The 72089-nt window shown below is 34.3% G+C and overlaps 4 protein-coding genes across 5 annotated transcripts; 1 reads left to right on the top strand and 3 right to left on the bottom strand.

Annotated features, from left to right (window-relative positions):
* Positions 1-6394: 6394 nt before the first annotated feature.
* On the bottom strand, positions 6395-20050 carry vret (vreteno). The gene is made up of 16 exons (XM_089713756.1): positions 20041-20050; positions 19110-19251; positions 18522-18707; positions 18074-18133; positions 17628-17685; positions 17178-17242; positions 16448-16652; positions 15557-15704; positions 15006-15173; positions 13703-13837; positions 12442-12617; positions 11624-11771; positions 9335-9498; positions 8551-8635; positions 7105-7284; positions 6395-6878 (listed from the first exon to the last, which is right to left on the bottom strand). Exons 1-16 carry the CDS (start codon positions 20048-20050, stop codon positions 6715-6717), a joined length of 2094 nt encoding a protein of 697 aa, XP_089569882.1. The 3' UTR covers positions 6395-6714.
* Positions 20051-32851: 12801 nt separating this feature from the next.
* LOC149475134 (uncharacterized) lies at positions 32852-52411 on the bottom strand. Of its 2 annotated transcripts, XM_089713538.1 has the most exons (10): positions 52299-52411; positions 51147-51256; positions 50355-50522; positions 49819-49891; positions 49182-49294; positions 43424-43457; positions 42249-42383; positions 40730-40797; positions 37932-37980; positions 32852-36984 (listed from the first exon to the last, which is right to left on the bottom strand). In XM_089713538.1, exons 2-10 carry the CDS (start codon positions 51248-51250, stop codon positions 33664-33666), a joined length of 4065 nt encoding a protein of 1354 aa, XP_089569664.1. In that variant the 5' UTR covers positions 51251-51256; positions 52299-52411; the 3' UTR covers positions 32852-33663. The 2 variants fall into 2 exon arrangements, with proteins under 2 accessions (XP_089569664.1, XP_089569665.1); XM_089713539.1 differs by lacking the exons at positions 49182-49294; positions 49819-49891; positions 50355-50522; positions 51147-51256; positions 52299-52411 and adding an exon at positions 44629-44814.
* Positions 52412-53313: 902 nt separating this feature from the next.
* On the top strand, positions 53314-60300 carry LOC149475135 (uncharacterized). Its single transcript, XM_089713676.1, has 5 exons — positions 53314-53474; positions 54898-55034; positions 56912-57085; positions 57986-58421; positions 59383-60300. Exons 1-5 carry the CDS (start codon positions 53417-53419, stop codon positions 59421-59423), a joined length of 846 nt encoding a protein of 281 aa, XP_089569802.1. The 5' UTR covers positions 53314-53416; the 3' UTR covers positions 59424-60300.
* Positions 60301-64174: 3874 nt separating this feature from the next.
* On the bottom strand, positions 64175-70208 carry LOC149475136 (facilitated trehalose transporter Tret1-like). The gene is made up of 3 exons (XM_089713626.1): positions 70137-70208; positions 67627-67765; positions 64175-65936 (listed from the first exon to the last, which is right to left on the bottom strand). The coding sequence occupies exons 1-3, from the start codon at positions 70206-70208 to the stop codon at positions 64738-64740; spliced, it is 1410 nt and encodes a 469-aa protein (XP_089569752.1). The 3' UTR covers positions 64175-64737.
* Positions 70209-72089: the final 1881 nt, after the last annotated feature.

The raw sequence follows: 72089 nt of genomic DNA on the forward strand, positions 1-72089 counted from the left end.
ACAAAATAAAAATTTGAAACAATCTTAAAAGTTACGAAAAGCCCAATTATACGTCAAAATGACGCACAACATTCTCTTTACAACCAAATGGCGGAATTTACCAGGAAGAGCCAACTATTTACTGCTAGGTCTCGACGGCTAATAAGTTGGTTCTGGATTTTGCAGCGATTCGATGGTAAATATAGAAGACTTCATACGTCAAATTTTCGTAGATTGGACTTCTAGGGTTAAATGCATAAATACCTAAATGTTGTTTTGTTTTTATTATCTAATAACGATAAAAAAACCCGTTGATTTCATTCGTTTTTCAAGCTACGTGCATAGTTTTTCCACTAAAATGCCTCAATTGAGTCATAAAGTACACAAATTTCAAGCATAATAAGTCACATCATTTCTATAAAACCAAAACTGGCAATAATATAAGTCGTGTTGTGCGATTATGAACATAGTGCATAAGGGCATAAGTCGTTATATTGCAAAGAGTAAAAAAAAAATTATGTGAATACATTGAGTTATTCCATGAAGTACTCGTTCATAAGGCCACAACTTCAAAAAAACACGAAAAAAGTATATTTATGGGGTTGTTACAATATGTGTTCATATGTAAAAATATAGTCTAACATCATATCTTACACATACAAGCTTAAAATTTTGAATTAATAAAGATTTAGTATTGATATATAGTTTTTTGTCTCTCCTGAAAAGTGCTGTTTTTGAGTTATTCCCTTATTCACTGGAGGCACAGAATTATTGCCACAACTTAAACAACACCTAGGTGTAACCACGACTTGTGGCCATAATTCTACAATGCCAATCAATATGACAAAAGGCGGTAGACAATAGCTCTAATAGCGGTAATTATTGCGTTTGCGGCCACACTACCAGTACCGTTTGTCCAGTGTGCAATATGAGCTCGCCGGCAACGCACGTATCGACCGACGTGGAGTGGTCAAATAAAAAAGCGCTCGAGTTTTTAGAATTATTCCAATCCGAACCGTCTCTTTGGGATACCCGACAGAAGAACTATAAAAATCGCAGTGTACACAACGATGCGTGGCGTCGGATCAAACAAAATTTATCATTTCCAAGTACAATAGATGATTTGAAAAAGAAAAAAGAATCCTTGATTAATTATTACAGAAACCATCTAAATAAATATAAAAAATCATTTAGCTATTTTGAAATTTAAAAGATTAATGTAAAAATAATTGGCACTCATAAAACACAACACCGCTGCAGCTTCAACCTCCATCTTGAAAAAAGTGATATTTTTTTTGCTGCGGTAAATGCCTATAATTAACGATATATCTAGGTAAACACTAGTGTAACCACACCAGTTCATGCAGTAATTTAGACGGTAATCTAATGCCATAATTATTGCGGTAACCATAATTTTTAAGTAAATCAAACAAATGCATTGATATTGTAATTCTAACAGAGGCTAATGTATCAGAAAATAATAGTGTATTATATGAAATAAGCGGTTATCGAATGTACAAAGCTCTTCGTAACTATAGAAAAGGCGGTGGTATAATATTATATGTCAATAACAATTTTAAATGTAATATTATAAACGCAAAAACAAAATACTTAGAAAACAGCCCGATAGGCGGTAAGGTAGTGTGGCCGTAGCATTAATGTATATACATGTGTATAAATTGTACAAATTGTACGACAAATATTGACATTAAAAATCCAAAGTTATTGGAAAAAATGCAAACATGCCATTACACACGGAAATGCAAGTATAAAATTTATTTTGAAAATGTTATTATTATGTACTTGTATTTCTATAACAGTGCATTTACATCAAACGAGCGAATGCTAATTCTAACCCCACTATGTCAAATTCTTTTGGTATGTACAGGCGTAGAGCATTCTTTAGTTTTTCTTAGTGCGTTCGAAAAGATTCTATGCAATGTTCTAATACTGAACAACACTGAATACGAGTTTACGTTTATACTAAAAGATCACGAAATAATGCTCTTGCTCTAGCTCTATGTTCGTTTGATGAAAATGCACCGTTACATACAATGTTACAGTACTTAAGATACAGAATTTTTATTTGAAACATAGCTTAAAAAACCGTCCGAGTTATTATTTCAAATCGGCAACAATCCGGCAAATATAAAGGGAAATTTATTAAAAAAACAACATTTGAAAACATATTTCACTGTTTGGACTGGGGTCAAACGTCCACCTATAAAAAAATATAAAATTTGGCGGGAAAGTGAAATTTTTTTTAAAATTAATATCGTCACTTCATAAAATCTGCAACGTTAATTAAAATTTTAAAACATGAATTAGAAAAAAACAAAGGAAGATTGTTTACTTGGTAAAAAAAATCGTGTTGCGTATATATTGAGATATTCAAGTAGTTTATGTTGAGTGAAAATTTCATAAGCACAAGGAGTGCTTGCAAAAGTTGAAAATTAAGTACTTTTCCGATTTATTCGATCACTCAGCAAGATTCGAACCCGCATCTTCCGCCAATACGCCTTGACCAACTCGGCCATACGTAATATTCTATTCTTTATAGGCCATCCACACGTCTGCCGAAAAACGTGACAAACAACGAACACATAGGGACGGCGCTATACAAAGAAGCGAGAAGGAAATAAGAACGTCTCTTTTCTTCGTATAGTGCTGTCCCTATGGGTTCGTTGTTTGCCACGTTGTTCGGCAGACGTGTGGATGGGCTATTAAAAATTTATATTTACAAAGCATTTGAATGGCATAAAACCAAAATATGATCGGTGTATTATAACGCAAAAAGCTTCTGGAAAAAGTTAACTTACATCAATACATGTCTGATTAGAAACACGTATTTTTGAAAAAGAGGCAAAATATTGATATTTTATTGTAGTGTGAAAAATGTATTGAAAAAGGGAAATATACTATTGACGAAATAGCATTAAAGTGTGAAAAATATTATTCACTCAATGCCTTAAGAAATTGGAAAGTTCTCAACATCACAGAACCTAACTTTTTTGAAGTCGGTTAAACTATGAAAGTAAATTTTTCTACTAGTTTAACGTTAAAATGTGTAATACACACACATTTAACATAATTTTTAGTGATATGGAAAGAATTTTTACGCGGAAACTATGATATTATGGGTAAAAAGTGTAAGATAGATTACTCAGAGTGGCACGTCGAAAAGTGGCTAATTAGCCACTTTTTACTTAAATTTGACGTCTTATCGTGTTCCGTTTTTAAAGATCGAATGTTGTGTCAAAGAGCAACTATGGAGTTTCCATTATAGTCTCCTGTGACCATGCTCGTTGTATTGTGTTAAAAACATCCAGATAATAATTATCTGGACTGAGCGAGCTATACAAAAGAAAGAATGCATTGTTCAGCCGAAAGAGTACCTACATTGATATTATAGCATATCAAGACTCCATATATAAATTGGGAGCCGATATTCCTGTCGTAGACTGGAAAACTCAACGCCTTGAAAATTTGAAACTATGCATTTCCAAATATGTAAGTGCAAGAGAATTATTGTGACTCGTTCAGTCACCGCAAAAATTACAGTAAGAGGGGAAATTTCTTATCGCAACGATTTGGTCCAAAATCTCTCAGTATTCAAGAGAGGAAGAAAAATTACCGATGTAAATCCAAGTGTTATTGCATCTGGATATTCTGTGAAACCAGAGAAGTTGCAGGATGTCAAAAATCTTTTACTGAAGCATGTTTGAGAACAGTGGGAAAATATTCGTGACCTCGATTACAAAAATATTTTTTACCCTACACAAAATGCAGATGATGAGTGAGTAAATAATTAACCAGAGTATATAATGGAGGAGGTTTTGTATTTTGTATAATATCAACCATCATAACCATCAAGAACCATCCTCGTATTTTAGGGAATATTAAAAAAAGAATTATCGAAATCGGTCCGGTCGTTCTTGCGTGATACCGTGACCAAGGGAAATACGATTCATTTTATCTATACAAATATTATAAAGAGGAAAGGTTTGATTTTTTGTTTGTTTGTTTGTTTGTATGAATTGAATAGGCTCCGAAACTACTTGGCAGATTTGAAAAATTCTTTCACTGTTGGAAAGCTACATCATTTCTGAGTGACATAGGCTAGGTTTTATCCCGGAAATCCCACGGGAACGGGAACTATGCGGGTTTTTTTTTGAAAACGCGGGCGAAGCCGCAGGCGGAAAGCTAGTATATTATATAGAGATTTCACTCACTTTTCAACATTTTATAAGTACTTAATAAATTTTGTATCTTTTAATTTACATGTTTTATTTGAATGTCCAATACTAACAACGCAAGGAAATATCCCCTATATCCAATAGACTACAGGCCCATGTTGAAAAAATTATGGGTCATTTGAACCACCAGGTGACCTATCTAGAACGATATAAGAGCATAAAACTATAAGATTCAGCACTATGACGTCACTTGTAACTGTAAGCTGTCCAACTGAGTGCAAATGAGAATTCGAAAGTACAGGTAGAGATTTTTTCCCCTTGTCTCCAGGATTTTTGTACGGCGTTGCGGAATAATGGATTAAAAGCAGTATTGAAATAGTATGACACAGATGCCGTACAAAAATGGTGGTCCACAAAGTCGGAATTTATGAATGAAAATGAATTAATGAATGAATGAATGAAATGAATGAAAGTCGGAATTTATTTTTATTTTCCGACTATTGCCGGGGTAAATTTGGTCATTTGATTTTGTACGGCATCTGTGTCGATAGGTCACCTTGTGGTTAAAATGACCCATAACTTTTTCAACCCTGAATACGTCCCAAAACTGAGTTCTATCAAATCCCCGCAAGTCCATTCTATTCCTACTAATATTATAAAGGCGAAAGCTTGTGAGGATGGATGTGTATGTTTGTTACTCTTTCACGCAAATACTAATGAACCGATGACTATGAAATTTAGCACACAGCTAGAGGGTAACTTGGATTAACACATAGGATAAGTTTTATCCTGGAAATCGCACGGGAACGGGAACTATGCGGGTTTTTCTTTGAAAATGCGGGCGGAAAGCTAGTAATGTTTAAATTGCGTTTAAAATCCGTTAAAAAATTAATTTCTAAATTATACTCGCGTTAAATTGATCACAAGAAAATACCAAACTGTTCGTAATATTTGAGAGAATAATCTATAGAGAAATATTCAAAAATTTATGTCAAAATTTTATATTTTTAAGCTATTGCATAGCTTTTATCTCATACTTTGAGCGCGGCGACCGAATGTAAAAATTCCGTAACGAAAAAACCTAACGCCCCCCACTCCAGTGGGCACAGCGATGCGATGATATGCAATAGCGCAACCGCGGCAGTCGAGAGTGACAAATGTAATTTTATTTTATACTAGCGGTCCGCCCCGGCTTCGCCCGTGGTACATATTTCGCAATAAAAGCTAGCCTATGTTCTTTCTCAGGGTCTAAAGATTATCTGTGCCAAATTTCATCAAAATCGGTCCAGTAGTTTATGCGTGAAAACCTTACATACATACATACATACAAACCTTTCCTCTTTATAATATTAGTATAGATTTCTTTGCACTGGTTCAAAGTTTAGAGGCATTATGTATTGTTTTTATAATATCTAAGTTTATAATAAAACAATCAATAACAAAAAGAGCAAATAAGTCTTAAAACTAAAAAATCGTGCTTACAATTATGTCGCAAGTACTTACACTAAAAATTATAAACAGCCCATTTCACAACTTCTAGATATGTCCTGTTTAGCTATCTGTCAGTTAAAATGACACATAACGTATGAAAATTTTAGTCAAAAAGTATTAGATAGGCTATTAGAAACATTATCAATAAGAGTGAAACTGACAGTCACAAAAAAACACTAGAAGAAACAAAATTACTTATGTACTAAGTACTTATAATCTTACGGTCTTACTAATAAAATGTTACCCATTCGCTTTGCAATGAATTAGTTATTGCAATAACCTGTCTTGTTTTTATGATTGACGTTGCATGTGAGCAAGAGCAGGACACAGCTATGGAAGAAAATGTTAGAAATTTACCCATTGTTTAACTTTTTAAGGCCGTATATGTACTTACAAGTATTATTAAGCGCTTTATTCTTCTAGGATTTTCAAATCCTCAAAAAAAATAAGACAATTTTACGCTTTACAACAAAAAAAAGCTACTCCGATATAAAAAAAACTACAACAGACACTTAGTCAACATAAATTAAAAAAAAATAGAAAAAGTTCGATCACTCCGCGGGATTCGAACCCACGCCATTCCGCCAATCCGGAGCAACGCCTGACCTATTCTTTAAAATTGATATTTATAAAGCATTTGAATGCCATAAAACCAAAATAATTCAAATTTAGTCAAGTTAATAACAAAAAAATACGCAAAAATCCCCCTTCTAGGGTACAAACAATTTTTTGCCAAAATAATGATTTTTTTATCATTTTTTCCTATTAAAATATCTAGTAATGTATCAAAATGTCCATTTTTTACTCATTTTCCTCCCTTTTCTTCAGTACATCATTACGTACGGTATAAACTAATGTTCTGACAAAAAATGCAGTGTACATATTTCTAAGGTACCTATAAACAATATTTTGACAAAAAATTAAGGCATAAACAATATTTTGACAAACCATTAAGGCATAAACAATATTTTGACAAAAAATGAAGGCATAAACAATATGTTGACAAAAAAAAAGGTTTTTTTTTACAAATTTCTCATTATTATCTCGTTTAAACCCCCATAGCCGCCAAAAGCTCTGGGGCATTAGCTTCATACACTTCTTCGTCTGTCTTCATACAATTCTTTAGTTTCAAAATGCCATACCCGTTGCTATCTAGATGTAGGTAGTGTATGGCTTTTTGTAGCATCGCGGGTGTCGGGTTTTGCGGAAAACCTGTAATTTTAAATGTTATTAATTATTTGTTGCAGTGAAACTTAGGCGCGTTGAGAGTAAAATTTCTAGCGTCATGGCAATATTGTCACGTCATGGATTACGGCGACAATTTGGTATCCTTGAATCATGAAGATTCACTTTTGACACTTCACCCGCTTTGTCTAAAACTTGACAAATTATATATCATTTTTCTTTGACAAAAGGACAATTTTTTACAATATATTACCTCGTATTTGCAGTAAGGAGGCTAAAGCCGGCAATCCCTTCACAAACTCGGGCAATATCTTCCGTATCTCCCCCACGGGCACATCACAAACTGCCCCCGTGTCCACAAAGCACACTTGAGCTAATTGCCCGCCTGCCCCTTGACATTGCTCTATTAGTACTGCTCGGGACCAGGGTCCGTCTGGAAAAAGCAAAAAAAAAAATGTGTGAAACTTCTTTATGACCTTATTTTTCTTAAAAAATAATTTACTATGTGCAACTTTACAGGAATACGCTGAATCACGCGTGGTAGGGACAAGAAAAAGATGGCGCGTAACGGAAAAATGTCACGCGTAACGAACAAAATGATGCACTAAATTTTTTTCCAACCCCGATAAAGAAGTTTCACTTCAAAAAAAAATTTTTTTATTAAATAAATCGCCAAATTATTGATTGTATTGTGTGTGTTAATATTGTGGAGTCAAATAAATAACCTTTTTTCTTTCGAATGTGTTGTTAAGCGCATAATTCGAGAACGGCTGAAACGATTTCGTTAATTTTTTTTAAATATTTTTAAAGTGAAACTTCTATATCGGGGTTGGAAAAAAATTTAGTGTAACATTATTTCGTTACGCGTGACATTTTTCCGTTACGCGCCATCTTTTTCTTATCCCTACCACGCGTGATTGGTACTTTCTCCAGCGGAATAGGGATAGCTTATCGTTTTAACAAGATATAAAATAAGGTCATAAAGAAGTTTCACTTCTTAGTTGTGTACTCTAGTACACGCACACATTTTTTTATAATATTCCACGAAGAACGAGGTAGGTTTTAATGGAGAGAAAACGTAAACATGTACCACGGACGTAGCCGAGGCAGAGCGCTAAAATATAAATAATTATTAAAATACTTTAAGGGCCGATTTTTTAATGCTTGGATAAAACTTAACCGTCCAATAAAGTATTACACGATAATATTAAAATGTCACGTAAACTGTCAAATACGGGCAATTAGAATACGTTTTTAAAATGGTAGTTTTATACATTATTCGACGAATAAGTCCAAGGATAAGAATAAGACCAAGGATTGAAAACTCACCCCTAAAACTTACAATAAAACACGTTTGAAATCATCAAACAGTTGTATTGTCACCGATCCTTGATAAGTGTACAAAGTTTGAATTAAATCTGTCCGTTTAAAATCAAAATCGAGTCTAGAGGAGTCGGTTACATACAAACATACAGGTGAAGCTAATAAAAGCGTATTAAAAACTAGCTTACCGCCCGCGGCTTCGCCCGCTTTCTCTAAAACGATTTGAGATTTAAACTATCCATATCTCAAGTTGGATCGAACTGCACATGGTGTGCGAATTTTTTTATAATCGGTTGAGTGGTTTAGGAGTCCATTGAGGACAAACATTGTGACACGAGATTTGTATATATTAAAAGGTAGAAAATAAAATACTTACTTGGAGATGTTCGAGCTATGCACAGTTCTTCTGGCTTCGGTAAATATGGCTCCTTGCATAAATCACTGTTGCAATAATCAGCAATCTGTAAAAATAAATTAAATTGAAAACATCCAACACACATAATATAATATGTCTGTAATTTTAAATATGCGAACATACATATTTCTATACTAATATTATAAAGAGGATAGGTTTGTATGTATGTATGGTTTTCACGCATAAACTACTGGACCGATTTAGATGAAATTTGGCACAGATAATCTTTAGACCCTGAGAAAGAACATAGGCTAAATTTTATTGCGAAATATGTACCACGGGCGAAGCCGGGGCGAAACGCTAGTCTTGTATAAATTTTAATTTTAGTTTCTGTTCGTTGCATGTTACAACGTTTTAAACTTAATGGCGGTTCGGAAGTTAGCTGCGAATGCACGAGCGCGCAGGTATCCGACTCTAACGTTACGGTAATATCTGAAATTGTTTTCTGCGCATCAGATCGTTCAATGTTTCGATCTGCCATTAAGTTTGAATTGTATTGTACTTTGTTATTTTTTATTATTATTTTTAAGCTATTGCATAGCTTCTATCGCGGGCCTTGAGCCTTGAGCGCGGGGACCGAATCCAGAAATTCCGTAACGAAAAACCTCACGCTCCCCACGGGGACGGGCGCGGAGGTGTGGCTTGAAGGCATAGCATGCAATAGCTTTACCGCGGCAGTCCCCGAGTGACACACGTTTTTTTTTATTTTTGTGTGTCGAATTAAATATTTTTCTTTTTTTCTTACCTGTTTGTTCAGCGCAGTCAGCACTAGTTCAGCATGCTGACAATCAGCGGGACAGCCGGATATCACACCGCCCTCTATTGTACTGTGATCCAACACTTTTAGTGTTAGATCTCCTTTCGGTAACTCTACTACGTCTAGCTCGGTGAACATGAGCGGTTGTAGGTCTGAAAATAAATAATATTAAAATAAATGCACGCATAAAAATTTATGAATCTGAGCCGTTTATAATGTAAGAGCGAGCGCGCACGAGCAACTTAGTTGCCCGGCAACTATTTTGTCTCTGTCGCTGTCTCCTCGCAAAGTTTTGAACGATGCGCTCACGAAAGCGACAGCAACGCAACTTTTTCTTTAAAATTTTCTGCATTTATCAACATGGATTTCGAAGAAACGGTTGTGGTCTGTGCTCTTGTCCCGCATAGTTCCCATTCCCTTGGGATTTCCGGGATAAAACCTATCCTATGTGTTAATCCAAGTTACCATCTATATGTGTGCTAAATTTCATTGTAATCGGTTCCGTAGTTTATGCGTGAAAACTGAAAACCATAGGTACATACCTACAAACCTTTCCTCTTTATAATATTAGTATAGATATGTAATCGTAATTGTAAAAAGTAAAGTAGTTTTTATTCAATACTTTTTAGTGTTTTTTCAACACGAATCAAACGAGCTCAACCTCGATAAAGTTGAGTCAATATATTACTAAGTTCCTATGGCCACCTTCCGATTCCATCATCAAATCAGCTCTATCTCATAATAATGTTTCATCGCTATCCAATTTACATGCGTATACAAAATTTCAGCTCAATCGGTTTCCTGGAAATGAATCAAAGTTACTTGCTACATTTCAATTAAGTCATCGAGACCAGACAAAAATGCTCATAAAATAAAAACTACTGGGCTTATCCGAATAAAATTTATGGGACCAATTCCACACCATTCCGCATCAAAAAAAAAAAGAATCACGTAAACCGGTTCAGAAACCTCGGAGTAATCGGTGTACATACATAAAAAAATATACCGGCCGAATTGATAACCTCCTCCTTTTTTTTGAAGTTGGTTAAAAACTACTGTGTACGAGAATAAATACGTTGACATAAATACGTACTATCGCTACGCCGGTTACGCGGCAACTGGCCGGCGGCCGCCGACAGGCAACATTTTTGTCGCCGTGCGCGCACTTGCATTGAAACCAATAGATAGGGCGACAGTTGCGTCGCGGGCTTGTCTCCGAACCCGCGGACAAAAAAGTCTCCCGGGTGTTGCGTCGCTACGTGCGCGCACTTTCATACTAGCCCATGGGCGGAGAGACAAAATAGTTGCGGAGACAAAATAGTTGCGGAGACAAAGTTGCTCGTGCGCGCTCGCTCTTATTGGTTGCGCATTTACACCCGTATATAGATTAAGTTTTATTGTAGACTAGCGGTCCGCTCCGGCTTCGCCTGTTCTCCATAAGAATCATCCCTCGTACTTCAAGGAATATATAAAAAATAATAAACGAAATCGGTTCAGCCGTTCTCGAGTTATACGCTTACCAACACATTTTACGATTCATTTTTATATATACATATTATATAGATAATATTTCGTATTCATCTGATCTACTGTTTGTCATCCCAAATAAAGAGAATACAATTATGACCGCAACTCGTGGTCAAATGAAAATCCCGTGAGAATCGGGGGTAAATGTTAAAAATATTGACGATTCAAAAGTGCTTCTATAAGAAGTTTAATTGTGTTGTAAAATGTTTGAGTTTGGAATGAGATGTTTATTTGATAGATCTAAGCCATATCTTTAGTGAACCATAATCCATACGGGTCAAGTCCACCCAAAGACGTTACTACTTTTTAGGATATGGCGGAGCTTTCATCGTCAAACTATTATAGACAAATAATAGTAAGTAATAGTAATAATAATCCTAAAATAACATTCCCTACTTTTCGCATGTGACGCTTCCTCCTCGGGAACAAATTTTTGTAATCTATACTAATATTATAAAGCTGAAGAGTTTGTTTGTTTGTTTGAACGCACTAATCTCGGGAACTACTGGGCCAATTTGAAAAATTCTTTCGGTGTTAGATAGCTCATTTATCAGGAGTGGAGCCACGGGGGTGAAACCGCGCGGAGCAGCTAGTTTGATATATACAGTGTGGAAATTTGTCAAACACTTTCCCTCCAGTGCCCATCGAAAATTTCCACACTGTATACAGACAATAGATAACCACAATGGAACATATTTAACTTTAACAACGCAAGCGAAACCACGTGGGACAGCTAGTGTTACAACTCACCAACAACATCCACACCACTGTCGGCCATTTTCTTCCAACCTGGCGTGCACAATTCAATTAATTTTTTATTAACGCACTCATTGTTCTTTTCGACTGTTAGTATTACTTCGCTACCGCTTGGCGCGGTTTTAGCACCGTCTGGTAATGTCTGAAATGTTGGGAAAAATAATAAATATATCGCAATATATTATAAAATTCTTCTTTACAGAAAAAGGTAAAACTTTTTATATAAAAAATAAACTTTTTATTTGCCTCTATGTAATTGATAGATTGTATATTCTTAACAACGACAAACTTTATGTGAGAGAAATTATTAAAAAAGTAAAATTAAACCTTCTAATTGGAGAAATAAAGAATGAATGAAATTATTGAGATTATAAATGACAAACTGCTTGTCCAATATAGTCGGTTAGGATCTTTCTAAACATAAAATAATTTATATAATCAATAAGATTTTTTTTTCAGTTATCAGATAAATATAATAAATCTGTAGAAGGGTCAATTGTTTTCATTGAAAATATTGAAAAAATAAATAGCAGGGGGTGTTACTGGATCGATACCAAACCCAAATAATATGAGACAATTTTTTTTTTATAAGATGTCATTGTCAGAGTAACTCAAAATGGACAAATAAACCATCCACGCGAAGACCGACATCCGCGCGGAGTCGTGGGCGGAAGCTAGTTTAAAAATAAATGTAATGTTATGTTTTATATAGGTAATATGTAATATGTCACAGTCAAAAACGTATGACTGATTTAGCCAAAATTGCAACATATACACACACACGTTTACATTACTTTTAACTAAAATCTCACCAAAACGAGCTCAATCTCAGCATCCCTCAGTTTCTCCAAATACTCCCTGGCTTGAACGGACAAAGTCAGATTGTCCGCTTTAACTTTAACCAAAGAAACGACTGTTGGCATTTGGTCGAGATCTAATTCTGGGGGGCACGGGTATAGATTCTCGAGTTGTGCTATTTCTGTGTTACCTGTAATAAATTAATTATTAATAATAGTTTTTGTGTATATTTAATTAGTTTCTTATATGTATAATAAAATATAATATTCATACTGTATATATACAATATAGTTTAATATTCATGGCATATCTTATCTTAATATAAATAAATCTCGTGTCACAATGTTTGTCCTCAATGGACTCCTAAACCACTTAACCGATTATAATAAAATTCGCACACCATGTGCAGTTCGATCCAACTTGAGAGATAGGATAGTTTAAACATGTAGGTACCACGGGCGAAGCCAGGGCGGACCGGACGTTACAAAATATATACATACTATATCTATACTAATATTATAAAGAGTTTGTTTGTTTGAACGCGCGAATCTCAGGAACTACTAGGTCAGATTTGAAAAATTCTTTCGGTGTTAGATAGCCCATTTATCGAGGAAGGTTATAAGCTATATATATCATCACGCTACGACCAACAGGAGAGGAGCCACGGGGGTGAAACCGCGCGGAGCAGCTAGTATACAATATATAGTTTAATATTCATGGCATATCACTACATAGTATAAAACAAAGTTGCTTTCTCTGTCCCTGTGTATGATCAAATCTTTAAAACTACACAACAAAGGTTTAGTATTTATAATTAATTAGATTTTAGACAGAGCGGACGAACCCACTGACGGAAAGTTAGTTATTGTCTATGTTTATAACCTCAAAATAAATAAGTTTTAAATTACATTGATACATTTTTAAATCTCACATATTAAGTTCAAAATACTTAAAATATGTTATTATTATACGTTCATGTGCTTTTCTTGGTGTGCACACAATTTTTTTTTAAACTAGCTATGTTCCGCGGTTTTACCCGCAGTGCTCCGCTCCTGTTGGTCTTAGCGTGATGATATAAAGGTGAAGAGTTTGTTTGTTTGAACGCGATATTCTCAAGAACTATGGGTCTGATTTGAAAAATTCTTTCGGTGTTAGATAGCCCATTTATCGAGCAAGGCTATATTATATCATCACGCTAACACCAATAGGAGCGGCGCAATTCGGGTAAAACCGCGGGGCACAGCTAGTCAATTATACATTAAATGAAAAACTCACCATACTCAATATACTCGAGTAGATATTTATTCTGTTTCACGCTCGTACGTTTAACAAGTGCCCTATAATGGTTGCCGTCTGTGAATTTGCTAATCACAACTTGTCCTTTATTCGGCGGTTGGTTCAGAGGTTTCGCTGTGAAAGTAATAATAATATTATATGTACTTTAATTTTTACTTTAAGTTTTAAACAATAGAAAGATGCCGAGGCTAGGCGTTAATCCTGCCTCGTGATCGAACTTTTTCGGCATTATCGCTGATTTTTATGATATTTTACTAAGTTAACATCAACCCGGGAGAAGCAGGCAAACAAAATCAAACTCAAACTAAAAAAATTATTTATGCAATTAGACTTCTTCGAGAAGCACTTTTGAAACGTCAATACATATTTTGCACGCCTCATAAGCGAAGCGTTGAGGTGGGTACTACTGTCACTTCGCGCAAAACATCTGATTTTTCAAACTTAAAATGTCTTTATGTATCATACATTGCACTTGTAAGATAATACATTCACACACATATTAAGAAAAAACACTATTTTTAACATTCATGATATTTTTGATGTCATTTTTGTTATTTAAACTAGTTAAAAAACAGTTTAAAAAAGTTCTGTCTTGGACGTCCGTGTGTCTGTATGTGCGGAGGATTTTCTTGTTAACACGATAGCGACCGAAATACTTTACTAATCGAGTCTTTTTTTTTCTCTTACGCTTGAGTATGCTCAGTAATAGAACCCTTTCATTTTTCAGGGTCTGATTCGATGTGGTTTAATTGTTATTAAATAAACAAAAATAATAATTAATAAATAATTATTAAAAAAAAATTATGAGGCGTGCACTTTTGGATTTTCCAAATTTTTTACATTTATCACCGATTCGGAAAGCAGTATCTATGGAGAAGAACCGGCAAGAAACTCCATAGTTGCTCTTTTTAATAATATGAGTATTATAATTTAATTACAAAATATGTAACTGTATATTATCATAGCAAAAAGCAATCAAACGAAAAAATATACAAATATCACTAAAAAAAACTAAGGATATATCCATACTAATATTATAAATGCGAAAGTAACTCTGTCTGTCTGTCTGTTACTCAATCACGCCTTAACTACTGAACCAATTTGCATGAAATTTGGTATAGAGATATTTTGATACCCGAGAAAGGACATAGGCTACTTTTTACTCCGGGAAATAGGATAGGTTTTATCCCGGAAATCCCACGGGATCGGGAACTATGCGGGTTTTTCTTTGACTGCGCGGGCGAAGCTGCGGGTGGAAAGCTAGTTGATTATAAATACATACCATTTCTGCCAAAAAGTAGAGCATCTTGCAACGCAGCATTATATCTAACAGTAGTGCTACTATCGGCCACTCTGATGTATATACAATCTAGTGCAGTAGCGTCCACGAGTAGCACACGAGTGTTTGCGGTAACACACGCACGAGATACTTGCGGTATTGTTGTAGATACTGGAAAATAGAAATAGAAAGCGTTTTATTTGCTCCCAATTAAAAAAAAATATAAATCTTAATCTTACAAAAAAAAAAAAGATAGCGATGGTGGGAAAAAGGACTCCCCGTCAGCAAAGCAGCAAACATTAATTAAAATATATTGCTGCACTGATTTTCAGAGAAGACCATTATAATAGACAAATAAATAAATATTTCAGGACAATTTTCACACACGGCACGATCTGATCCCATACTAAGCTTTCGCTTGTGTTATGGAAACCAGATGGCTGATAAACGTACATAATATAACTACGTATAGAACAAAGTCGCTTTCTCTGTCCCTGTGTATTAAAACTTAAATCTTTAAAACTACGCAACGCATTTTGAGTATTTATACACACCAGCTGTAACACTTGGCACTTGCACTTCTGGCAGCCATCTTGTTATCGTCCCGGTTCCGGCTACGATATCGGATCCGACGTTATGCAACTTCACTTGTATGGAATCCGACTGTTTTGATACTATCGTCGCTTGGTAGCTTTCTCCTAGCTGTAAAGGAGGTTAATTTTAGTGAAGAAATATCTTCTTAATATATAAAAATCTTATATATAAAAATGAATCGCAAAATGTGTTGGTAAGCGCATAACTCGAGAACGGCTGAACAGATTTCGATAATTCTTTTTTTATTATATTCCTTGAAGTACGAGGATGGTTTTTATGTAGAGAAAACATAAACATGTACCACGGGCGAAGCCGGTGCGGACCGCTAGTAATATATATAAATCTCGTGTCACCATGTTTGTCCTCAATGGACTCCTAAACCACTTAACCGATTATAATAAAATTCGCACACCATGTGTAGTTCGATCCAACTTGAGAGATAGGAGTTTAAACATGTAGGTACCACGGGCGAAGCCGTAGCGGACCACTAGTGTAAGTAATAAAAATTTCAAGTGCTATTTTTGAAATGACTCTTTCGCTAATAAATCACAGAACGTATGATTTAAAAAAAGGTTTATCACAATTCCAACAAATAATTTGTTTTTTTTATATTTTTTGACCACCTTTATAACACTAATCGAACTATTTTCGGCACAACACACGTCCCTATCGACATAGATAGCTATGTCTTATACGTTTCACTACCTACTAACCTATCTAACCAAGTAACCTGCTTTTAGATAAAATAATCCATTTTAGTACACATTTGAACAATAACCCAACAAACTAAACTACTTTTTTTTGAAAAAAATGTTTATTTTTTTCGATTTTTTCCCCTTTTTTTGGCTTACCTTAACACAGTCCGCCTCTAACACGCAGCAGAACTCGGCTATATCCCTATATCTCTCCGGCACTTGCTTACAAACGTCTTTATCGCCTATATTAGCCAGTTTACTGCTATCAATGAGCGCCGCGCTTGTATCGTTGAGTCTCCTCGCGCGATACCAACCGCCGTCTTCTGGGTTACGGTATGAGAACAGATCGCCTGGTTTTGGTCTGAAAATTATATGGGAAATGGTCAAAAGCATGTTAAATCACTACATAGTACATATAAAACAAAGTCGCTTTCTCTGTCCGTATGTCCATTTGTATGCTTAAATCTTTAAAACTACGCAACGAATTTTGATGCGGTTTTTTTTAATAGATAGAGTGATTCAAGAGGAAGGTTTTAGTATATAATTTATTAGGTTTTAGACAAAGCGGGCGAAGCCGCGGTCGGTAATATAAATAAAATCTTTTTTATATTATGGTCATCGAACTTTAATAAGTGTAGGTTTGAATTAAATATGACAGTTAATTTGAGTCAAAATCGAGTCTATGTTTGTAATACAAGAATATATAGGCGAAGCTTATAAAAACTTCGAAAAAAGGTAATCCGAGTTCGGACTGTGAGTACATTAAAATATGTTAAAAATAGCAGTTTTCCGAAATTAAAGTAAGGTGGAATGCATCGATATTTTAACAAGAGATTTTAAAAACCATTGATTTACACTAACACACTCAATTATCACATATACTCACACTATCGCAGCGTTCTCAGCGTCACACTCAGCGCAGTAGTCAGCGCACAGCAGCTGATAACTGTTCTAGTTCACTGATATTGTAGATACTGTATATCAGCACAGATACTCACACTATCGCAGCGTTCTCAGCGTCACACTCAGCGCAGTAGTCAGCGCACAGCAGCTGATAACTGTTCTAGTTCACTGATATTGTAGATACTGTATATCAGCACAGATACTCACACTATCGCAGCGTTCTCAGCGTCACACTCAGCGCAGTAGTCAGCGCACAGCAGCTGATAACTGTTCTAGTTCACTGATATTGTAGATACTGTATATCAGCACAGATACTCACACTATCGCAGCGTTCTCAGCGTCACACTCAGCGCAGTAGTCAGCGCACAGCAGCTGATAACTGTTCTAGTTCACTGATATTGTAGATACTGTATATCAGCACAGATACTCACACTATCGCAGCGTTCTCAGCGTCACACTCAGCGCAGTAGTCAGCGCACAGCAGCTGATAACTGTTCTAGTTCACTGATATTGTAGATACTGTATATCAGCACAGATACTCACACTATCGCAGCGTTCTCAGCGTCACACTCAGCGCAGTAGTCAGCGCACAGCAGCTGATAACTGTTCTAGTTCACTGATATTGTAGATACTGTATATCAGCACAGATACTCACACTATCGCAGCGTTCTCAGCGTCACACTCAGCGCAGTAGTCAGCGCACAGCAGCTGATAACTGTTCTAGTTCACTGATATTGTAGATACTGTATATCAGCACAGATACTCACACTATCGCAGCGTTCTCAGCGTCACACTCAGCGCAGTAGTCAGCGCACAGCAGCTGATAACTGTTCTAGTTCACTGATATTGTAGATACTGTATATCAGCACAGATACTCACACTATCGCAGCGTTCTCAGCGTCACACTCAGCGCAGTAGTCAGCGCACAGCAGCTGATAACTGTTCTAGTTCACTGATATTGTAGATACTGTATATCAGCACAGATACTCACACTATCGCAGCGTTCTCAGCGTCACACTCAGCGCAGTAGTCAGCGCACAGCAGCTGATAACTGTTCTAGTTCACTGATATTGTAGATACTGTATATCAGCACAGATACTCACACTATCGCAGCGTTCTCAGCGTCACACTCAGCGCAGTAGTCAGCGCACAGCAGCTGATAACTGTTCTAGTTCACTGATATTGTAGATACTGTATATCAGCACAGATACTCACACTATCGCAGCGTTCTCAGCGTCACACTCAGCGCAGTAGTCAGCGCACAGCAGCTGATAACTGTTCTAGTTCACTGATATTGTAGATACTGTATATCAGCACAGATACTCACACTATCGCAGCGTTCTCAGCGTCACACTCAGCGCAGTAGTCAGCGCACAGCAGCTGATAACTGTTCTCAGCGCTGTCATGCAGCGACACACAAACGTGTCCGCTCTGCTTCGTCATACAATCCTTGGTTGGACAGTCGACTGATAGTAGCACTGTATCACCTACTGATAAAGTAGCCACTAGATATCTGTAAGATAAATATAATTAATCATTATAATTCGTTTGAAAAACTAAAGCTTAATATTCATGTAATATCATTGTATTGTCACCGATCCTTGATAAGTGTACAAATAAATACAAATACAAAAATTAAATCTGTCCGTTGAAATGGGTCAAAATGGAGTGTAAAGGAGTTGTTTACATACTAATATACAGGTGAAGCTAATAAAAGCGTGTAGAAACTAATTAATAAGTGTCTGACTCTTATTTTATTAATACTTTATTGCTCTGAATGAATTACAAATTGACTTTATCTAGGATGCATTGTAACAAACGGCTGACTTATCGATAAAGAGCGATTTCTTCCAGACTCTTGTACGATTTTCTTTAATATTTTTCTTACACTATAGTCATTAACTTAAAAACTCACTGCTGAGGCATCAGATCGATCTTTGGTTCAACAGGAACAATTTTCTCTTGTTGTTTAATTTCTTCCTTCTCCGGGCGTATAGTGTTACGCACTTTTAATTCTTGTATCGGTGTTGGTTTCTGTATTGGCTGTGGGGCTGCCACTATGTACAATAAAATATAGCTTAAAAATTAAAAAAAAAAAAATACATTTAGGGTCGATTTTTCAATCCTTGGTTAAAATTTATCCGTCCAGTAAAGTATTACACGAACATTTTAAAATGTCACCTGTAAACTGTCAAATACGGACAATTAGAATACATTTTTGAAATGGTAGTTTAAGGGTGCACTCACACACATCAGTCACCGTCACGGCACGTCACCGGACAGGATTAAAAAAAAATATGTATCAATAGTTCTAGTATGACTCTGTTCCCACACGACAGTCGCCGGCACGAAATCTATTAGTGACGTCACCGGTCAGGCACGTCAAATAATCTTTCCATACATGTATCATACTTTTATCCCCACTCACCCGGTGCCGTCACGTCTCAGTTCAGTCAGCGTCGTGCTACCGTCAATTGCTACATGTTCTCTAGCGTGACACACGTCTAATCACTGACTAACCTGATGTATGTGTTCAATGATTCAGTCAAACCGGCGACGTGACTGACGGACAACATGACGGTGACTGGTGTTTGTGGATACGTACACGAACCGTCACCGATCAGTCATCGGTGACTTGACGGTGACTGATGTGTGTGAGTGCACCCTAATACGTTATTCGATGAATAAGTTTGAACTAAGGATTGAAAAATCAGCCCTAAATAAGATAAACTCATTAAATTATTATATTGTCAGTGATCCTTGTTCGTGATAAGTGATTTTTGTTTATAAATCTTTCCATAAAAAGTGGATCAAAATCGAATCTAAAGGAGTCAGTTACAACTTACACACAAACATACAGATGAAGCTTATATAAATAAATAAACATGTGTTTAAAAGTATATCTAACTATTAATCTTATTTTTAAACGAAATTACAGAAATTTAAATACCTTTCTCAACTTCGGGAAGCCAACGATATACAGTCCCTTGTCCTATAGGCCCCTTGGTGCCTTTAAGTTTTACACTTATCGAGTCCGATCCTTTTGAAATTACGATCGCTTCGTATGCACCGCCAACCTGTAATAAAACAATTTGTCTTAAATATAAAAAACTAGCTTTCAGCCCGCGTTTTCAAAGAAAAACCTGCATAGTTTCCGTTCCCGTGGGATTTCCGGGATAAAACCTATCCTATGTGTTAATCCAAGTTACCCTCTATATGTGTGCTTTTCATTGTAATCGGTTCAGAGGTATTTGCGTGAAAGAGTAACAAACATATACACACACACACATCCATCCTCAAACTTTCGCATTTAAAATATTAGTAAGATAAGATTATTTTCATTTTGATAATAAACAAATGATGGTTCCTTCCAAGAAGCTTATATCTTATACACTGGAGATTGCACTATGACCATTAACTTGTCACAAGAAAATATAACCTTGAATGACGTCAGTGTTGTTTTTTGTCTCTTTCTGTGGGCGACCACACTGGTTTGTATATTCAGGATTTTTCGAAATAGAAAAAACTAAAAATCATGGTCTATAAATAATAACGACATAATATATATTTAACAGTATTTTTATTATAATTACTGGTCAACTTACAAGAATTATCACCTTTAAATACGACATACAATTTTAATTGGTAGAGAATGATAGTTTTAGATAACGTTTGATAACTTTTGGCTACAAAGCTTGGATATTAACCGATATACATCATTAACATCCTTTGTAAATAGAGGAAAATTGTGTTTTGCATCAGATGCTGTTTATCAAATTGTAAGTTACTCAGATCTTCTTTTTAAACGCGTTGCTTCGACGGGTCAACTTCAAGCCAAAAACATCAAATTAAAAGTTTATAGCTTAGTTTATAGCAGTATTTTTTTGGGGTCGTAATCCTCAGTAATTTTACCCTTGATAGGCACATATATTTCTTTTTACTTCATTTTTTGGAAAGCTGAAATACGTAAAACAAAAAAGTATTAGGTTAAAAAGTATAAATTTCAATGTAAAAAAGAACAAACCACAATATGTGAGTGCAATACCGATGTCGTGTGTTGTTTCATTACTAGTATAAAAAATTTTAAAATGGTGTTCTAAATGTTCATCATAATATTGTTTAGCAATATATTATCGTCGCTATCCGTAAAAACCCATCATCATGGTTACCTTACTTGTTAAATTTGTTTGTTGAAAACTTGTTGAAAAATGATGAAAGTATTAGGAAAAGAACTTATTTAACATGATTGATTAGTAAAATGATGATAAATTTGACGATTTTTGCCATTAAAATGATTCTAAACAGGTAAATGCATGAGTATTGAGGAATATTGTAAATAACGTAAATATACACTTGCCTGTGAAATTATAGGTCAGAATTTGGTGTCCAAAAACTTCTGCAATTTTTCACAATGCAATACATTATTTATATTCGGAAAATATTTATTAAATACGCAACAATATTAACTTAAATATTCGAAGCGACGCAATTTTTTTGACACTTATGTCATATTGTCAAAGTGAGAGTTGCTACAATTTCATTATGGTAACTACCCATAATCAGGGAATATCGCTTTTTAATAATTGGTTCAGATACTTATTTTATTTAGCATAAATAATAATTGTCTCATCCAACAATGCTTCTGAATGACGTTGTTGGCAATTTATCAACAAACTCATGTACAAAAACTAACCTTTTGCACAGAATATTACAGCATACATAGTAGCCTTGGGAAAACTTCGTATTAACAGTGGCAATACCAAGTTAGGTGTGAAAGTGATAGAACACAACAATTTTCTTGTTACACGTCAAATGTTCATACCGAAATCTCCAGTGTTTAAGATATAAGCTTCTTGGTTCCTTCCAATTCGATAGTTTATTTTTAAATATTTGAACCATCACTACATAGTATAAAACAAAGTCGCTTTCTCTGTCCCTATGTCCCTTTGTATGCTTAAATCTTTAAAACTACGCAACGGATTTTGATGCGGTTTTTTTTAATAGATAGAGTGATTCAAGAGGAAGGTTTTATTATATAATTTATTCGATTTTAGACAAAGCGGCCGAAGCCGCGGGCGGTAAGCTAGTAGACTATAAATGGAAAAGTTGTTAGATAGCGCATTTATCGAGGAAGGCTATAGGCTATATATAATCACGCTACGAGCAACAGGAGCGGAGCAATGCGGGTAAAACCGCGGGGCACAGCTAGTAATAAACTTAAATGACTTACCTCAACACCATCCGCTTCCAGGACGCAACTGAATTCCGGGATATTCGCATATTTTTCTGGAACCTTCTTACATTTATCCGTAGATCCAATATTTGCTAGTTTAGAAACAAAGAAAATATTATTATTAGGACACATAAGTATACATAAAACAAAAATAATAATTGATGTATGATATTTACGATAAAAAACAAAAATAATAATTGATGTATGATATTTACGATAAAAAAACAAAAATAATAATTTATGTATTTTTACGATTTAGTTTTAAATAGCAATCAAATTCTTTGTAATTTATGAGAAATTTTAGGCGAAAGACGCAGGTTCGAATCCCGCCTCGTGATCGTTTTTTCTATTCTATAAAAAAAATCATCGATAATTATTAATAAAGAAAAAAAAATGCTTACACTCGTCAAATTATTGAATTGCCGCCGTGTACAAAGTTTGAGTTAAATCTGTCTGTTTAAAGTGGGTCAAAATAAGAGTCCAAAGGAGTCGATTACATACAAACATACAGATGAAGCTAATAACAGCGTTATTAAAAAAAAAATAATAATAATATATATTTACATAATTTACTGCTATCAATGAGCGCCGCGCTTGTAGCGTTGAGTTTTCTCGCGCGATACCAACCGCCGTCTTCTGGGTTACGGTATGAGAACAGATCGCCTGGTTTCGGCCTAAAAGAAAGAAAGAAAATATACAGGGTGTCCCACTATTGGTATACTAGGCGCGAAGGGACTTGTAGTTAAGCATACACTGATCACGTTAAAAATACTTAAAACAACAAAATTACGAAAATTTTTTTTGATTAATTTTTCCTGAAAATCCATGTTTTTTTCTGTAGCTTCGCGCAGCCGGCATATACCGCTTCGCTAATGTGAGCATTTTGTCTATGAAAACATAATCTTAAACGATAGCTCACGTGCTGGTGGTAAAGTTGCGGGAGTTGCTTGTTATGGGTGTACACATAATGTTTTAAGAATTCATCTATTTGAAAAAAAATGCGTCTGGAATTTTATAAGTATTTTTTACGTATTCAGCGTATGCAAAACTATAACCTCCTTTGAGCTTAGTATACCAACAGTGGGACACCCTTCCGTCCGTCCCGGCTTCGCCCGTGGTACATATTTAAGTTTTCTCTACATAAGAACCATCCTCGTACTTCAAGGAATATAATAAGAAAAGAATTATCGAAATCGGTCCACCCGTTCACACATGATGCCGTGACAACGCGAAACGGGTTTCATTTATATATAATACTAGCGGTCCGCCCCGGCTTCGCCCGTGGTACATATGAAAAATAGATGTTGGCCGATTCTCAGACTTACCCGATATGCACAGAAAATTTCATGAGAATCGGTCCACCCGTTTCGGAGGAGTATGCAGACTAACATTGTGACACGAGAATTTTATATATAAGATAATATATAGATGAGGAAACAAAATACTGCAATAAACAAATATTCAGTCTAGGGCCGTATGACCTCTTATTCCCAGTCAGTTTACGCCGTGAATTGAACAGACTGGCAAATCAAAACAAACTAATCGGGCTTTATTAATAAGGACCGGAAACAATTAATAAGGCCCAAGAGCGAAGGGAAAAGTGATTAATTTATCACTTTAACCGGTCATCTTCTTCTTCTTATATATAAAAATGAATCGCAAAATGTGTTGGTAAGCGCATAACTCGAGAACGGCTGAACCGATTTCGATAATTCTTTTTTTATTATATTCCTTGAAGTACGAGGATGGTTCTTAAGTAGAGAAAACGTAAACATGTACCACGGGCGAAGCCGGGGCGGACCGCTAGTTATTAATAATTCCCGACAGCCCGTGGCCTATGTAAGTGTTTGAGATAAGATCTCAAAGCGAATTTATCACTTGCCCTGGGTAATATCGCAGGGCTCCTATTTCTGCATAGATTAAAAAAAACAAGAACCTAACCCACCCCCTTAGCTATAAAAAAACTTGGGCAAAATTGGGTGGGCTTTATTCATAATGACCGGGAAAAATGATTAATCATGCTATTTCAATCACATAGCCCAATTGAGTACGGCATTATGAATATAGACCGGCCATTATTGATAGTGCCCAGACTTATCAAATGACCCATAACATATATACATCGATATCTTATGATATAAATCTCGTGTCACAATGTTTGTCCTCATTGACTCCTAAACCACTTAACCGATTATAATAAAATTCGCACACCATGTGCAGTTCGATCCAACTTGAGAGATAGGATAGGTTTTATCCCGGAAATCCCACGGGAAAGGGAACTATGCGGGGTTTTCTCTGAAAACGCGGGCGAAGCCGCGGGCGGAAAGCTAGTAAATATATATAGACATATAGATAGAAGATACATATACATAGACAATAGATATAGTATTTAATTTTAATTAATAACTCACGTAAGTTCCCCGCTATCCTCATCACACGCCTTAGGATAGTCCGAGCAGAGCACTTGGTAACTCGCTTCATCTTTTTCCGGCAACGCTATACATACATAACCACCTTGCTTCGTCGCACAATCCTTGGCTAAAGACTCCACTGATATGTAGATCAGATCGTTTATTGATGCTGCGCCTGCTGTGTGTCTGTAAAAAACAAGGATATTTTGGTAAAAAAAAATATTTATTTATTTATTTGATACTTTATTGTACATATACACAAAGCATGGAAAAACAAAATACAATAATTAAAAATGTGTAAAAGTAAAGAATTAAATTCAAGCACTTATTTATTCAATTAGACTTCTTCTAGAAGCACTTTTGAATCGTCATATCACACTTATAGTATAGTCCATTTATCGAGGAAGGCTATAGGCTATATATCATCACGCTAAGACCAATAGGAGCGGAGCAATGCGGGTAAAACCGCGGGGCACAGCTACTTTTAAATAAGATTTAAAATTATATATTTATACTTTATATTATTACAGTATTAAGGAATATATGGACGATAAAAACCCATGGAGGGTTGTCGCGTAAAAACCACAGGACAGTTCTTTGGCATATCTATACATATAATAAATCTGTAGAAGGGTCATTTCTGTACATTGAAAATATTGAAAAAATAAATAGCAGGGGGTATTACTGGATCGATACCAAACCCAAATATGTGATTAAAAAAATTTTTGTCTGTCTGTCTGTCTGTCTGTCTGTATGTGAAGACATCACGTGAAAACTACCGGTTCGATTTCGATGAAACTTGGTATAATTATACCTTATTATCCTGGGCGTAAAATAGGATACTTTTTATCCTGGAAAAATACGTAGAAAAAATTAATCTTAATTTTTCAGTTTTATCCATAGACGTTGTTCTGTAGAACCGCGAACACGTTGCGTATTATTATAGGCCTAGCCGTATTTGGGTCCAATAGATATTTATAAGATGTCATTGGAGTTACTCAAAATGGAGAAATAAACCATCCACGCGAAGACAAACATCCGCGCGGACGGAGTCGCGGGCGGAAGCTAGTTACTACATATAATATATGATGTTACATATATATAATTTGTAAAATTAAATTGTAAAACTGACATGATTAAAAAGAGCAACTATCGATTTTCTTGCCGATTCTTCTCCGTAGATACTGCTTTCCGAATCAGTGGTAAATGTTAAAAATATGTTCTGACGATTCGAAAGTGCTTCTAGAAGAGGTCTAATTGAATAAATATGTTTGAGTTTGAGTTTGAAAGATTTAAAATTATATATAACAACTTACTGTTCAGGTAAGATGTCACTTTTAGGAGTCGGTTCTGGAATATTTTTTTCCTGTTGAGGTTTCTCTTCTTTATTCGGTCTTATTGTATCACGAACGTTCAACCTTTGCGCAATGCCCGGCGGTTGGGAACCTTTGGAAATTAAATAATTATTAATTTAAACAAATAAGATCTTTATTTACTTAAAATCAGACTACGAACAACATAAAATAAAAATACGTGGCCGCTAAATTGTTAAAATATACCTTAACTGAGTCATTTACTCTAAAGCAGACATTGAACAACATAAAAAAAGTTCAAACGTGGTGAGTGTCAAAAGGCGGCTAAATTGTTAAAAATAGGCGTATTAAGATAATAACACGATTCAAAATAAACTATATTGAAAAATAAAATAAAACTATTCTCTCAAACGAGAAAAAGCAAAAGTAACGAAAAATAGAGCAACGAAAAAGTGCCAATACCACTTCCAAGGTGACGAAAATATTATTCTAAAGCGTCCATTTCATCCGAATTCCAAACTAATCTGCAAAATATTACCTAAATATAGACCAATCAGCAGTAAAAACAAACAAAAATCAACGTAATGTTGAAAAAGCGGACAAAAAAACAAAATATACTACAACTAACAAGTGACGTGAATATATACTTTTAAAATGCTCATAACATCCAAGTCGCCAAAATAAAACAATACAACATCAACAAATATACACAAACAGCCGTACAAATAAACGAGTTATAACATTTTATGAAAAGAATAAACTAAGAATAAGGAAAAATCATACAAATAAACACGTAATAAATGAAACCTAGTATAACTTCGTAATAAGTATTCATACTAATGCTATTCCATCCTTATTCCGTCTACCACCCTAGTATAAGTCTGACATAACCGAGTTAAAACCTATCTTTTAGTACATTGTGCTGTGTTTTACAAGTTTTAGAAGCAATTTTCAATCTAAATTTGAGATAATAGCAATGAGAGTAATACGAGAAGTAGAAAAAGTTGAGCAAATTAATAATTTCATTAAATATTGAAATGGAAAATTTTGTATGAAATGTCAAAACATACGAAATTATGAAAAACCCTTTTGATACTTATAATGATTTATTTATTTACGGCATGCACCAAACCTTATTAATACATACATAAAACTTATTTCTAAACTTATCACAATAATATAAACTTTCGTTGAAAATATAAATCTTCTAAGCTTGGAGTTGTATGTTTTGTAATAGGTACATATAATTGTGTAACTCTCTATCTCAAGGTGGGTTTATCTTCTGTTCTCCAGATATTGGATAGCGTTCTCTTTCATTTGCTTGCATATTTAATGATATATTAAAATTATTTCCAATAAATATTTAAAAAATAAATAAACAGAACATCGTATGATGAAACTTCACAACAAATTCGACGTAGTCAAACGAGCGTCAAAATGACAGCACCAAGGCATAACCGTAGACAATTTCAATGTTTTTCATAATTTTATGAATGAATTGCTACGTTGCCGCTTCGCGCCTATTGCATAGCGTGAGCATAGTTACATCGACGTTATTCTAAATTTATTTGTAAGAAATTATGACATCCTTATTCTTTATTTATTCTTATCATATCTATTCATTGCATAAGGTTTGAATAAGCAAGTTTTTATTTGTACGGCTGAAAGACACGCCTAAAGGAATAAAGACAAACAATAAAAAGAAAATTTTCAAAAAAGCGAACTAGAAACATCGATTTCAACGTCAAACTACAAATATACCTATAAAATGGTAATAACCCCTTTCTTGGGCCTCCATCAAGGACCTCACTATGGGCGTACTGTAGTAGTGTAGTAATGCCGTGTGGGGGTCGAGTGGTGGGGGGAAACTAAACGCTTCCATTACTGAAAGTATTTCTATCATTTATAACCAGAAAGTAACATAATCTATAGAAATATGCCCTAATTTCAGGAAATACTGGTCAGTATTAGATAGCCCATTTATTGAGGAAGGCTATAGGCTATATATCATCACGCTACGACCAATAGGAGCGGAGCAATGCGGGTAAAACCGCGAGGCATAGCTAATCTATACTAATATTATAAACTGGCTATGTAACTTGGCTTCATCTATGGAACATTATCGAAGTCATACCAAGTCAGAAACATCTTTACTGGACACGCACATGATCAAAAGTATAGTTTACGATTCTAAGTTTCAAGTAAGATTGTTTTCTTTGGGATTTCATAAATTGATTTATTTCTTATTAACCCACAAATTAAACAAAATCCAGTGCAATTGAATACCTCCTTCTTTTTGGAAGTTCATTGAAAACACAACTCAATGCATTATAATTGGTACCAAAAATGAAGAATACAATAAAATATACTATACCTGGTAGATTTGGTAGGCCATTGGGAAAGCCTTCTGCTTTCTTTGCATCTGTAAAAAAATAATAATAAATTAAAATTTATCATTACACAGATATCATTAGATAATTAATATCCAGACACAGAGCAAACATCAATGTTCGTCAAACAAATATTTGCCCCGGGTGGGAACCGAACCCACGACCTCTGGCTTGGAAGGCAGGGCCACTACCAACCAAGCCAACCGGTCAGTCAGTTAACTTACTCGGATTCTCCCTTGGACCATCCCTCTCTTCCGCGGTTTCCGAACGTCTATTATTTTGCACGTTCGGTCTACGCATGTTACATGTTCTGGGCGAAAAGTTGCGACCGCGAGTGGACGCTTGATTTTTCTGTGAAAAGAAATATATAAAAATAAATTCAGTATATAAAAAAAGTGTCAGAAACGTGTAAGTCGTCGCTTTACTCCATGACGTGACCTAAACAAGTTCTACTTAATAACTCAGGCCCCGGAATCACAGACACAATAGAAAATCTATTGTGTCGTGGACCGATCGGGCCGTTCGGGGCTCAATGGGTTAAAAAAAACACGTTTTAGTAAGCTTAATTTAATGACATTCTTGTATTGTCACCGATCCTTGATAAGTGTACAAAATTCGCTAAACTCGAAAAAGCGTGATGATAGCCTTCCTCAATAAATGGTCTATCAAACACCGAAAGAATTTTTCAAATCGTACCAGTAGTTCCTGATATTAGCGCGTTAAAACAAACTCTTCAGCTTTATAATATTAGTATAGACGTATCATCACGGGTAAAACCGCGGTTCACAACTAGTAATATTACCTTATCGAATCGTTTAGCATCGTCACTATCAGTTCTTGCTGAAGTATTGTCATCGTTCCTTTGACGGTGTTTTGGAGATCGAGCTCTGCGTTGAGATTGGTGTACAGGAATGGAGGGGCTGTAATATGTAATATATGCACATATTATAAGGAAAAAATGTATGCGTGTACTTAGTGTACACTTGTAAGAAGTGAAACTTCTTTATTACCTTATTTTTTAAAAAATAACGCATGGTAGGGATAAAAAAAGATGGCGCGTAACGGAAAAATGTCACGCGTAACGAAAAAATGTTACACTAAATTTTTTTCCAACCCCGATAAAGAAGTTTCACTTCAAAAAATCACTACATACTACATAGTATACTAATATAAGTACATATTATGTAAAATTAAAATGTAATATTGACATGATATTAAAAGAGCAACTACGGTGTTTCATAACTCAAACTCGAAACATTTATTTATTCAATTAGACTTCTTATAAAATCACTTTTGAATCTTTCTTGCCGGTTCTCCGTCAGTCCTCTGGCACGCGATGCTTTCCGAATCGGTGGTAAATCGTAAAACTATGTTATGACGATTCAAAATTGCTTCTAGAAAAAGTTATATGGAATAAAAAAAATGTTATTATAAAATAAATACATAAAAATACCTTTTAACTTCGTCAGATATGTTATTGTTGGTTTCAGTTAAATCCGCTGCCTCGTTGAGTCTACAAAAAATTAAATAATTATAAAAGACGTATTTTTTAATATCGCATTAATAATAAATAAGTTATAGACTATAGTCATTACAATTATACTAGCAATACCCTGCCAAGTTTCATTGTATCAAATTATGATGTGAAAGAAGTCGAAAACAATATGTCTTAACATTTGTCATGCACCATACATGTAATTATAAAGTCAGTCCTCTGGCACGCGATGCCACAGTACGGAGTTATTCCGCAGCGTGTGCACAAGACTCCTCTAGCTTGGTTATGGCATACAGTAGTACGATGCCGCTTGCCCCATCAGTACTCTGGCACGCGATTCCACAGTATGGATTTATCCCGCAGTATGTACACATGACTCACCTAGCCAGGTTATGGCATACAGTGCGGTGCCGCTTCGCCCAGTCAGTCCTCTGGCACGCAGTGCCACAGTATGGAGTTATCCCGCAGCCAGCGCAGTACAGTTCAGCTCGAACGCCACAGTGTATACACTCGCGCCTCGACACACGCTGTAGCCCGGGAATTTTTGACTGCGTAATATTGTATAAAGTGCGCCGTGTGAGTTGTGATTGTAGTGGTACAAATTTGTATTAAAATACAGCTTTTGTATTGACAGTGTAAACTTCTGAGATTTAACTCGCTTAGAAATAGGAACTTGTTTTTTTATACATAGGGCTTCAAATAACATAAGGTTTTCGATTTATTTCTTTTTTTGCTGACAGTTTTCCGACAGTATGAACCAATCTGTATTTTTCATTTAATTTTAAAATTATACCTATATTTTAATTATTTGCTAATTTTCACTAATAGTATGAGTGAGCCAGTTCGTGCTATGGCTTCGTCAGAATATTTCTAAATGTATTATACCTTGGAAAATAATATTTTTATCGTATTGCTCAAATAATATAAAATTAAAGATGAAGACCAAAATGTCTTAAAACATCTGCCTCTGCCTACACACGAGGTTCAAAACATTATACTTAAAATGTGAAAATTAAATCCTAGAAGTTTACTTTAACAAAAGCAATAATTCGCTTAGCAGTGACTTTATTTCAAAAGCGCAAGTGGACAGTATTTGTGTTTTTTCTATATGAAATAGTCAGATGTATGTGTATGTATTGTGTTTGTCGATAACCGATACAAAATTTTGTCCTTCTTAAAGAATCTTCCAATGTATTATAATTCCCTGATTTTTTTGGGTTCATCGTTACAATTGAAATTATGTCTTCATATAATTTTCATTGCCGAATGAAATGCTTCAAAAATATTATTGTTTCTTTCTTTTACTATATATACATACATATTTTAATAATGTTTTTAAAAATAGGTATGAATTCCTTTTAATAACAAAAGTATCCCATCAATTAAAGATACATATTGTAACGCAGTATCTAAAGGCTAATAGCTTTGATTTTACAACAACATTACCCTGGCATAAAAAAGTTATATTTATAAAAAGACTAGCGGCCCGCCCCGGCTTCGCCCGTGGTACATATGAAAAATAGATGTTGGCCGATTCTCAGACTTACCCGATATGCACAGAAAATTTCATGAGAATCGGTCCACCCGTTTCGGAGGAGTATGCAGACTAACATTGTGACACGAGAATTTTATATATAAGATAATCAATGTTAACATCAGTGTTATGTTTTTTCCCATATATTAATATTTTGTATAAGATTACACTTAATGAAATTATTCTACAATAGTAATTAAATGGGTTTCCTTTACCACACACAATTATAAAAAAAATATTGTTGACCATACTTGATTATAGGTAAACCAGAATATGATGGCAATTAGGGAAATCAAAATTTTGAGTGTGCAACCCTAGGGAAAATGGACTGAACGATCTTGATACTGCTTATTTTTTAGTTTGTTCTCAATATCATTAGTCACATTACATAAGTGGACAATACTGTACTTAATAATGAGATATTATCCACTTAATATTATGTAGGTACATACTTACATGTATAATATACATATTGCTTTTATACAGGTAATACATATTATTATTTACACATACCTATATTTGTATGTTCATTATCATTATGCCATGTGAAAATGTCGATGTTATATCGATAGAAAACTAGACTGCTTATAATTTTTTATAAAATAAAATAAAAATAAAATAAAACTATATTTATTTTCGTAAACTTATTAACAGATACACACATTATAAAATTGACTTGGACAGCTTGGACTTGATGAATAGTCGTATTGGAAACTCCTGTAATAAGTTTTCATAAAATTATATTCCAATCAACAAACAATATTATAGTTACCTACATATAATATTTTTTAATTGAAAGTATCAAAGCGGGTAAGTCCAATTTACCAATAAAATCTTCTAAATTGAAAATTGTGATGTGTTTGACCCTTCTTCATCAAATATTTTTCTATACACATTATAAACAACACCTCTTGCTGGTGATCACAGCGGCATTTTCGACATTTTGGAAGTTTTTTAGGCAAAATCCAAAAAATTATTTATCAACTGCAAAAAAGACAAATAATTTGACAACCAATTTGATAGTTGTCAAATAAGTTGCCACATGAAAATCTTTTATTTCTTAAATATAAATATGCCATCAGATTCTGGTAGACCTATAACGATATTTTTTATAAATTGTGTGTTGAAGTAAAATAATTTTGATAAAGGCTGCTCCATATAAATGTTAATATTTTATATCCTAGGACTTTCGTTCATTCTTTGTTATTTTATATTGTAAAATGTTTTTTAAAGTAAAAAAAACTTGTACTAAAAAAACAAAATGAAACAAAAAAATAAACACAAATCATTTATTTTAAAAATAACCTAAGATACATACAATTCAAACAAATAATAATTAAAAATACAATCATAACAATAATTGAAACATTAAAAATAACTATCACAAACTTATGTAGACATTAAAAAGGCACAAATCTTATTAATAATTATTTTAATCGACATTTCTATGATATTTCAATTAATCACAGTAATTGATATTATACTCAAATTTACCATTAAAATATTAATGTAAAAAAATATTATTCGACCTATTCTCAACACAAATTTTATCAAAATCAGTCATATCTTTTCGGAGGAGTTTGATTACAAACAATGTGACGTGTGTGTATGTAGGTAACATTTAATTCAATGAGTATTACAATAAAACAATTATATATTTAATCCAATTTTAACCTAACTTTAAATCCTAGATAGCAAATAGTAAGAAAATACACTGAGACATAAAAAAGTGTCATAAAACTACTGCCCAAAAATAGTGAATCTGGGAATGGAAAAATGGAATGACAGTACTATACTAGAGAAAGACTTAACTACAAGATAGGAAAGAAGTATATTAACGAATAACTACATCATGCTATTTAAAATGAATATGATCATACTCCCAACTATCTCAAAATACGACTTTTTCCAAAAAACTAGTCCCGGCAAACGTTGTTCTGCCTTACTCTTATCACTTAGGGGTATGAAAAATAGATTTCCGATTCTCAGAGCTATCCAGTATGACCAAATCTCAAGAGAATCGGTCAAGCCGTTTAGTAAGAGTTTAACTGCGACACGAGAATTTTATTAATTACAATTTCGTCAAAAGACCATCAGAAAAGAAATCTCAATTTCTCTCCACCCAAACTTGGATCAAAATCTTTATTCCGAATCACGGACGCAGACTGCTTATCAATTAGAACATCAAAAACACCTTTATTATTAAAGGGAGTGTTCACTTTCCACAATTCTGTATTTAAACCTGGATTTTTATCTTGTAAAAGATCGAAAATCATGTCTAAAGCTTCTTTAGTATCTGGCAGTATGGATGTTGGAATTTTTAGTGTTATTTTACAATAACTATGTTTACTCGTTATTGGTAAAGTATAGGCAGATTTATCTGAATCCGATTTAAATTCTACATGTGTGGAATAAAATATCTCCGTGTCACGCGTCTTCATTGCTGTATCTTCATATTCTTTATTAGTTTCATCCTTGTCTTCTATAGTATTCCTTACTGGACTTTTCCTTGCATCTGTTTGACTATTTTTATCTCTTTTCAATTCTGGTTTTTGTAAAATCTTATAAGTTTCTGAATCTGTATTTTTCGGTTTACTAACAGGCGTTTTGCATTTCGTGTTTACAAGTGTTTTCTCACTTGGTGTTTTAGCTGTATCAAGACAGAGTTTTCGATTAATTAAGGATTTCAAATGCCCCAATTTGAATGTGACTTCATTATTATCGATATTCCCGTTAAAGTTTTTACCCAAAATAACTTGAGCGGACAGTTTATCAATTTGTAGAACAACCTCTAGTTTATTCTGCGATCTTTCAACGTTAATTTTGCGCCAGTACTTAGTACGTAACCTAGAGTTTTGCGTTTGCAAAATGGCTATGACGTCATCAGGATTCTTTCCACTATTGAGAAACATGCTAACAATGCCTACTGCTCCACGGAATTCCGTCGCTTTCAAGTTAATTTTTACTCTTTCATTTACTATGGGTAAGGAATTTTCTATCCACAGTCTAGAAGAGATGTTTTTACAGATTATAAAAATAACACCATCAAATAGGTACATATCGTGAATTATTGGAAAATCTGCTTGTTCGTCATTTGTCTCGACGTACACATTTTCAATGTTTCTCTTAATAGTTTGAAATAACACATCATCTATACGTGTTTCTGGATAGTTAGATGGACCTACGTATAGTTTAAGATCATCGGGAACAAAATCTGCATAGTGATTTGCTCTTATACGAGTTAGGGGAGCATTAGAAATATCCGGATCAAGTGGAGAGTACATATTCTTTATGATATTTTCTTTTATTTTAATACTTTCCAAATCCTCCGCATTGACTTTAGAATCTTTTGTTGGTTCTTCAAAACTAACATCACGTTTCTGTCTGTCAATTATTCTGAAAGCTAACGTTTGCCCTTCGTACGTAGGATCGAAATCAGGACTCTTTATGACCTCTAAAGATTCTGGATCGACTCCAAATTGTCTCTTTTGCTTGCCCGCTACATCGGAATAGTACTTCCAACAGTCTGGTTTAAGTTTTGGGTATCTAGTTTTCAATTTAAGCAAAATTTCAGCAGATTCTATATGAGCTAACTCTTTTGGCAGACGCATAACCAATCTCGTATACCGTACCAACTTCAGGACCTCTCTAAACGCTAATTTAAGACCGGTGGAATTAATAAATTTCGGTAAAACTTCCATCAAATAATCCTTAGTTTCTAAACTATCACATACATAAATCACAGCCCCGTTGGACAGATATACATCTTGGAACTTCGGTATTATCATATTATCAAAACGATGAACTTTCATATCTTTGTGAAGGTATTCTTTGAACAAATGCTTGAGACGTCTTATATGATTACCCTCTAGCTTATCTTGTGGATATCCCTCTAACGTTATCGCAATTTTAAGTTCGTTCTCTACGTGCAAGTAATTCGTACGTCTATGATACGCGATACCTCGATTACTATCTATATTATAATTACTATTTCTACTTATGATCAAATTATCACTACTTTCAAATAAGGACTCGGTTTTATCGGATATAGCTACAGTGGACGTCGACGGTTCATATTGTTCTACGCTTTCTATAGCTTTTACGTCAGATTTAATTACTTCAGCACTATTGTGTTCTGTGGCCCAAGGTGTGATTTGTGTATCATCTTTATTACTGTCTTTTCCTTCCTTCTGTTCTTCTATTGGTACAAAATCTTTTGAATCACTGATTATTACAGCATCTTCTTCTTCCATTTCAATAGCAGAATCCACTCTTTCATTATCAACCACATTTTCATTCACAGCTTCAGTGTTTTCAACATTTTTATCCGTCTCACAAATTTTGTCTTCCTTCTTTGTACTTTCTATCCTTGGTGTATTTTCATTAGACCGTATTTCCTCCAGTAGTTTAACTCTAGACGCAACACTGTGCAAATCTTCCGCCATGTCGGATAAAAAGCAATCGTAATATATCTCTGTGTAACCCGTAATTTCAAAATCCATTTGCGAATAGTCAATAATATTTTTAAACGACGGTCCACGTATAATTTCCCCAGATATCCTGTCTATCAAGAACGACGAACACTCGACGTTATTTATAATTTTCTGCGCGTATATTTTCCATAGATACGTGTTTAGTGACGGATTAAAATATTGTAATAATTTGAAGGCATCTTGTGCGCTCGTAGGCCAGCATGTTTGCGGGATTTTTGTGACCCCAATACACAATCTTCTTACTTTAGCTTTTAGCAGCAGTAGATTGTTAGACATGCGTTCTTGCAAGCCAGGGGAGATTCTAACCATCCAATCTCTTGTTTCCGCATCTTTACATATACATACAATGGCCCCTCTATTCAAGTAATAATCTATAAACGACGGAGATTTCTTCATTAGACCAGCTTTGAGTTGCATATCCATAATATCATTTATCGATCTTTGAAAAATCTCCATTTGCCTCAACCTCATCTTGGATTTAGGGTACCCAACAAGAGCGATCACAATTTTCAAGTTTTCCTCAACTATATCCATATAATCAGCATTGCGCAACTGTATCAATCTATTAGTCTCATCTTCGTCTCCACTTTCATCACAATCACATTTGAAATCGCACGAAATCTCACTTTTCTTAGCCACTCTACACCTTTTACTGGTCACATCCGACTTACTCCCTGTAAACCTACTGACGTCCGACTTTCTACTAATCGTACATCTACTTTTTGGCCGTGTTTTGTGAATGAAATCTACCGCTTTAACTATTTTATCGCTAATAAAGTCCGACTTATCGAATATGGTCAAATCTGTAACTTTGTCCATTATACTTATGTCGCCAGAATATTGAACGCATGTGGAAGGTGTCGAACTATCTTCGGAATCGCGATCTATCCACGTCTTTGCTTCACACGAACACGCGTCCTTCTGTAGAATAATTCTACTGTTGTAATTGTTGTTGCTATATGTATAGCTAACTTAATGTTAGGGTATGAAAGCTATATGCCATGCACATATATGGATATCACGGGAAAAATATCTCAACTCGTTTACTGTCGCAAAAACCAAACGCATACAGAAAACATATGTACCTACAATACGTAATCCCCTTTATTAATAATACGATAAAAATATATGTATAGATAATAAATAGACGCAGCCTTTATCAAAATATATATATGTTTTACATACATTAATAAATAAATAATTAAATTATATACCAATTATTACATACAACCAATGTGTATATGTGTGTGTGTGTGTTTAAGTGTGCGTTGTATTGAGTTTTGCATAAGAAATAAACAAGCATGACATAATAAAAGCAATCAAGTAGAATGAATAATAAAAGAACATAAGAGAAAGTGCCTAAAAAAGTAAAAAACACATTTCAAACTCTATTGGCTAATTACTTTAGGGGCATAAATAGTTAATGTTTGATAAGAAACAGATAGATTGGGGAATATTAAACTTGAAATCAACCATGAGAAATAAAAACTGTAAATGCAAAAAAAAAAACAGGAACGCAATAGCAAAAGCGAAGTACAGATAGAAGACACAATTTTGCTTGAACAAAAATAAAACCAACACAACAATATAAAATAAAAATGCAGTTAGAAATAGACATGAGGGAAAGAAAACTGAAATTTATAGAATTGTACAAAAGTTTTGAAAAGATATAATGTGAAAATATTTTATCGATAATAATTCATTGATTTCGAATTCAGATTGTAAATTTGATCATGTGTTGCCTATAATTATTGGAAAAAAAAATCAAATTTAAAAGTTACTAAAAAAAGTAAAAAAATCATGTCTCCTCTCTGTAAATCATTTATGTAGCAAATTAATACAAAAAATTAATATAAAAAAAAACTCACAGAGTCCCCAGCTCCAGACAGCGTCGCATCCGCTGGAAGATCTACCGACCTGTAAGATAATAAAAATAATGAAAACTAGCTGTGTCCCGCGATTTCACCCGCATTTCTACGCTCCTGTTGGTCTTAGCGTGATGATATATAGCCTATATCCTTCCTCGGTAAATGGGCTATCTAACACCGAAAGAATATTTCACATCGGACCACTCGTTCCTGAGATTAGAGCGTTCAAAGAAATAAACAAACTCTTCGGCTTTATAATATTAAGTATAGATTATTTCTATCCTATCCCACTAATATTATAAATGCGAAAGTTTGTGAGGATGGATGTACGTGTATGTGTATATGTATGTTTGTTACTCTTTCACGCAAATACTAGGGAACCGATTACAATGAAATTCAGCACACAATATACAGGGTGTATACACTGGGAATATACACCACTATTGGTACACTAAGCGCGAAGGAACTTGTAGTTTTGCATACACTGATCACGTAAAAAATACTTAAAAAAAAAATTACGTACAAAATTTTTTGCTAAATTTTTCCTGAAAATCCATGTTTTCTTCTCTAGCTTCGCGCAGCCGGCATATACCGCTTCTCTTATATGAGCATTTTATCTATGAAAACATAATCTTAAACGATAGCTCACGTGCTGGTGGCAAAGTTGGGCGGCTCGCTTGTTATGGGTGTACACAGAGTTTTAAGAATTCATCTATTTGAAAAAAAAATGAATCTGGAATTTTTTAATTATTTTTTACGTACTCAGCGTATGCAAAACTATAACCTCCTTTGAGCTTAGTATACCAACAGTGGGACACCCTGTATAGAGGGCAACTTGGATTAATACATTGGATAGGTTTTATCCCGGAGATCCCACAAGAACGGGAACTATGCGGGTTTTTCTTTGAAAACGCGGGTGAAGCCGCGGTCCGAAAACTATTTAATAATACATATTTCTATAAATATAAATTCTTTCGTAACACGTCCTACACGTATTTACATACTACACACATAAAGCATAATATCAATATACTATTTCCACATAGGCATTAGGCAAGACAGCGGGTGAGTTGGTGGGAAGTGTGAGTTGGTGGGAAGTGTGAGTTGGTGGGAAGTGTGAGTTGGTGGGAAGTGTGAGTTGGTGGGAAGTGTGAGTTGGTGGGAAGTGTGAGTTGGTGGGAAGTGTGAGTTGGTGGGAAGTGTTGGCGGGAAGTGTGAGTTGGCGGGAAGTGTGAGTTGGTGGGAAGTGTGAGTTGGCGGGAAGTGTGAGTTGGCGGGAAGTGTGAGTTGGCGGGAAGTGTGAGTTGGTGGGAAGTGTGAGTTGGTGGGAAGTGTGAGTTGGTGGGAAGTGTGAGTTGGTGGGAAGTGTGAGTTGGCGGGAAGTGAGTTGGTGGGAAGTGTGAGTTGGTGGGAAGTGTGAGATGGTGGGAAGTGAGTTGGTGGGGAGAGTGTGAGTTGGTGGGGAGGGTGAGTGAGGAGTGTGAGTTGGTGGGAAGAGTGTGAGTGAGTGGGGGGAGTGTGAGTTGTCGGGGAGTGTGAGTGGGGCGAGTGTGAGTTGGTGGGGAGTGAGAGTGAGTGGGGGGAGTGTGAGTGAGTGGGGGAGTGAGAGTGAGTGGGGGGAGTGTGAGTGAGTGGGGGAGTGTGAGTGATTGGGGGAGTGTGAGTCAATGGGGAGATTCCGCAAGGGCAATATTGGAACAATCTCGCTTGTTCGGCGGTCGGAGCAATTTCATATGTTCTCTAAATTGCCCCTGCTTGCCTATACACATCACAATTAAGGAGCCAATTTCAAAATTGCCCCTGCTGCTGCAGGTACGTGAGTAGCCGGTTTTAATTATTATCAGAAAATAAACGTTATTTAACCACTCACCCTCCCATAATAGTGTAAAAGCTTGTAAAAAAAGAATACAACTTTGAAGGTATACAATTTTATTTAATAAATTTAAAAAAAGAAAAATATTTCCTATACAAAACATAAAAATTTACAATAGATTTAAATAATTTGGAAAATCCAAAAGTGCACGCCTCATAATTTTTTTTTAATAAATATTTATTAATTATTATTTTTGTTTATTTAATAACAATTAAACCACATCGAATCAGACCCTGAAAAATGAAAGGGTTCTATTCCTGAGCATACTCAAGCGTAAGAGAAAAAAAAAGACTCGATTAGTAAAGTATTTCGGTCGCTATCGTGTTAACAAGAAAAAGGATCCGCACATACAGACACACGGACGTCCAAGACAGAACTTTTTTAAACTGTTTTTTAACTAGTTTAAATAACAAAAATGACATCAAAAATATCATGAACGTTAAAAATAGTGTTTTTTCTTAATATGTGTGTGTATGTATTATCTTACAAGTGCAATGTATGATACATAAAGACATTTTAAGTTTGAAAAATCAGATGTTTTGCGCGAAGTGACAGTAGTACCCACCTCAACGCTTCGCTTATGAGGCGTGCAATTACTTGAAACAATAGACTGAACCTAGACACATCAAAATTCAATGAATAAAGATACCAGACTCATATATCACACACTAGCTGCGCCCGCGGTTTTACCCGCGTGGCTCCGCTCCTGTTGGTCTTAGCGTGATGATATAGCCTTCTTTGATAAATGGGCAATCTAACACTGAAATAATTTTTCCAATCGGCCCAGTAGTAACATGTTCAAACAAACAAACTCTTCAGCTTAATATATTAGTATATAGATTCTTAGAAACCGCATTAGAATCAGTCCATGTATTTTCATGCTATAAGCCTTCTATATTCTTGTAAAATCAAACTTTTAACTTACCGATCACTAGTTGTTTTGATGACTATTTTCCCATCAGCCGTTACAATTCTATTGGACGTCAAATTGTTCTGAAAATAAATTATAAGTACACTTTAAACCTGTTTAATTATTATAATATATTAACTTGTTTTAATATTGGAAAACACTACTGATCTACAAAACGATTGGACAGATTTTGATAAGTCATTTACTTGCAAGTAGTTTTCATACATTTTTAAATAAACAAACATTAAAATAAGGACTGGATACAAAAAAAAAACATCATCTTGTTTATCAGTATCAACAGAAAATAATCCTACTAAAATTATAAATGCGAAAGTTTGTAATGATGTGTTTGTACCTCTTTCACGCAAATACTACTGAAGCCATTACAATGAAATTTAGTACACATATAGCAGGTAACTTGGATTAACACATAGGGTAGATTTTATCCCGGAAATCCCACGGGAACGGGAACTATGCGGGTTTTTCTTTTGAAAACGCGGGCGAAGCCGCGGGCGGAGAGCTAGTAAATCATTTGTCTATGTATGTGAAGGTCAATCTCCCATCACCCATGGTCTCCTCTACTATTATTGACTGACCGGTTAGCTTGGTTGGTAGTGACCCTGCCTTCCAAACCAGAGGTTGTGGGTTCGATTCCCACACTGGGTAAATATTTGCGTGATGAAAATAGATGTTTGCTCTGAGTCTATCTATATAAGTATTTATTTAAAATTATATAATATGTATGTTCATCAACCATCTGGTTTCCATAACACAAGCGAAAGCTTAGTATGGGATCAGATCGTGCCGTGTGTAAAAATTGTCCTGAAATATTTAATATTCATTTTTGAAAATGATAATATATATTATATATAACATGTAAACCACTGCTGCAAACTGTCTGCTTCCTTGATAGCTTTGCATAGGAGTGCATTTCTAGCAGTCATAATAAATTGTATTTTTACTAACATAATTGCACGCCTCATAAGCGAAGCGTTGAGGTGGGTACTACTGTCACTTCGCGCAAAACATCTGATTTTTCAAACTTAAAATGTCTTTATGTATCATACATTGCACTTGTAAGATAATACATACACACACATATTAAGAAAAAACACTATTTTTAACGTTCATGATATTTTTGATGTCATTTTTGTTATTTAAACTAGTTAAAAAACAGTTTAAAAAAGTTCTGTCTTGGACGTCCGTGTGTCTGTATGTGCGGATCCTTTTTCTTGTTAACACGATAGCGACCGAAATACTTTACTAATCGAGTCTTTTTTTTTCTCTTACGCTTGAGTATGCTCAGGAATAGAACCCTTTCATTTTTCAGGGTCTGATTCGATGTGGTTTAATTGTTATTAAATAAACAAAAATAATAATTAATAAATATTTATTAAAAAAAAATTATGAGGCGTGCACTTTTGGATTTTCCAAATTATTTTTAAGTTATTAATTGTTACTAACAGAATGAGTCCTGGTTACTTGAATAAATGAATGAATTATTATATGTATTATAATTATTATATATGCTCACAGGTGTCTTCCCCGCTCTATTCAACAGCAGAATCCTCTGCTTGCACTGCAACTGCTCCTCTTGGAGCCGCAGGTGTTCCAGCTTCAATTGTTCCAACTCGAGATGTAGCTCCGAATCTATGCCCTCAGAGACACTCTGTGTATAGACAATATTTATTTATTTATTTATATGATTTTCCAACAAAGGATACCGTCTATATTATTTTACATAGCTTACCATTGGACCATATACAATATGGTCTACTGCACCTTCAATAACAGGAAAATACAACACTACATACAGAAAAAAATAATAATTTGAAACTAATTTTAAACTACAATACAATACATATATTGTAACATATGTAAATCCTGAAGTGCATTTGCGTCATTGCAAAAATATCACTTCACTACATAGTATAAAACAAAGTCGCTTTCTCTGTCCCTATGTATGCTTAAATTTTTCAAACTACGCAACTGATTTTGATGCGGTTTTTTTTAATAGATAGAGTGATTCAAGAGGAAGGTTTTAGTATATAATTTATTATGTTTTAGACAAAGCGGGCGAAGCCGCGGGCGGAAAGCTAGTACAATATATTGTAACATATCTAAATCCTGAAGTGCATTTCCATCACTGCAAAAATATAATATAAAATAATAAAATGGAGCAATTTATAATTTTTTGACCGCTTCCTTGGTACAGTGGTTGACGCGTGAGCGTAACACCGAGTGGTCCTGGGTTCGATTCCCTGTGGAGACGAAGAAGAAAAATGTCTCAGTCTGGCAGGACACAGAAGGCTGATCACCTACTTGTCCCTAAAGAAAATCGATCAGTGAAACAGATGTATAATGCATCTGCCCCTTACCCCACTAGGGGACATGGGACTTCACCTTTACTACATGAATTCATAATATATTTCTAATCTTTATGACATACAAATTTTACATAGGAATTTTAAATATGCACATAACATAAAACATAGTCACTTCCCCCTGTCTGTCATGTTGAAACTATCCTACTAGGAAACTAAAATCATTATTCAGAAATACTGTACAGCTTCTATATGTAAAATAATTTTCAATTTTTAGATTTTTCTAAAAATACAAAACCCAATCTTTGTAGCAATAGTATATACAGATAAACAAACAAATGTTGAAACAATACCTATAAATAAAATAAATATTTAATTAACATACCTCATCATCATATTCAGATGTGGTGTCCTGCTTCCTGCAACAAAAAATAAATGAAATTACAACTTCGTTAACCCATTGAGCCCCGAACGGCCCGATCGGTCCACGACACAATAGATTTTCTATTGTGTCTGTGATTCCGGGGGCTGAGTTATTAATAAAAAAATCTCAAATCCTTAAATGAGAAATTGTTTGATTGAACACGCTAATCTCAGGAGCTACTGAAAAATTCTTTTGGTGTTAGATAGCCTATTCATCGAGGAAGGCTATAGGCTATATATCGTCATGCTTAGACCAACAAGAGTGGAACCACGCAGGTGAAACCACGGGGTGCAGCTTGTCACTACATAATATAAAACAAAGTCCCTTTCTGTGTCCCTATGTCCCTTTGTATGCTTAAATCTTTAAAACTACACAACGGATTTTGATGCGGTTTTTTTTTTAATATATAGAGTGATTCAAGAGGAAGGTTAATATATAATTTACATATTAGGTATTAGTAAAAGCGGGACAAGCCGCGGGCGGTAAGCTAGTATGTATAATACAGAAAATTCCTGGATAATTAGAACAACAAAGGGTGTTCAAACTAGTAAAGCTTATCTAAAGCTAAAATATACAAGCTTATTGTAACAAACAAAGTTTTGAACTGAATTAAAACACGTAGGTATTGTAATATGAAACTTCGTAATAGTTATCTGTTCTTATGAATTGTTCGTTTGTTTATAATAAACGAACAACTCATAAGTAAGTACATTGTAGATAGGAGAATGTAGCAATATCTCAATAACCATAGATGTATGATTCAATTTATTAACACATTCGCAGTTGTCCATCTATCGTATTTTACTTTTATTTTTTATGTTTTACATGAGTCGTAACTACCTTCAATAGAAATTATGAAAACAGAACATGTCGTATTAGCCATAAAATATGGGATATTGGTTTTGGAATACGTCAAACTATCAATTTGAAAGAATAACCATTAATAATCTTAATATATATAAATCTCGTGTCACAATGTTTGTCCTCAATGGACTCCTAAACCACTTAACCGATTATAATAAAATTCGCACACCATGTGCAGTTCGATCCAACTTGAGAGATAGGATAGTTTAAACATGTAGGTACCACGGGCGAAGCCGGGACGGACCGCTAGTATGCTATAATATTTCGGTTTTAAGTTGTTAATACGTTTTAAATAAACTTACGATACATCTTCGTTCATTGAAGAGAAGAATTTGTTCATCAACATGTTTCCAACTTTCAAAGTACCACTTTTCACTAACTATTAGAACACGTAACAATATCTTTATGATTAATACTAATTAAACAACTCAAAACTGCAAGTGTTTCAAATATTATTGAAATTTGAACGTTTCAAATCGGCCATCAACTTTTAAAACTATCAAGAAGTACTTTAATACTTTATAATGTTACATTTTTAGACGCTGGATACGAGTTTTTTAGTCTAATGTGACAGTCAAGTATAAATGTTGCCACTTGTTAATAACTCAAAATATTGTAAAATTTAAAATGAATTCAAGAAAATAAAAATATACAAAATATTTTTGATAAATAAAAAGAAAAGCGTTGGTAATAAGTAAATACCTCGAAGAATCGACCTTTGGTGTTAAATGAGGTAAATAATTATAATGTTACAATTGAGAAAAAAAGAAACCGTTGACTATTAAAACATTTATTTTATAAGCATTACTTTTCAGACCTTCTTTCTATCTACACACAGCATAAACTACTGGATCGATTGGGCTGAAATTTGGCATGTAGATAGCCATTTTGATATAGGCATCCATTATGTAAGGTGGTTACTATTTTTCTGTATTTTGACGATTCTAAAGCCCTTCTTAGCAAGCGCTATGTAAGTAGTTATGTTTGAATTTGCGATCATTTTGATAAATTCTACCCCCAAAGGGATAAAATACAGGAATAAAGTTTGCACTATGGATATATTTTATTTACCACGCGGCCGCGGGCGAAGCTGCGGGCAACAACTAGATAAAACATGACATGCGCAGATGCTTCGGCCTATCTCATAACTTATGTATCTGTTTTAATATTGGTTTATAGTTGAATCCTGTACATATCTGATTGGTAGAGTCAGCAACGAAAGTTGATGACAAAATTATAAAAAGTGTATGGTGTACCTACATTTCTTAAAATTGTTAAAATTATTAATTGTATGTTGGATTGGTTTTAGAATTACTTTAAGAATTTGGTACATGGTAACGTTTACGCTTGAGTATGCTCAGGAATAGAACCCTTTCATTTTTCAGGGTCTGATTCGATGTGGTTTAATTGTTATTAATTAACAAAAATAATAATTAATAAATAATTATTAGAAAAAATTATGAGGCGTGCACTTTTGGATTTTCCAAATTATTTTTTTAAATAACACGCATTTTCTATACAATTCCAGCCAACCGAGGAGGATAAACGCGTCCGTCTCCGTTCACCAGCGCCATCCCCAGCGCCCTCGCCCGCACCCTCCCCGGCGCCCTCGCCATCCCCGTCCCCGGCGGGCAGCCCGGTGCCGAACACGCACGCTAACACGAGGTTCTATGTGAGTATAAGTGTAATACGCATCTTCCCTCATCCTCATCGTCCTCGACAACCTCGCCATCCCCAACCCAGCCATCCTCGGCATCCCCAACCCCGACATCCTCGCCATCCCCAACCCAGTCATCCTCGCCATCCCTAACCCAGTCATCCTCAACCCACGCATCTTCAACCCCGACATCCTCGCCATCTCCAACCCAGTCATCCTCGCCATCCCCAACCCAGTCATCCTCGCCATCCCCAACCCCGGCATAAATATACTTGAAAATTTTTTATTTACCAGTAATACTTTAGTATTTTCTAGTGCTTAATTTTACGCGAGTTTTTTAGAAATCAAAGATTTTTACGGATTTTAAACGCGATTTATTCCTTTAGTTTAACTTTTTTAATAATGCCTGTTGTAGTTAATCAGAACTCTTTAATGATAAGAGCACACACATTTCTTTTTTGTTTAATTATATAGATACTAGATTTCCGCCCGCGGCTTCGCCCGCGTTTGCAAAGGAAAACCCGCATAGTTCCCGTTCCCGTGGGATTTCCGGGATAAAAACTATCCTGTGTTAATCCAAGTTACCCTCTATATGTGTGCTAAATTTCATTGTAATCGGTTCAGTAGTTTTTACGTGAAAGAGTAACAAACATCCATACATCCATACATCCTTACAAACTTTCGCCTTTATAATATATATTAGATATTAGATAGATATTAGATATAGATAGATTAGATTAGATATTAGATATTAGATATTTTACTTGTGTATAAAATAAAATACAATAATAAAGTTTAGAGTAAAAATTCATATAGACTACGGATAACGGAACCTATTAAGCCGAAATTTAAATTGTGTCTAGCCAGTCAGTTAGCTTAGAATTCAGATAACTGACACAAAAATATAACGCATCTGAGTCATTATACCCTAATGTGATTCGTTTCAAATATTACAAGTTTATTCTGTATGTTTGTCACTATACACCTAACCGGCTGTATCGATTTTAATGGTTTTTTTTTATCGTGTCTACCGTTTTTCGACAAAAGTACAGATTTACAATCCAATCACGCTAAGCTCGTATTGTATTAAATTTATTCTTACCAAAATTTCAGCCATCACTCGCAACGACTCGAAAACACTAATAAGAGCCAACAATTCAATGCCTAGTACTTTAATGCACATGCGCGAATTTAGTGTTCAAAATAAACCCTGGATACCCGGGACGGAAACTTGTTGCATTATTGATTTATGTATGGCGCATGTTTGTCAAACGTTCGCGCCAATGTCGGCCATTGCAACGAAACGTTGAAAGAATTTTAATGCAAATGTTGGTTCCAATGTTGGTTAGTCGTTAACGTTGGCGCCAATGTTGTCCATTACAATAAATATTTGGAGGAATTTAAATGGCGTATAATTTATGTTTATATCAATACTATCTTTCCATTCGCGTAGTCAAAAACTTTGTCGTAAGCGCTTCCCTATTCCCAATAAAAAAATAAATAAAAAAAAACCGGCCAAGTGCGAGTCGGGCTCGCGCACAAAGGGTTCCGTAGCAGCAAATATAATAAATTACAGTTAAATCAACCTATCTCAAAAACTATAAGAGATACTTTGATCAAACCAAAAATCGTTGAAAGAGTTAATTAGCATGCATCACCTCTATTTTTTTTAGAATTTTATACCCCGTAGTTATAAAAATAGAGGGGGGGGGACATACTTTTTACGACTTTGAGAGCTGATATCTCAAAAACCGTTCACTTTAAGAAAAATGTTTTTTAGAAAACTTTATATCATTTTAAAAGACCTTTCCATTGATACCCCACACGGGTATGTACATCGAAAAAAAAAATTTCATCCCTCAGTTACATGTATGGGGGGCCCCACCCCCAATTCTTTTTTTTACTATTTAGTGTCATATTTTTGTAGCGGTTCATACAACACATATTCCCATCAAATTTCATCACTGTAGTACTTATAGTTTCCGAGTAAATCGGCTGTGACAGACGGACAGACGGACAGACGGACAGACGGACATGACGAAACTATAAGGGTTCCGTTTTTGCCATTTTGGCTACGGAACCCTAAAAAAGCTAAATTAAATATGGCGCCCTAAAGGCATATTTAATTAATTGAAAGCCTTCGCAATTGCAATTTTCTCATGTTCGCATTTAGCATTAGATTATTTGTAAATTAAGTGTACTATACTCGCAAAAAGACACTACTTATTCAAAAAAATAACATTGAGCTCATTTTTAATTAGTATATTTATTTGTGTGTACTGGTGAAGAAAGTTAAAATATATTTTATTTGCAGTAAGTACCTTAAAAACAATTTTAATTTATTATTTATATACATAATTTTATTTCATACTAGTCGTGCCACGCAGTTTCGAGCTAATATAGGTTGTACATCAAAATAACACAAGAGCAGATTCGTCCGCGGTTGAAACCGCGGGGCACAGCTGGTATGTTATAAATAATAAAAAATAATTATTTTTGACCAATAATATGGCATTTTAAAATAGCAACGGCGGTTTATAGCCCTTGCTCTTTCACTCTTACGCTTAAAATGGATTACAGTTCGCTTGTTCGTACACGAGTCGGGCAATTACCTGAATTTCGTATTGCCATTTTGGAGAAGGTAACGTATCTTACTTTAAATCTTAGTTCAGACATCATTTATTCAATGTTCGACCCACCCATATATAATATTGGCTGCGCCCCGCGGTTTCTCCCGTGTAGCTCCGCTCCTGTAGGTCTTAGTGTGACATATAGCCTATAGCCTTCCTCGATAAATGGGCTATCTAACACTGAAATAATTTTTCAATTCGGACCAGTAGTTCCTGAGATTAGCGCGTTGAAACAAACAAACTGTTCAGCTTTATAATATTAGTACATATTTAGATTATAAATGCGAAATGCGAAAGTAACTCTGTCTTGTCTGTCTGTTACTCAATCACGCCTTAACTACTGAACCAATTTGCATGAAATTTGGTTTAAAGATATTTTGATACCGGAGAAAGGACACAGGCTTTTTTTTACCCTCGGACATAGGATAGGTTTTATCCCGGAAATCCCACGGGAACGGGAACTATGCGGGTTTTTCTTTGACTACGCGGGCGAAGCCGCGGGCGGAAAGCTAGTTGAATAAATAAATGTTAGATTTTGAGTTTGGTAGATATATATTATGTTACTTACTGATAATTCCCTTTGCTGCTGACGCTACTAGACTCATCTTTGTAAGCACGATTCCATGTTGTGTTCGAACGTGGGTTACTCCTTTCCTTCTCATCGTAATCTTGGTTCTTTTTCTATTGACAAATAGAAATTATAATTATATGTATAAAGTATTATATTGTTTACTAGCGGTCCGCCTCGGCTTCGCCCGTGGTACACGTTTACGTTTTCGCTACATAAGAACCATCCTCGTACTTCAAGGAATATAATAAAAAAAAGAATTATCGAAATCGGTTCACCCGTTCACGCGTGATGCCGTGGCAGCGCGAAACGGGTTACATCTTTATATATTGTTTAGTATAAAGTAATATAAATATACAAAATTTTTTTGAATAAAAAATGTAGATATGAAAAAAAAATCGATCACAAGGCGGTATCCGCGCCTTTATTTCAATTATTTAAAAAATGATATTTTTAAAGCATTTCAATGCTATTAAACTAAAAAATATCACATTTTTTTTATGTAAAATAAAATATGGACAGTTTTGTTTCCATGTAGAATAGAATTTGTAGTTTGTACACGAACAACATAATATCATCCTTTTTTTGCATATAAATGTGTACTATTTTGATATTTTTATGAATATTATAGCATTACCTTATGAGAAATAGAAACATTGAGTTTAAGTGGTTCCGACTTGTTAAGTTTCATCATTGCTAACTTTGCTTCGCTGAAACAAAAAAAAACATTACAAATAGTTTTTCTATATCTGTTTTAATTAGTAAATAGAGGACTTGTCTGTGCATAAATATAAAAAATATTGCCTGTTAGGATTTAGGTAAAAATAAACTATGTATAAGAATTTCATACATAAAATTACAAAAAAAATATTATTGTTTGTTTGTGGCTCGAAAGGACAGATTAGTAAAGTATATTTTATACTTTTAGGTTATCAAAAATCATTGATATTAATGTTTGAAGCATTCAACACATAATTATTTTTCAATCAAACCCACCATTGATAAAATCTTAGATTATTAAAATCGGTCCAGTACTTTATAAGTACTAAGACTATTCAATACAAACAAACTCCAGTACTAAGCCTATTCAATACAAACAAACAAACAAAAAAATTCTCTTTATTATATTAATTAGTTATTTTTTTACAAATTACTACACCAAAAGTTCCTCACCTAGGGGATTCATAAGTAATCATAGCGTATCTCTTCTTAGGGTCTCTCGACATGAACAATTTGACAATAGTGCCGTATTTAATGAACACCATCTTGAGACCTTCCTCGCTCAAAGTTTGTGGTATGTTGGATACATATAACCTGTTATGGTCTAGTTGTACTCCGGAACTGTTAAAGAAATACATTAATATAATAATAATAGTTTAAAAAACTAAAAAACACGCTTTTTATAGAAAACCGAACTGAAAAATAGAAAATTTTATCAAATTAGTGTATTGTCATCGGTCCTCAATAAATCTACAAAGTTTGAACGAAATCTGGCCGTTTAAAGTGGGTCAAAATCGCGCCCAAAGAAGTCGGTTACAAACAAACAAACATACAGGTGAAGCTAATATAAAGCGTGTAAAAATTGGTAAAGTGTGAATGAAATTTATAATTCTGTTGTAAAATAAAGTAAAAATATAAAGTGATACCATTAAATTTTAAAGAAAATGGCCTTATGGTATGCAGTTACAGAAAGTAAATGATAGAACTTTCAAATTCATTAAATAAATCAGTTTGTTTGCAATAAACCGAATAGTTAACTTTGATTTTTAAATACAAGAAATACATATATTAAAGTGCTTTTTATAGAGAAAATGTAATGCTTGCGCAAAAAAAGCTGTTTATTGAAGAAAAACAGAAACCTTTTTCATGTTCATTGTCTTACTATTTTTCTTATAACAAAAACCTTAAACAATCTTCAAGTTTAAAAAAAAACATATAAACAACTAAATACATAGCAATACTCACTCAATATTGTCATCCGCATACTGAGCGTCATATGTAGAATCGTTGAAATCATCTCTCATTGGATCCCAGTCCTTTAAGGACATCCCGCGTCCCCGAGATGCCATGTTTAACTGTTTAAAAGAAAAATACAATCTATACTAATATTATAAAGAGGAAAGGTTTGTAATTATGTATGTATGTATGGTTTTCACGCATAAACTACTGGACCGATTTTGATGAAATTTGGCACAGACAATCTTTAGACCCTGAGAAAGAACATAGGCTACCTTTTATTGCGAAATATGTACCACGGGCGAAGCCGGGGCGGACCGCTAGTATATAATATACCTGTGATACTAGCACCTACTATTACTATCTACACAAGGTACAGTTCGATTCAAACTTAATGCCGGTTCAAAAGTTAGGTGCAGGTGCGCACAGGTCCCTTAACGTCCCGCAAATACCTAAAATAGTTTTCTTCGCATTGGATCGATATTCCGAGCCGCCATTAAGTTTGAATCATACTGTAGTAATAGTAAGTACTTGTAACAAACGGATAGTTAACATATTCATCACAATGGAGAAATAAATTATTTCATCTTGCAAGATAGATAAAACAGGAAAATTTGAAGATGTTTTCTTACTAAGTTGGTTACTTCTAACTTAATACTTTGGAGTGTAGGCTGAAAGTGTGAAAGATAGAGTAGATTTCACTATTACACCTTGTGAAGGGTTGTTTTTACTTTTCAGTCTTTTAAACAGCATGAATCCTCATAAATCATCTTTTTGCAAAACTAATCAAAGAACAACCAAAAATCGTTGATTTCAAGATATATTATATTAATGTTTTTAGGGGCTTTTTGGAAAATATTACATGAAATAATATATTTTTAAATAATTTATAACCACGTTGGTTTTTTTATTAATACAGTATTAGTAAGCATTTAAAGTTAAAACTAGTCGCAATCTCACTCAACGTTTATTATTTACCCAATTTTTGTATTAAATTTACAAAAAAACCGGTCATAGCGCGTTGTGAATACACAACGTGTTTATTGTAATACATATAACATTTAAACACGAATATATGTTCATATCTTATTATTTAAATAAGCTTTAACACATACATTTGAGGTAAATATGATATTATTTAATATTTATCATTTAACTTACCAATGTGGTCGATTAATAATAAAAAAAACAAAGGAATGCCGACAAAATTGAACAAAACGGACAGTTTTGATTGTAAAACGACTGTGAAATGAACTATGAAGTTGAAGTTTGTGCTTGACTTTTTCAGTGTTTCCACATGCAAAATTTAATAGATCGTTAAAATATAGCTGTAAACAAATTTTGTTCAAATTCTATTAAAATAAAGCCTTTCTTTATCTAACACTAATAAAGAGAATTAATAAAAAAGTAGTATGTTTATATAAAAAATGTGTATATCGCGTACAATTATGATTTAGGAACGAAGTTCTTTATCGCGCGTTGTGTTTGGGGGATAGTCGGAAAGAATTCACGAAAAGTTGTCACGACCACAGGTCACGACACTTTTTGCTAGAGTTGTGCCGTGCGGCGTGCGCGCGGTTCTCTGTCTGTCTCTCTCTAACATAACACTTCGTTCCATCCGGATGTCCCTTGACATCGCTCAAGTTTTATTTTCTTGTAGTTCAAAATCAATATGAACATGCTGGGCTTTTTGTAGTAGTGTTGAGCTCACTGAGCTCAAGCATCCATGGTAAAATATTATTTAATTGTTAATATCAGTAAAGGTAGACTGACTTATTTTTTAGAGTGGAGAATGGCCATGCATACTCGCCTTATACTCGCGGCCGGGATAGGGTTGTGGTTTATGTCCGACTTCAACTTCCTACAATAAAATCTATAAGCAATACTTACCGACTAAACTCCACTGTGTTCCGTGTCAGGAATCTTTAACGTGAGATTGTAATATTTATTGGTCCTTGATTTTTACGAAAGTTTTAAAGGGTGAAATTTAATTATGATAACTATTCACCAAAGAAAAGTTACACTATTAAATTTATCCGTTGTTATTACCTTTTTGTGAATTTAATAAACCAATTACCTGGTATCCAGTTAGAGTAAAGGAAAATTTGAGATGGCAATACTGAACGTTGAACAAAAAAAAATTGTTATGTCAAAAACTTTAGTTTTGACGTTGACAGTTGTGTAATGGATAACCTATCGTCAATCGTCATAGAAGTTAGTTATTGTTGTAATACATATTTATTCTAAAAACATACACTTTGAACTTTTAAATATGAAGGATGGATGATAATGCGAAGAACGCTTCGTCGTATCAGCACGACCAGGAAATATTAGACGGTAAGTTGCATACGTTTAGCAGATGTAATATGAAACTTCCAGGAATCAACAGGTAGTGCAAGTATGACGCAAAAATTCTTATTCGTTTTAATTTTATTTTGTATTCTTATCAATCCTGCGCTCTGTTTAAAACGTTTAATACGTATTTGCATAAAAGTTGTATTTTTCGCGTATAAAATTACGATAAAAATAAAACAATGATTGTTTTCTATATACTTTAATAGTTCAATACGTCTATCTTATTAAATTAATTATTAATACATTGACATATTTTACAAACGATTGAACTCTTTACTATAATTGTGGCCTACTCTCTGATTTATTACATATTGTGTTTGATGAACTTCTTTAAAATAACTAAAAACATCCAACTTAAAGTTTAAAAAATGTGCTTCAATTAATGTTACTAATTATTACTACTATTTAGAAGTATTTGTAATCAAATAAAAGGAATTATATCTAACTAGCGGTCCGCCCCGGCTTCGCCCGTGGTACATAATTACGTTTTCTCTACATAAGAACCATCCTCGTACTTCAAGGAATATAATAAAAAAAGAATTATCAACATCGGTTCAGCCGTTCTCGAGTTATGCGCTTACCAACACATTTTGCGATTCATTTTTATATATAAGATAATTTATTATATCTTCAAATGATAATGTTAGTTGTTAACATTAGTTGTAAAGTTAGAATTAATTTACAAAATGTTATAGTAGTTCAACAATAATTAATCAGTATGCATGGTGAACCGTGACCGTCTCCTTGGTACAGTGGTTGACGCGTGAGCGTAGAACCGAGGGGTCCTGGGTTCGATTCCCGGTGGAGACAAAGAAAAAAAATGTCTCTGATCACCTACTTGTCCCTAAAGAAAATCAATCAGTGAAACAGATGTATGAATAATGCATCTGCCCCTTACCCCACTAGGGGACACGGGACTTCACTTATGCATGGTGAAACCGTGAAGCACAGCTAGTATTACAATAAATTAAATCTGTAATTTCTTTCTCTCTTTTATAAGTGCAATAAAGATAAATAAAAATTGATATAAAATAAGAATCATGTTTTAGGAAATAATTTATTTATTTATTATATTTATTTCAGGTAACAGACAATAAATTGGACAGATTCATAGAATAAATACCTTACAGACTAACATACATATAATAATTTAAAACTAAAACTAAGAAGGAAACCTGCCTTACTCAGTTTTTAAAGTGAAACTTTTATTACATCGTCTCAAACTTTTTGGTCTGTGTATCGCGGCTGCCGAGTAGGTATACCTACTCGGCAGCCGACCGTCATGCGACATGCGCTACACAAAGCAGTGTTGGGAACCGTTCGAACAGTTTCACTTTTACCGTGGTTTCATAAAACCACACAACATTTTTTTCTTTTTATTAACAAATATCGTAATAAATTTCAGCTCGTGGAATAAACATGACAGTGGAGGACGTAGCCAGTCTACCGACGTGCAAATATTCGGAGCGAGTGCAGTCGTTAAATTTGAACGAGGGTGATTTTATGTTCCTCAAAGGTCTGAGACGGAGGATACGGAATAGGGTAAGGTTTTTATCAAATATCAACTGATTAAATAAAATAATTTGTTATGGGGTTGCTGTGCAAAGTTTTATTTTTATTTGGGCAGGAAGCGTAATGTTATATTGCATACTAGAAGTACCTCTCGCCTGTGGCTTTGCTCAAGTAGTCAAACAAAAACTCGCATTATTCCCGTTCCTGTGGGATTTCCGGGATACAACCCATCCTATGGTCTTACTCAGGATTCAAGCTAACTCTGTACCAAATTTCATCTTAATCGGTTCAGTAGAAGTGATAGACAAACAGGCAGGAACAGTTACTTTCGCACTTATAATATAAGTTACAGTGTTAAGTTATATTGTCTCATAGTGAAAGGAAATTCTCATGGGCTTATGTCACTCTCATAACTATCTTATACAAAACAATCGTATATTAAAACTAGCTGTGCCCCGCGGTTTCATCCGCATTGCTCCGTTCCTGTTGGTCTTAGGGTGATAATATATGGCCTAAAACCTTCCTCGATAAATGGGCTATTTAACACTGAAAGCATTTTTCAAAACGGACCAGTAGTTCTGGAGATTAGCGAGTTCAAACAAACAAACTCTTCAGCTTTATAATATTAGTACAGATTAGTAAAGATCATTCATTTATCGAAGACAGCTTCGATAAATGAACTATTCAATAAAAAAAAACCGCAGCAGCTAAGAAAATTTATCCTAGCATGATGTACTTAGTAGTTTCTCGTCTCAATTTCTTTTGACTAATAAAAATACATATATTATTGTTCTTTGCTGGACCGCCTCCTTGGTACAGTGGTTGACGCGTGAGCGTAGCTCCGAAGGGTTCTGGGTTCGATTCCCGGTGGAGACGAAGAAAAAAAAAATGTCTTGGTCTGGTAGGACACAGAAGGCTGATCACCTACTTGTCCCTAAAGAAAATCGATCAGTGAAACAGATGTATAATGCATCTGCCCCTTACCCCACTTGGGGACATGGGACTTCACTTTTTATTGTTCTTTACTGAATATCTAATGTAATAGTAATTCCCTTTTTTAAATAATGCAATTTAGACTCCAAATAAATGTGCATAAAACCGCGGCACACTGCTAGTGAATTCGCAAAAATGCCACATCCATTCACATCGACTCGCGTTACGATAAACTATGGATGCGGTATCGTGTTACACGGCTTACCGCGGTGTTGTGTTGCAACTTGCACTGGGAAATAACTGTCACTGAATTGTGAATACATTCTAAACATATTTGCAATTTACTGAAAAAGAAACGTCTTGTTATGTCTTAGAACTTTATCCTGAAAAATTGGAGTAAGTATCGAACACTCAAAGAATTTTTCGAATCGGACATGTAATTGCCGACAAAAAGGGCGTTGAACGCAAACAAACAATCTCTTCAGCTTTGTTTATTCATTGTATTAGATAGTTATAGACTCACATTCGCGAAAGAAAGTTTATTAGAAGGCAACCAAACCACGATCTGTATAGTAATAAACATAAGGTCGATTCAAATTAAGCCATAGCTCTATTTAAATAAGGTTCAATGTCAACTAACTGCGCTTCGCGGTTTCACCCGTGACCCGCGTGGCTCCGCTCCTGTTAATCTTAGCGTAATGATATATAACCTATAGCCTTCCTCGATAAATGGGCTATCTAACACCGAAATAATTTTTCAAATCGGACCATTAGTTCCCCAGATTAGCGTGTTCAAACAAACAAACTCTTCAGCCTTATAATATTATTAAGTATAGATTAAAAATCTTAAAGGCTCTATCGAGTCGTTTATGTCTGTAATATTTACATAACTCTTTTCAAGAAACGGTCGTCCTAATAAGCTTTCTTTGCCGATTGTGTGAGTACTTATTACTCATACTGTCTCACTCATACAGCTAGCGTCACAAAACAGCCGGCGCCGCAGTATGGAAAACTTACGTCGCCTCACACGAGAATTACGCGCCGTAAGAGCTTGCCGCGACGACACGCTTTCAGAGCGACGCGTGTTGTTAGCGAAGCGAAGCGAACTGCGAAGTCGTTGCGTCACACTGCGTTCTTATATATTACGGGTGAGTGTCTTCAACGGTGAAGGAAAACATCGTGAGGAAACCGACATGTCCATATCAGTTTATTTTTTTTTCCATGTAGATAACCTATTTTAAGTTAAGGAAGAGCGGGTCCTTCTGACACAGGTTTTATCTTAAACTTACTAGTAGGGCCCTACTACTCCAAATTGTGTAAAATTTAGAAACGAAATAAACTTTTTTTATTTTTTTTATGTCTTAAAACCAAAAGTTCCACGACACGTGATATCCGCCAACTCACACTTGGCCAGCCTGTTCCTTCGTACGGGAATGTAATGGGCTGATGATGAGTGTGTGCGTGTGTGTGTGTGTGTGTGTGTATAATTTTGAATTTTAATGATGAAAACATCAGTTAAATATAGTAACAAACTATCACAACAAATACCTTTTATACAAATTGCAGTTTTAATTGTAGAGTTTTAACGCAATTATTTCACTTTCTATTACATCAATTGATCTTTTATCGGAGATCATGATGTAAATTTAACTAAAACTAGCTGCTCCGCGCGGTTTCACCCCCGTGGCTCCACTCCTGTTGGTCGTAGCGTGATGATATATAGCCTATAGCCTTCCTCGATAGATAAGCTATCTAACACCGAAAGAATTTTTCAAATCAGACCAGTAGTTTCCGAGATTAGCGCGTTCAAATAAACAAACTCTTCAGCTTTATAATATTAGTATAGATTATACTAAATTTACTTGATGTAAATTTAACTAAAATACCAATTTTAACATTGAAATCGATCACTCATTTCTATCCATCTCCCCTTTTTAATCTAAATATATCCTACATAATGTTGGTGACTCATTTTCTATTATATAGCTACACACAAATACATTTAAAACTTATTATTACTTATACTAACTTATAGTTTAAACTTTCAGATCCTACAAGACAGGTCAGACACATCCGATGTTCCCGAAATCGAGCCAGAACGTATAATAGAATCTCCTACAGACCCATACATGAAATCGCAAGTATTCGAATGTCGTATCGACAAACTAGTTCAGCAAAGTGTAAACCACATTTACAAGGAAAAAGATAAATTCAAAATGGACGATAAATACAAAATGGACGACAAATACAAAATGGACGAACATCTATACATATATGATAAGCAAATGGATGTTTTTAATGTAGACGGAAAGGATATATACTTTAATGAGACTAAAGATGATTTTAAAAAGGAAAGAGTGTGCGCTAAAACTGTTTTTATTGGTACTGGGGAGGAAGTATTGAATCTGTCGAAGAAAAAGAGTCATGGTAGGAAACAGTCCGCGCCACGACGGATTACATATGTCTTTACGGAACCGGATGAAGGTAAGTTCGTAATATCTAAACTATTAATATATATTATATAATATACTAGCTTACCCCCCGCTATTTCTAAAACCTAATAAATGCTATACTATAACCTTCCTCTTAAATTACTCTATCTATTAAAAAAATCCGCATCAAAATCCGTTGCGTAGTTTTAAAGATTTAAGCAAAGGGACATAGGGACAGAGAAAGCGACTTTGTTTTATACTATGTAGTGATAAATATCCAAAATAATAATATATCCTACTAATATTATAAATGCGAAAGTTTGTGAGGATGGATGTGTATGTGTATGTTTGTTACTCTTTCACGCAAATACTACTGAATCGATTACAATGAAATTTAGCACATATATAGAGGATAACTTGGATTAACACGCAAAAATTACATGATTTAATATTTATCGACAAGAAACTCTATTTTCTCTTAAAATTTTACCTCCATTGATGTACTATAAACAACGAGACTCACAATCGCCTCTTTAAATATGAAAACTGTTCGACTGACGTTATATAAAACATTCATTGTAATTTACACCTTATTTCGTGGTAGTAATGTTCAAAATCTACCGTATACGCTCATTAGATAACTCTGCCTTAATACATGTGTAGGCAGCGTTTTGCTTTGGACAATTTTTTAGTTTATGTTATACGGAAAAAGTTATTATTTTTATTTTAAGTTTGACTAGCTTTTACCCGCGGCTATATCCGTATGATTATTTTAAGAAGAAAATTAAAATTTTCACCGCAATTTAAGTACCCTATGTGCTAATCCAGGCTAGAATCTATCTCTGTACTAAATTTCACACAGATCTTATCAGCTGTTTTTGTGTGAAGAGAAACATACATCCATACATTCTTATAATCTCTCGCGTTTATTTCTAATATGTATTAATAGGAAATTTAAAATCAATATTAAATATCGTTCAAAAATAATAAAAATATTTATTTTTTGTTTTCAGATGGAGTTTTAGATTTAAAAATAAAGAAGGAACCGGAATGATTGTGCCTGATAATAAAAATACAAAACAAATACATATATTTCTACACGACGGTATACATTATGGATTCAATATTTAATAATTATATTTTCATAAAGATTCGTTGTTATTGAAACTTTTAACGGGTTTAAAACGTGATTTTTTCATGTATTAAAAATTTTATATGTACATATTTAAAATATATCATACTAGCTTTCCACCGGCGGCTTCGCCTGCTTTGACTAAAACCTAATAAATTATATACTAAAACCTTCATCCAGAATTACTCTATCTATTAAAAAAAACCGCATCAAAATCCGTTGCGTAGTTTTAAAGATTTAAGCATACATAGGGACAGAGAAAGTGACTTTGTTTTATACTATGTAGTGATACAAAATACCATATATTTTTACATTAAGTGAGATTTAATGTAATCCTGTATTAAACCCGTTAAATTTTTAAAATTATATTTATTTCAAAATATTACAAAAATGATGTTTATATACTGTATACATGAATTGTTCAAATATAAAAAAATATTATAAATAATTTGCCTATATATCTATCTCGCTCTTTATCACGTCAAATTATACAAGAGTGAAAGAGATAGACAATCCGTCGTGACTTTTTATATGTACAGACCAAATATGCAGACTTACGAATTTTTTATAGTTAGTTTTGTCGAAAAATGGAGCTTATTACAATAATATGTACTAAAATTATATATTTAGAGAAATCTAATAAAAAAAAAATTCAATCAGGAATACGGTCTCCACCGGCGAAAGAATTATCGAAATCGGTTCATTAGTTTCGAAGGTTATTGGTACAAACAATTAAATTTTTTTATGTATTTGTGTACTATAATTATTATATTATATACTATCTGAACAATCATATTTTATCACATAGATTACTATCTAGTATTGTGTTTCATTTTACGCGAATATTATACATTTAGAAATTACAGACTTTTTAACGGATTTTAAACGCGATTTATTCTTGGTTTGAACACTACAGTCTCCCCGTGACCACGCTCGCTGTAAAGTGTTCGAAACGTCGGGAAAATAATATAATGAATAAATCGCGTTTAAAATACGTTAAAAAGTCTTTTATTTCTAGATTACAACCTTTAAAAAGTTTTTATTGAAGTTAAAGTTATGTTTTCTATAAAATTATACGTCAAATTGCCTCTAAGCTCCGTTTTTTGACATTTATTAAGTAATAACTTAGTTTGTAAGTGGTAACTTAACAAAACCTCATGAAACTTGAGTTCACACAGATCTTACAAAGTTAAATTAAGTGTTTTGGGTTTTATTAAAAAAGAGGGTAGTTTCAAAAAATATTTATTCAAACAAAATATAAATATTATTATCTATATAAGGTTTATTTAAAATTATATATGTATGTTAAACAGCCATCTGGTTTCCATAACACAAGCGAAAGCTTAGTATGGGATCAGATCGTGCCGTGTGTCGAAAATTGTCCTGAAATATTTATTTATTAAATACTTCCCGGAACACAGAATCTTAAAATTTACGAAGCAACGTCTTATAGCACAGATAAAGGAAAAATTAAAAGTATAAATTTAAAGTTACGACTTATAATAAAAACAAGTTTGTACGGAACCATCTTTTAAGCGAATCCGACTCGCACTTGGCCGGTTTGAAATTACCCTCCTTTCTTATAAAACCCAATACATGTAATATTTTACTAATACATTTATTATTTTGTTTAAAATATAGATTACAATAATATACAAGCAAAATTTTATTCTTTCACAGCTATTTTTAGGTCTGTTTTTTCAAAAAGATTTGAACATTGTTAGACCGGCTACTCACTTACCTGCCGCAGGGGAAATATTGGAACAATCTCGGTTGGTCGGCGGTCGGAGCAATTGCAGTTGTTCTCAAAATTGCCCCTGCTTGCCCATACACATCACAATTAAGGAGCCAATTAAGGGTCCAATTCCAATATTGCCCCTGCTGCAGGCACGTGAGTAGCCGGCCTTAATCTATATCACAATATACAGATACAACCAGTAGGGAAACTTCATACAAACGTTCGAAATGGCTCACGCACACAAGCAAGCGTGTTTACGAGAATCGTCCATCTGCAAGAAAACTTGCAAGAATTGTCCTACAGTCTGTCTGACAGCAGCTTGCAAGTCTACTTGCAGGTGGAAACGCGGAATTAGACTTGCAAGCTACTGTCAGACAGACTGTCGGACATTGATATTTTTGATTTTATGGCATTCAAATGCTTTATAAATTTATAAAGAATAGAAAAAATTCGATCACGAGGCGGGACTCGAACCAAATATCAATTTCAACAAAAAAGGTCGTGTTCCATCGTTACAATATTGTATTCACTGAAAAGTGTTTCATATTGGTTGAGATGGTTGTTAATCATCTCAATAGATGGCGCGGTGTGTCCCTTAGACACATAAAACTTAAAGAATAGAATAAATTCGATTGCTCTGGCGGGTCACGAGTGGCTGAATTGGTCAGGCATCCGCCCCGGAATGGCGCGAAAGGATGCGGGTTCGAGTCCCGCCTCGTGATCGAATTTTTTCTATTCTTTATAAATTTATATTTTTAGACTGTCGGACATTTCTTGCGCAAGTTTTCTTGCAGATGGACAGGCGGCCTAAGGGTTTTCTTATATCTGTCAATTTTACTTTCTTTGACAAACACGGCACTATACAATAAATTTAATAAACTTTTATGGTATTACCGTATTACCACAAAACAATTTTAACACAGTCTTACTTTAAACCAGGGATCTGTCACTTTAATAGTTGTCTATGTGAAATACGACAAAACCAGATTAAAGAGAACCCGAGCTTAAAGTTAAACCCTGTCAAAAGTTTTTTGTGGTAAGACGGTTATATATGTATATGAAATTCGTCCTAAAAATTGTTTGTTTTCGATTTAATTCGACAGCGTTTTATTTTTTTAATTGTGTCATTCGGTGTATGACAATTTAAAAAACAAGATGGCGGAGTTTTGGCGCCCAATTTTTATGTTTTTAATCGATTGAATGAAGATATGAAATTTAAATAAAAAGCAATGAAATTTTATCGTTATTTAAGTGTTTTTCACGCTAATTTTTTGTATAGTTAATAGATATTACAATTATTTCATCACAAGAACGATTCAACCAATGTGTAGAATAAGATTGTTTATAAATCAATATAACTGAATATTTACTGTAGTTTTAAGGAATTTTTTACAAAATATTTTTATAAGCTAACGATTCGTGTACGAAGAATGTGATGTTGAGTTTTAAATAAATAACTATAGTTACCTTTGTGACTTTTATTCAATGACATTATAAGTAAAAAATGTGTGCGTGTACTAGTGTACACACGTAAGAAGTGAAACTTCTTTATGACCTTATTTTTCAAAAAATAATTTACTATATGCGCCTTTACAGAAATACGTCAAATCACGCGTGGTAGGGATAAGAAAAAGATGGCGCGTAACGGAAAATGTCACGCGTAACCATTGAGATAATATTACTACGTATGGAGGAGACACCACGAACAAAATCTGTGCGCCATTTTTTTGCTCTAACTAAGCTTTAAAAATTATTATCTAGTTAGGTACTTACCGATGAAAGTTATTCCTTTGCACTTTCCCGTATTATTTGTATTATTTGTGCAATATCGTAACACACACGAAGGCATATTTGATGCGTTTCACTTTAAAACAAATAAAAAATGAGCGTGCAGTTACGCCATATGGCGTATGTTGAGTGGAACATAAGTGATGTAGGCGGTGTCGTCTCCATATGTATACAGGGTGTCCCACTGTTGGTATACTAAGCTCAAAGGAGGTTATAGTTTTGCATACGCTGAGTACGTAAAAAATCTTATATATAAAATTCTCGTGTCACAATGTTAGTCTGCATACTCCTCCGAAACGGGTGGACCGATTCTCATGAAATTTTCTGTGCATATCGGGTAAGTCTGAGAATCGGCCAACATCTATTTTTCATATGTACCACGGGCGAAGCCGGGGCGGACCGCTAGTAATTAAAAAATTCCAGACGCATTTTTTTTCAAATAGATGAATTCTTAAAACTCTATGTGTACACCCATAACAAGCGAGCCGCCCAACTTTGCCACCAGCACGTGAGCTATCGTTTAAGATTATGTTTTCATAGATAAAATGCTCATATTAGAGAAGCGGTATATGCCGGCTGCGCGAAGCTAGAGAAGAAAACATGGATTTTCAGGAAAAATTTAGCAAAAAATTTTGGACGTAATTTTTTTTAAAGTATTTTTTACGTGATCAGTGTATGCAAAACTACAAGTTCCTTCGCGCTTAGTATACCAATAGCGGGACACCCTGTATATCTCAATGATATTATCGCTTCAAATGCTCTGAAACTAAATGAAGCGATATGATTTGTTCACTTTCCTCGCTACTTATTCTCGCACATTATTGAGGTAAAAACGCTCTTACTGTGGCAAATTAGCCACATTTAACTTCAGTTGTTTCCGTTTTGCTCACGATTGTTGAATCATTCCATCTCACTGACGTACTCATCGTGTGTTTTTGAAGTGAAAATTCTATAGGCGTGTTGATATTTCAAGGTTGCGTCATGGTGATACCCTCTATTTATTTGCTAAATTTCATTGTAATCGGTTCAGTAGTATTTGCTTGAAAGAGTAACAAACATACATACACATACCATCCTCACAAACTTTCGCATTTATAATATTTGGTAGTAGGATTATCGGAACATGAATATGAATTAAAAGGTCACATTTTGCAAATATTTATTTAATAATCAACAATGTGTTTTACCTTATTACTAGATATATGTACTTATATTAGAAATTACAAGTAGGTATGTATAATATTTATATTATTTGAACAATTGAATAAATAAAGACAAGCATTAGTAGAACAAATCTATTCTAAGTAATAAATTACTGAAGTGAAACTTCTTCAGGCGCGTTGAGAGTAAAATTTCAAGGTCATGGCAATACCGTCACGTCATCGAGTAGGTAAGGCGACGATTTTGGCATCTTTGAATCTTGCTAAAGAAGTTTCACTTCTGACATGTGTTCTCGGCACACGTTTTTTTTAATATAAAATATTCCACCATTAAAACTTATTAATTTATATTTACTCCACTCGCGGTTTCGGTCGTAGTCAATGAAAATTCACCTTGGAATGCTTGGCACCTACCTATTTGTTTGCTTTTCATTGTAATCGGTTCAGTAGAATTTGCGTGAAAGAGTAACAAACACACACACACATCCTCACAAACTTTCGCATTTATAGTAGGATAGTAGGATTCATTTCCTATTGTCGTAAGTATTTGTTATTTTTTCTTAAACAACTCTTCAATCTCTTGCAAAGACCTATCTTTCGTCTCCGGCAAGAATAAAAACAGAATCAGCGTACAAAATGAACTCGAAACTGCGTAAAATAAAAACGTGCCATGCATACCCAAATGTTTGAATAAAAATGGCGCAACTTTCAGCATAAAAGCTATTAAAAAATAAAAGAACACCGACGTTATCAACACGGCTACTTCTTTTAATCTAAGCGGAACTATTTCTGCCATAATTGAAGTGTTTAAAATCATCGGACCACTGCTTATAGGCAATGAAAAACACATTAACAAACATATAGACAGAATATTATTCTCCACAATTAAACCAAGCTTTATAAGGTATAAGTAAACCGCAATAATTATTAAAAAGGATATACCTATTGAAGATGTAGTCAAATACAATGTCCTTCTTCTATACAATTTGGACATGAAACAACCGAAATATGTTGAAAAGACTGTCACACCGTCTAAAATTAACATGCCTATATATGCAGCCGTTTCGTTTTGAGTTATTTTCTTGATAATATCTATAGAATAAATTGCACATACGAATTTACCAGTCAAATTATACTGGGCTAAAAGCACAAAGGACAACATAACAGGCATCAAAAATTCCCTCGCAGAAACCGTAGCCAGCATTTTGTCAAACGTCCATTTTTCTTTCTTCGTTCCCTGAGCAGACAAAAGAAGCTTTTCTAAATTCCGTTCTGCCTCAACATTGGAACCGAATAACCATCTATGAGATCGTTTACAGTCATCAAATCTACCTTTCACAGCGAGTCTATAAGGCGACTCGATCCAAAAGAAACAACCGAATAAATAGATACAGCAAACTCCGCCTACTATGCCTATATACTTCCAATGCAAGAAGGTTCCTATAGCATTGGAGCACCACACACCCCAGAAAAGACTGGCTGACTTTATCGTCAGAAACATACCTCGATATTTAGGGCTAGTGTATTCTGAAATAACATAAATGCCAATTATCAGATTTCCAGCATATGCTAAGCCGAAAACTATTTCTGAAATTAATATGTGTAAAGGGTTGGTACTTGTGCAGAAAATGATGTAAGTTATTAATATGTCTACACCAATAACGATGAAGGTGATTTTGCAGCCGAAGAATCTAATGAATATTGGCATGATGACTACCCAGGGTAAAGCTGCGAAGCCGAAGACGGAATCTGAAACAAAAAGGTTATCTATAAGTACTTATTACTATTTTATTTTATTTATCGAAATTGGTTCAGCCGTTCTCGAGTTATGTGCATACCAACACATTTTGCGCTTCATTTTTATATAATGGATGTGAAATTGAGTTTATTACTTGTATCATCGTATTTTAATGAGTTTTCAATGTATTAATTTTATTTTTAACAAAAAAGATTTCAATTAAATTGATAACAATTAAAGGTTGTTTAAATGTCGCAAGGTTTAATTATTATTAATTAGTTAAAAAAAACATGTTATGTTAATACTTTCATGATGTAATTAAATACTAATTACTTTTAGTTCTCATATCTTCTTTTACTAATTACTAATATTATAAAGCTGAAGAGTTTGTTTGCTTGAACGCGTTTATCTCAAGAACTAATGGTCCAATTTGAAAAATTGTTTTGGTGTTAGAGAGCCCATTCATCGAGGAAGGCTATAGGCTATATATCATCACGCTAAGACCAACAGGAGCAGAGCCAAGCAGGTAAAACCGCGGAGCGCATCTAGTAAAGAATATTCCTTATACCAACGCAACCTATAGGTAATTGTTTAATATGTTTTTTTTTCAGTTCAATTGTATATTATTTCATTTGCAATTTTCTACTGAAAAACATTTTATTTTATATGTGATATTGACAAGATTTTTTAGTGTTTACGTGTATTCGATTAATTAAAAAAGATATAACAGTTTTTTGACACTTTTATAAAAGTATACTTGTTATAGTTATAGTAGGTATGTGAAATTGAAGAAAACGAATAATAAAAGAATAAGTGTAAGCTGAATTGTGTGTGATATAATCTTGTAAATTGTGTGTGTACATTTAAATAATTAGATTAATCAACTTACTATTTTAATATTTGCACACCCAATCGGCTAGAATGTATAATTAAATAATATTGTAATTAAAACATTTATTTATTTATATAAAACCATTCCTACCATTATAGTTTACCCAATGCGATAGGGGAACATCTGTTATTCGTAACTACATTCTTGCAATTAAATATAATTTGAATTTCAATTTTAAACTGCAGTAAGTACTTATTTATCTGAGTACCTAGTAATAAAACAATAATATCGCATGTGAAAATAATTACCCAATTGAAAAAGACTCGATTGCGAAAGTGGTAAATAAAAAGGTTATTAAAAGTAACACGAATTAAGTTTTAAATAATAAATAAATAACTTGTTACAGAAAGGAGACTGTCTCCTTGGTACAGTGGTTGACGCGCGAGCACCGAGGGGTCCTGGGTTCGATTCCCGGTGGAGATGAAGAAAAAAAAATGTCTCGGTCTGGCAGGACACAGAAGGCTGATCACCTACTTGTCTCTAAAGAAAATCGATCAGTGAAACAGATGTATAATGCATCTGCCCCTTACCCCACTACCACGGGACTTCACACTTTTTATCATCATCATCATCATCAGCCCATACACGTTCCCACAGCTGGGACACGGGCCTCCTATGAGGGTACAGGCCATAATCCACCACGATGGTCAAGTGCGTATTGTCACATGTCGACGAACTTTCGATTCTAAGACATTCTCATTCTCTTTTTCTTCGTTTCCACCGGGAATCGAACCCAGGGCCCCTCGGTTCTACGCTTACGCGTCAACCACTGTACCAAGGAGGCGGCGTTGATGATGATGAGTACCTACATAACCAGCTGGCCATTTCTTCTCCAAACACCGTGGTATCGTTTATTTCTCTTCTTAACTGCGGCACTATAACTGTAGGAGCTCCTATATTCATACCACTTATAAAGAACATGGTCCATACTCCGCTGCTAATGAATAGCTGGAACAATGAATGAATGAACAATTTAGTAAATAGTAGTATTTAACAAGCGGCCTTATTGCTACAGCGATGTCTGCCAGGCAACCCAAACGAAAACGAAATTTTTTTGAGTGGACGGTGCACCGTGCATAGTAAGTTTTAAAAGTAGGTATAATATGTTATTATAATAATACTAGCAGTCCGCCCCGGCTTCGCCCGTGGTACATGTTTATGTTTTCTTTCCATAAGAACCATCCTCGTACTTCAAGGAATATTATAAAAAAAATAATTATCGAGATCGGTCCATCCGTTCACGCGTGATGCCGTGACCAAGGAAAACGGGTTTCATTTTAATATAATAGTTATATAGCTGATGTAAAAATAGATAATGTGATTTTGAAAGACCAACATGGTTTCTTGCCGTCATGGTGTAGGAAATACTAATTTAAGACCTATTTGTGTTGATTTGAAGAATGAAATTAATTTTTAAATTAGTTATTTCGATTCCCGGTCGTAGCAAGTGAATTTTCGAAAATCTTTGAATGCAGTTCTATTTCTTTTTAAAAATAAAGGAATGTTTCCTTTCAGCAATAACATTTTTAGGTATCAAACTCGTGGTTAGGGAGCCAGGTGCAAATTTGGTTAACTATTTCCTCTCAAGAGATAATTCGTCAGACGCATGAGAGTATAGTATTATAAAGCCTCGTGAACGTCAGCTGGCGCTCGGTTGGGGGGGTGAGCGGTTGTAGCCTCCCACGCACATAGGAAAAAAAATACATTCATTCATTCATTTCCTCTCAGCTAAAAATTTGTCAAATTGTAGCTAACCCAATATCTCAACGAAAAAAAATAGTCAGCTGGTTACAACATGGTGTATTATACGTCAGCTGGTGTCTCGAACATGAAAGTTAAATTTAAAGAAAAATTTATTTTCCGTTATTTCCTCTCAAACAAAAATTTACCTGATGATAGCTTATATGTAACTGTGGATAAATATATATGTCAGCTGGCTGTATCTTGGTGGAAAAACCGTCAGCTGATACGGGAGGCTACAACCACTCTTCCCCCCAACCGAGCTCCAGCTGACGTTCACGAGGCTTCATAATACTATACTTTGATGCATTTTACTAATTACCGCTTGAGAGGAACTTGGTCATAAAATCTGCTGCTGGCTCCCGGACCATCGCTAATTATTCAATACTAGCTTTCCGCCCACGGCTTCGCCCGCGTTTTCAAAGAAAAACCTGCGTATCTCCCGTTCCCGTGGGATTTCCGGGATAAAACCTAGCCTATGTGTTAATCCAAGTTACTCTCTATATGTGTGCTAAATTTCATTGAAATCGGTCCAGTAGTTTATGCGTGAAAACCATACATACATACATACATAATTACAAACTTTCCTCTTTATAATATTAGTATAGACTAGCTGCGCTTCGCGGTTTCACCCTCGTGCCTCCGCTCCTGTTGGTCTTAGCGTAATGTTATATAGCTTATAGCCTTCCTCGATAAATGGGCTATCTAACACCGAAAGAATTTTTCAAATCGGACCAGTAGTTCCTGAGATTAGCGCGTTCAAACAAACAAACTCTTCTCTTAAAGGTGAAAAACGTCTTCATTAATAAAAATTTACCTGCGCAAAAATCTTCCGAACTATTTTTAGTAAGAAAAGTAAGTACATACAGAAAATCGATCGAATTAGTAAATAGTAAAGAGGTATTAGTATTTAGTAGTAAAGAGGTAACATTTGTGCGTTTCAAGGGGTTATTTCTGTTACTAAGGACAGTCGAAAATTAACTTTACAAAAAGCAACTATATTTGTAAGTTTCATGTACAGCCGGGACATGCGGCTAGTATTTAGTTATTTTCAAGTCTAAAAGTAAAATCATTAAATTAGTTCGTTATATTGTATTTCACGAAATATTTCAGCATACCTATACATTATACTTAAGTAAATATTGTTTTTTTTTTAAGTTTGTATAAGATTCAGTTAATAGAGTTGGAAATTTAAAAAAAGTAGCAAAGTAAAGCAGTTGTTCTGATAGTCTAAAAATATTAATATTACTAGCTGCTCCGCGCGGTTTCACCCCCGTCGCTCCACTCCTGTTGGCCGTAGCGTGATTATATAATATAGCCTATAGCCTTCCTCGATAAATGAGCTATCTTACACCGAAAGAATTTTTCAAATCGGACCAGTAGTTCCCGAGATTAGCGCGTTCAAACAAACAAACTCTTCAGCTTTATAATATTAGTATAGATTCTAATGAAAAAATAAGTTTGATAACAAAAAAAAAAAACGATTGAATTAAATTCAAAATAAAATTAGTTTCTACGGAGTTTTTTGAAATTCATAATTTCTTAACCGATGAAAAACACTATAAAAACATGGACTCACCTGACGAAAAAAATGTTTTTTAGGTACATTATCGTTTTCTAAGTTAACCTCTTTGTACACGTATGTATTCATTGTAAGTACACAAGTAAAGTAAGTTGTAAGTAAGTTAAGTCAGTTGTTATTCGTAACATGACGTCATGACCCAAAAATTAATTATTGATAAAGGGTCTTTTTAATTTGATGTTATTAAGTTTTTTTTCTTTTGGATTTTTCATGGCAATTTTGTAATAGGTACAGTACCTCTACCATGAGTTGACATAGTTAAATCGTCTGATCTAACTACAATAGTAAACGTGAATAGTTCACAACATTCACGAGATTATTTACCGTGAATGACGTATCTTCGTTATTTATATCTATATATCATCAACTAGCGGTCCGCCCCGGCTTCGCCCGTGGTACCTACATGTTTAAACTATCCTATCTCTCAAGTTGGATCGAACTGCACATGGTGTGCGAATTTTATTATAATCGGTTACTTAAGGGCTTGGTCTAGTAGTGCAAACAAATGCATCCTGTCATCCTATATGTAAATAATACAAATGTACTAAGGGAAAGTTGCTCCACTTAATTTTTAAAAATTAAATCATTCGTATAATTTAATATTCGTAATAAGTACCAAAAATGACAATTTGAAACAATTTTCGTGAAAATTACACCGGGTGATTTTTTTTATCAGTACACAAAATTTGCGAATACTTTCTATTGATATCTTCAACTTCATGTTTATATAACTGATCAACTTTTACAAAGAAATTTGGACGAAATATAAAAAAAATAAGCTTTCCATACAAAATGCATAACTCTATACATTTTTTTCGACGTAAGTTTCTTAGTGAAAGTTGTTCAGTTTAACTAATAAAACGGATAAACAAATTTTGTATTTAATAAAAAAAATGTAATGTTTGTGTTAAAAAATTATAAAATAGAAAAATACGCAAATGAAAACAAAAGATATTTATTTCTGACTAGCTTCCACCCGCGACTCCGTCCGCGCGGAAGTCAGTCTTCGCGTCTTCTACAGATTTATTATATTATGTATAATATATAGATTTATATTGATAAACCTAATAAATCTTTTGCTAGCATTCTGATGCTTTATCGGTTGCACTGGATTTATCTCTTTTTTTTCAATCGCTTGAATGATATAGGATGGGTCCTTGATGGGCATCGAATGCTGAAGTCTCGAATCAATCAATTCTGACAGTAGGCAATTTATGTAAAATCTTGATAATGGTCCATCATTTTATTTTGCCTAAACGTTACATACTTTTTTATATATTCTATTTTTAACGAATGATTCACTCCAGTCCAAACAGCAAATAAGCAAACTTCTGCTTCTGCAACGTTTAGTTGTCCCTGAATTTGGAAAAAATAGTCATGATTCTTATCTATGACAAAAGTGTTATTTTTTGCATTGTATTTCAAATATTAAATTTTTTTTAACCGCATCTTCCGCATTCATGTCTTTTGCCGGAATTAGACATTTAACTTCTACTAGTCCCATTTTCCCTTTTTGATATGGGAGTGTATAAAGTAAATTTTTTAGATATTTCTCGTTATACTTTTAAAAAGTTATTATTGTCATTTTGCTCATTAGGTAAAGTAATTTCGATATCAGTTTTAAGTTTTTTGATACCTGCAATAATAACGTCACATACTTATCGATTACACCCTGTATACAATCCACCATCCACATTCATAATGTTTTCCTGTCCTCCTCTCCTTTACGCTGTTCACCGATACATTTTAAATGAGTAAATCTGCTACCACTGAAGGATGTTTCATTGTGATCAGCAAATTTTCACCACTGTTTTCGATTATTTGTTTTTCATTTTTAATCAGCAATTGGGAATCATCAGTTTTGTTTTTTGCAGATTGGTGATGTACCCTAACAATACGTCGAAAAGGGAAAGCATCAACGAATTATCGTTTTCGTCCTCTTTTTTTATT

This window comes from Colias philodice, chromosome 31, assembly GCF_061535455.1.
Source record: "Colias philodice isolate Cphi_HAF_F1 chromosome 31, ilColPhil1 Martin Lab GWU primary, whole genome shotgun sequence".
NCBI lineage: Eukaryota > Metazoa > Arthropoda > Insecta > Lepidoptera > Pieridae > Colias > Colias philodice.

Excerpts from the sequence above, each read along its gene's own strand:
- LOC149475136 (XM_089713626.1), bottom strand. The coding sequence starts at position 70,208 with ATGAATACATACGTGTACAAAGAGGTTAACTTAGAAAACGATAATGTA. Across the intron at positions 67,766-70,136 it reads AAAAACATTTTTTTCGTCAG|CTATTCATTAGCAGCGGAGT; the intron begins GTGAGTCCATGT and ends TCATTGTTCCAG. Across the intron at positions 65,937-67,626 it reads AGAAATGGCCAGCTGGTTAT|ATTCCGTCTTCGGCTTCGCA; the intron begins GTAGGTACTCAT and ends TTTTTGTTTCAG.
- vret (XM_089713756.1), bottom strand. Across the intron at positions 15,174-15,556 it reads AGTGCCAAGTGTTACAGCTG|TATCTACAACAATACCGCAA; the intron begins GTGTGTATAAAT and ends TCTATTTTCCAG. Across the intron at positions 6,879-7,104 it reads CTCCTTACTGCAAATACGAG|GTTTTCCGCAAAACCCGACA; the intron begins GTAATATATTGT and ends TTAAAATTACAG.
- LOC149475134 (XM_089713538.1), bottom strand. The coding sequence starts at position 51,250 with ATGGCATCTCGGGGACGCGGGATGTCCTTAAAGGACTGGGATCCAATG. Across the intron at positions 49,295-49,818 it reads ATGTTTCTATTTCTCATAAG|AAAAAGAACCAAGATTACGA; the intron begins GTAATGCTATAA and ends ATTTGTCAATAG. Across the intron at positions 37,981-40,729 it reads ATCAAAACAACTAGTGATCG|GTCGGTAGATCTTCCAGCGG; the intron begins GTAAGTTAAAAG and ends ATTATCTTACAG.
- LOC149475135 (XM_089713676.1), top strand. The coding sequence starts at position 53,417 with ATGGATGATAATGCGAAGAACGCTTCGTCGTATCAGCACGACCAGGAA. Across the intron at positions 55,035-56,911 it reads GACGGAGGATACGGAATAGG|CTAGCGTCACAAAACAGCCG; the intron begins GTAAGGTTTTTA and ends TCACTCATACAG. Across the intron at positions 57,086-57,985 it reads TGCGTTCTTATATATTACGG|ATCCTACAAGACAGGTCAGA; the intron begins GTGAGTGTCTTC and ends TTAAACTTTCAG.